The sequence below is a fragment of the Podarcis melisellensis genome (genome assembly GCF_964234715.1).
Source record: "Podarcis melisellensis genome assembly, chromosome: Z".
NCBI classification, from domain to species: domain Eukaryota; kingdom Metazoa; phylum Chordata; class Lepidosauria; order Squamata; family Lacertidae; genus Podarcis; species Podarcis melisellensis.
This window is the reverse complement of record NC_138547.1, coordinates 4,353,784-4,410,199: the sequence shown is the minus strand read 5'-3', so window position 1 is coordinate 4,410,199 and position 56,416 is coordinate 4,353,784. Positions and strand designations below refer to the sequence as shown.

At 42.7% G+C, this 56,416-nt stretch overlaps 1 protein-coding gene and 1 long non-coding RNA gene across 9 annotated transcripts; one reads left to right on the top strand and one right to left on the bottom strand.

The window, feature by feature from the left end:
- Nucleotides 1–2,300: 2,300 nt before the first annotated feature.
- Nucleotides 2,301–54,694, top strand: EEIG1 (estrogen-induced osteoclastogenesis regulator 1). 8 transcript variants are annotated; one of them, XM_081896561.1, is made up of 13 exons: nt 2,301–2,455; nt 7,263–7,963; nt 33,596–33,716; nt 37,396–37,425; nt 44,954–45,070; nt 45,669–45,715; nt 47,274–47,443; nt 48,987–49,091; nt 49,724–49,913; nt 50,928–51,049; nt 53,251–53,320; nt 54,162–54,187; nt 54,314–54,694. In XM_081896561.1, exons 2-13 carry the CDS (start codon nt 7,818–7,820, stop codon nt 54,343–54,345), a joined length of 1,176 nt encoding a protein of 391 aa, XP_081752687.1. In that variant the 5' UTR covers nt 2,301–2,455; nt 7,263–7,817; the 3' UTR covers nt 54,346–54,694. The 8 variants fall into 8 exon arrangements, with proteins under 8 accessions (XP_081752687.1, XP_081752684.1, XP_081752689.1 ...); XM_081896558.1 differs by having other exon boundaries at nt 47,274–47,449; XM_081896560.1 differs by lacking the exon at nt 2,301–2,455 and adding an exon at nt 2,851–2,994 and having other exon boundaries at nt 47,274–47,449.
- Nucleotides 27,228–52,344, bottom strand: LOC309361564. The gene is made up of 3 exons (XR_014164509.1): nt 52,029–52,344; nt 37,682–37,839; nt 27,228–28,006 (listed from the first exon to the last, which is right to left on the bottom strand). It is a non-coding gene; the product is annotated as an uncharacterized lncRNA (long non-coding RNA).
- Nucleotides 54,695–56,416: the final 1,722 nt, after the last annotated feature.

Sequence of the window (56,416 nt, the reverse complement as noted above, 5' to 3'; positions counted from 1 at the left end):
TATATGGGGGAAACATCTGAAAACGTTGGCAGCATTAAGATAAATTCAAGAGTATAAATAAGTTTTGATGGAAGCCCTAGTTCAGGTGGGACCTGCCACAAAAATTAGTGAAGAGCTCCTTGTTGCAGCCAACCATATACCCTTCTGCATGATACCCCATTCCAGTTCTTACCAGGTTTTCGTATTTTTTTTACAGCCAACAGCCAACAAGCTTGGGCTGGTCCTGACCCCACCCCATAGGACTGGTGTGGGCAGAGGAGGGGGATGGAGGAGAGATAGCCTTCAGAGGCTCTGTGGTATAGTGGTTAGAGTGCTGGATTAGGACCTGGTAGGCCCAGTCAGTGTCTCTCAGCCTAACCTGTACCTCATACTTCTATGTACAGGTAGGTAGCAGCATTGGCCTTCCATAGTCGAAATGTAGCAATTAGGCCAGTCAAATGACCATGCAGCAATCAGAGAAATAAAGCAATAAAGTTTTAATTGTTTGCCTGCAGCAAGCAATGGCGCGGAGGAATAAGTTCCGAAGTCCGGCCCCTCCCAACAGGGGAGGCTTCCCTTTATACATTCTTGAATCAGGTCTTTATCCAATCAAAAGTTACAGCATTACACATACTCAGATAGAGACAATAGATTCTGCCTAGAGACAAGAACTGCTTTGCCTAGAAATTGTGTTCCAGATAGATACATTAGGTTCCGCCTAGAGATATCCAGATACAGTAGATACATTAGGTTCCGCCTAGAGATAAGGCATCAGTAGTTGGAGATTACCCTTCCATGTCCTCATTTGGTAATCCTTATCAGCCTATCTCTCTGTGCCTCTGAGTAGTGGGTGTCTGAGTGTTTTTACTGGATATGGGGGCCTGGCCTAGATCAACGAAATGACTTACTTGCTTAACATTTTAACTCACAAACTGACTTCCTTGAGCATGTTGCCACAGAAACAAAACAAAAAAAAATTCCTTCCAGTAGCACCTTAGAGACCAACTAAGTTTGTTATTGGTATGAGCTTTTGTGTGCATGCACACTTCTTCAAATACATACCAATAACTAACTTAGTTGGTCTCTAAGGTAAGGTGCGACTAGAAGGAACTCTACCTCATAGGGCTGTTGTGAGAATAAAACGGGGAGGAAGAAAACCACATACATATGCTATATTGAACCAGTGTGGTGCAGTGATTAAGAGTGTAGACTTGTAATTAGGTTTCCCTCCCCACTCCTCCACATGCAGCTGCTGGGTGACCTTGGGCTAATCACACTTCTTTGAAGTCTCTCAGCTTTGTTGTGGGGGAGGAAGGGAAAGGAGATTTCTAACGGCTTTGAGACTCCTTAAAGGTAAAGGGACCCCTGACCATTAGGTCCAGTCGTGGCCGACTCTGGGGTTGCGACGCTCATCTCGCTTTACTGGCCAAGGGAGCTTCCGGGTCATGGGGCCAGCATGACTAAGCCGCTTCTGGTGAACCAGAGCAGCACATGGAAACACCATTTACCTTCCCGCCGGAGTGGTACCTATTTATCTACTTGCACAGGTATGCTTTTGAACTGCTAGGTTGGCAGGAGCAGGGACCGAGCAATGGGAGCTCACGCCGTCGCGGGGATTCGAACCGCCAACCTTCTGATCGGCAAGTCCTAGGCTCTATGGTTTAACCCACAGCACCACCCGCATCCCTTTTGAGACTCCTTAGGGTAGTGATAAAGCAGGATATCAAATTCAAACTCATCTCTTCTTCTCCTTTGGAGGAAAAAGTGGGAAATATTAAATAAAAAAAAGGCTTAAATGATACATTCATCTCTCCGGAGGAGAGATGTTCATTACAAAAATAAGTATTTATATTTGTGTTTTTATTCTGTGTTTGTCGGATAAAGGGTGGTGTATTAATAATAATAATAATAATAATAATAATAATAATAATAATAATAATAATCAAAGTAAAGCCCTTGCTTGAGAAACACTTTTTTCTCTTCCTCATCCTTCCTTTCCCCCTCTCAATCCATTCCCGAATCCCTTTACGCCTCGTTTTCCCGCCATTTCCATAAAACCCTGAGGTATTGGGGAAGAGGAGGCGGGCCCTTTCATTTGAGCGAAGGCACCCCTTCTCCAATCGCTTTGCCGCTGAAGTCATCCACGCGCCCAATTGGAAACCGGACTTCTTTCTGCGCCTTCGTTTTTTTTCTACTTCATCTTCTTTCCGTTGGGGGCGTGGCGAGGGGGGGAGGAGAAAAGCACTGCCCAATCCTCGGAGAGCGGCTTCTCTTCTTCTTCTCCCCCCCCCCCCGCACTCGCGCCCAATTTATGGACGGAGACAGAGCGCAAGCGAGCGAACGAGCGAATGCCTTGACTGCACAAGCGCAGGCGGCGCCTCCTCCCGCTCCTCCATCCCCTTCCGCCTCCCAGCGTTACGCTGTCGGCGCAGCGGGCGCATTCGGCGTAGCGGTGCCAGCGCCGAGGAGGAGGGAGGTGAGAGCGAGTCGGTCTCGGGTGGGGGGTGGGTGGCAGTGTGAGGTAAAAGCGGGGGGAGGTCCTTGCGCGGGGGCCTCTTTATCCCCACGGAAGAGATCGTGGGGGAGTGTGGGGGGTCAATCTGTCTTTTGGAGTGGGGGGGGAAGGGTTTTTTTTTAAAAAAATAACAGGTTGCGAGTGGAAAGCTTTCTCCTGGGAGGGGGCGTTATTTTAAGAGGGGCCTGAGGGGGAGGCGAGCGAGATCCATGGGGTGAGGTTGAGGGTCAGTCGGGGTGGGGGGGGGTTAGGAGGAAAGTGAAGGGCGAAGGGCTCCTCACGGCTCTTGTTGTGTGGGGAGAGTTTGTATGGGGCGAGCGGAGGGGGTGGGAGAGTTTAAGACCAGCTTTTATTTCTCCCCTTCTTCCGCCCCCTCTTGTATGGGGCGGGAAAGAGGGGTTTTATTTCCCCCCGTCGGGTGGCTCGTGCGCCCGAAGCGCTTGAAAACACATTCACACTTTGTGCAAAGCTGTATACATCTCCCGGTCATCATTGGAAAGGTAGTTTATGGTTGCTGGCTGTAGCTCTGTGAGGGATGAACAACGCGTATTATTATTGGGTATGGTGGGAATGTGCTATAAATGTATGCTGTGTATGCAGCCTAAGTTCGAAAGAGTGTAAAACTGTATACATCTAAAGCGCACACATGTGAACACCCAAATAATCCTGGGAAATGTATTTTATGTATGCTGAGAATCATAGCTGTCAACGTTTCCTTCTTTTTTTTTTAAAGGGAAATTCCCTAATTCCGAATAGGATTCCTCGCAAGAAAAGGGAAAAGTTGACAGCTATGCTGAGAATTGAAGCACTTCAAGGGGCAAACTACAGTTCTCATCATTCTTTTTTTAGGAGAGAATGTGCTTTAAGATATGCTGTGTGCACAGCCTAAGTCTGAAAGTGTGTAAAGCTGTATACATTCAAAGCACTTCGCCCTGCACAAATAAATCATGGGAAGTGTAATTTAAGGGTGCTGGGAATTGTAGCTCTGTGAGGGCTAAATTACAATTCTCAAGGTTTGATTTTATTTTGGCAGTGGTGGTTGAGGATGTTCTTTAAATGTTTGCTGTGTATGCAGTCTAATTTGTGGGTTGGATCAGGCTTGATCATACTTAGAGCCAGACTGCACTGAAATCAGTGGGGCTTAGGTTAGCTCTGTTGATTTCAGGGGGTTTAGTCTCAGTGTGGTGAAGTCTGGATCCAATGTTGTTTTTGTAGAGTGTAGATACAAACACATACACCTGTGTAGTTTTATCTAAACACTTTTTATGTGTGGATGTGTGTACATATGCACCTACATGTGCGTATGTGAATTTATACAACACACCCATTCATACATACCTTGTGTGTGCAGGTAAGATACATGTGTGGTGGTGTCCACAAATGTGTATTGTGTTCTTGGCAGAACAAATTTTCCTGTATAAATGTGCCCTTGCTTTAAGGTCCACAGGGAAGACTCTCTAAACTCTGCCACAGTTAACTGAAATCCAATATGTAGCACCGTGAGCGAGGGCCTTCGTAGTACAGGCACCCAGTTTATGGAATTCTCTCCCTTCTCAGATATGTTTGGTGCTGACTTCTTTAAGCTCTTGATACAAGCTTGGTATCTATTTGCCCAAGCCTTTTTGTGAGAATTGCACCACTTAGTTAGGGATGTGTACGTGTGTATTCTTGCCTGTTTTGTTTTAATGTAGTCCGCTCTTTATTGCTTCAGCAATAAAAAGTGTGTAAAAATATATTGATCAATTACATATTGTGCATGTATATAGTTCTGTGTACCTACAGACACACAAACATTATAGCCATGATCTAGCCAAAGTGGCACACTTTTTAAAGTTAATGTTGAAACTAGTGGAGCTCTAAAGCACTTGCTTTTGAATGAATTGTACTTTAAGATTTACTCTTGTAAGTTGTGTTGGTTTTTAAGGTGCTATAGGACTCCTGTGCTCACTCCTAAGCTGTACACTCATGGGCATGTTTAGAAATAAATATCCCTGTGTCCAGGTGACCTTCCTCCTTAGCCTGTTTAGAATTGCTTGAATGTAATAACGCTGCAATCCTATGCAAACCTACCTAGGAGTAAGGCTGTTGAACACTCTGGGGCTTACTTTGAAATAGACTTGTCTTGGATTTAGGGCTGGGCAATATCTGGTTTTTAACATTGTGATATATCGCAATGTCTGAAATAAGGATGGAGCTATGTAGAAGCATTAGGTGGTTTCATGGTTTTTCTTCCATCGTGATTTTTTCCAGCGCCTGCTCTTGTGATTCACTGCCCCCTGCATGAGGCAGGGGAAAGCTGAGCTGGCAGAGTTAACAGGGGCTGCAGGAATCAAGAGAAGCATTGGCTGGCTTTTCCTACATTATGAGTTTTGCATAACACACACACAGTCATAATTTGTGATATATTTCCAGGTTAAAAACAATGCAACTGATACCACAATATGGACTTCAAACCAGTTTTGGATGATATATCAATATATCACCCAGCCCTACTTGGATTGCACTACAACAGCTGCTACTCCAGAACATGTCTAAGAATGGAAGTCGAACGAAATCCATTATGGAAGTCGAACGAAATCCATTATGGAAGTCTATTCAGCTTCCAAAATGTTTGAAAATCAAATCACGGGTTCTGATTGGCTGCAGGAAGCTCCTACAGCGAATCAGAAGCCACGGAAGCTCTGTCAGATGTTCAGGTTCCAAAAGAGCGTTCGCAAACTGGAACAATCACTTCCAGGTTTGCAGCATTCGGAAGCCAAAACGTCTGAATTACAGGGTGTTCTACAACCAAGGTGCGATTGTACATATATTTGAGGATTTGATTGCCTGTGAGAGGTTGATTCTGTAGTTTCATAGGTTTAGTTTCCTCTCCAGTGTCTCAGAAGCAAATAGTTATAACAAGGATAAGCCGATTTTAATCTGGTATGGCCTCCTTTTTTCTTTATCAGAATCAGCACGGTCCGCCAATGTGTTCTAAATTTACAGAGTAAGGGTTGAATAATCAGGATATCTTTAAGGCCTAACTACACTATTTCCAGTAATCCTCACTAGGTGCTCATTGCATAGAAATGTAAGGAGAATATAACTGGATCCGGCCAAAGTCCACATAGGGAAACATTATTTGCAGAAATCACACCAAACCAGCAGAAGCTACATGGTCCGCTGGAACAAGTAGACGCTGATGTATCTTTCACTTGCTTGGGAGTAAGATTATGAGGGGTGGGAAACAGGACACCCACAACTATTTTTTACCTCATCTGTCCTGAGGACTGTATAGCTTTATCCCTTGTTCAGAATAAATAATGGGTCATGTCAATTCAGCACAATGTTCACTGAAAGGGCTATAAAAATATGTGTTGCTATATAGACTGTGTGTCCACTAAATTCTGTCTCCTGCCCCATCAGAGCTACCCCAGATCTCCTGTGTCAGGTCTGATATTGGAGATTTGGCAACTCTGTAGTTGGGGTAGAAGCTGAGGAGGACCTGATATAGGAGGGGTGGGAGTGAGAGGGAGGTGATTCCTATTGCAAGTGGTTAGCCATTTTGTTTTACAAGCTGGTGGGGAAGTGAAGTTTGTGATGGTGGAATGTTCGTGGGTTACCGATGAAGCTACTTGGATGGGATTTGTTAGTGAATTGGGTTGTAAGCACTTAATATGTCTAATGGGAATACTAGGTCAGTGAGCTGAGGAATGCTGAGAATCTGGGAGAATCACTTGGATTGGGAAAATGTTGCTGCTGTCTGTGGAAGGGGTTCAACATGGGCTAATATTGGATGGGGTGGATAACTGGGCTGTGGTTAGGGCAGTTGGTGAGGAAGTCCCAGGAGTCACTTGGGTCAGCTGTTTATTTAAAATATAGCTGAACACAGCAGGCGGGATACGTAACTACAGATCAGAATGAACTCTTGACATTGAACTTTAAAAGCATTCATCAAGGCAGAGTGGGATAGGGAAAAGATGCTGGAAGTATCTCAAGAACTGCCATGTAGGCTAGGTTCTTGAAAAATAATTTCATAAATTTTAATTTGGCTTTTGGCAAGCTCATTGTCTCATTACTGTCTCATTACATTTTAACTCTAATTTGAGTTGCTTTTGAAACTGACTGTGCCCACAGCCAGTTATCTGTTTTGTCTTCTTCAATGAGTTAATGGGCTGAACAAACCCTGAGCCTTATACCCCTGATGTAAAGGCATGTCTAAGGCCTAGGAAAAGCAAGCCTCATAACCATGTTTTGTAAAACCCTGGTCACATTACTTGACATGTTTTTTGCTTCCTTCTTGTTGTGGCAAAGCTGACTGAAAGGCGAGGTGTGGTGGGTGGAAAGTGCCTATCCTTGATACGCCACAGTCTGATATCTAGCAGCCATCTGTGGACTACTTATTTCTCTTTGAACATCCTTTTCACCGGAAGACTGTGTTTTTTTTTTGTGTGTGTGTGTGTGTGAGAGAGAGAGAGAGAGAACACATGCATACATGCAAATGTGCCTATTAGCATCTATCCTTTTCTGAGACTGCTTGCTGTTGATAACCTGAAGATCTAAGCCTCTATGTATACAGTACAGAAAAATAAAAACTATTCAAGCAAGTTGCAGAAGCATTTGGCATGTAAAGTAAAGGATAGTGATGAAGGCATCTTGAATTTATTTATAGATAGATATGGGATAATACTTGAATATTCATTTATCTATGATTAGATTGGGGGGCAGAGGGAGGAACTGACACTAGCGGATACTAAGCTGAGACTAACCCCTTCTCTCCCTTCTGTAGGCTTGCATGAAACCTGTGGGAGCCACAACATATGCTGCTGATGCAGTTGTCCACGTGAAGCTTTTGCACAAGGGGAGGAGACTGGAACTGTGAAGTGTTGACACTGCTGTGCAGCAGCTCAGAAAGAAACTAGCAGTACTGTCAAGAGGAGCCCTGAGAGAAGCCAAGCACCACGATCTCTAATCAAGGGAGCTCCTGCTGGTCTGGAGCTTAGATTTCCCCCTCTACCCTTGGAGATGAACCAGAGACTTCACTTGCCCTCCTCCTTACCTGAAGTCTGCACCAGCGATGATACTATAGCCAGATCAGACCACCAAAGAGAGAAGAGGATTTTTCATTTAAAGCTAGGGTGCCATTGCATTTGAACTGAGATTTCCGTGCTCTATTTTTGTAAACTGGATTGACTGTGGATTTATTTCTTACATTGTGGTTTCACCTTCTTTGAAACATCTTTATTGTTTATATTTGGAGCTGCTGCACTCTATAGATATTTTTGCTCTTTTTCTTTTGGGAGTTTCTAGACTTTGTGTTTTTTGGCCTTGTTTGAATTTGCCCATGGCTTTCTTGATGAAGAAGAAGAAGTTCAAATTTCAAACCAGTTTCACTTTAGAGGAGCTGACTGCTGTTCCTTTTGTGAATGGGGTTCTGTTCTGCAAAATTAGGCTTCTTGATGGAGGAGATTTTGCCACTTTATCTTCCAGGTAGGAAGTTCTTCATTTATAATAATAATAATTTATTATTTATACCCCGCCTATCTGGCCCTCCCTGTTTGATATTTGTTGTACTGAGCAATTATGTGTCACTAGGGCTATTTCCCCTTGTCTAGTGTCCCCCTTATGCTTTGTGTGTGTGTGGTGGGTGGGGAGAGAGGAAATGAAGTTATGTGGACACTGATGGCCTGCTGTGTGAGGTCCTTCAGGAAGTTGGGTACACATTTTTCAAGACTTTTCAAACTAAAGCATTTGTGATCTGAAAAACTTTTCATTTCCCCACCCTAGTAGTGCATATAGTGATGAGTGTGTGTATTGATACTCACTAAGGAACTTGAGATTTGGGAAAGATAGTTCTGCATATCCTTCCTTTTTGCTCCCTCGTTGAGCTTATTCCAGGTTGCAAAGTATGTGATACTTGAGAGTCTGTTTGAAAAATCACAGCTTTAGATGCTGTGTTGTTCTCTTGTTGTTTTACATTTATTAATAGACCAAATGCTGTATCATGAATCTAAACTAATACAGTTCTGGTTCCATGGAGGGAGTCCCTTTTTTAAAAACATTTAATTTGTAGGATTATTTTCTCTCTTCTCTAAAAAGCGACTGCCCTGTCTTTCAGTAACTGTTAATCAAATGTTGCTTTTGTTGCTGGCTGTGTGCAGATTGATTATTGCCTAGCATTGTGCCAAAACAAATTCCAAAAACAATCCTGGACTTGCTCGTGAACTGCCTTGTTCCGTAACTCATGGCAGGAGATTTTAGAAGCTTTTCTTGTACTTGTACAAAAGCACGTAGGTCTCTAGGAAGGGACAAAAATTGATTTTTGTGTGGCTTTCTTTTAAAAAAGCAGCACGAAGCCAAAGTTTTTTTGTCTCTTCATATATTATTATTATTTAACTGTGTAAGTAATACAGCGTTACGCATGGAACTTAACACTGTATCCCTGGAAAACGCTCTGTGGAAGCACATACTTTGTCATTGGTTATCTCTATGGCACAATCTCCCAAACTTGTACTTGATACAATGTATGTGGAGAGATGATTTCCAGAGCCCATGGGTAAAAAAATTACAGCTGAAAATTACAGCATTGGGAATCTCCCCATCCAAATTACTAGAGCAGGACATAGTTCCAGCTAAAAGAACAGTAACCTGTAAACTAGAGGAGATGGACTTGCAGCAGAAAATGGTCTTGGGCAACGGTACCTGCTCACCTCTAAACCTTGGTTTATTACCCCTCTTAAGGCTCCCAAACTATTTGAATTCCTTAACTTCTTCGGCTCATAGATATGCCTTTGTAAAGGCAAGATTCAACACCTTCCCATCAAACGTGCTGAGAAATAGATTCTCCAATGGACAGATATCGCTCTTATGTGATTGTAATTGTGGGGCACCGGAATCGTTGCATCACATAATTCTTGATTGTGCTTTTCACTTATCGGCCAGGAGCAAGTTTCTTGCTCAATATCTTAAGGGAATTGCCGATGATACAACTGAAGCCAAACTGAGATATCTATTAAATGATGATGACCCCCTAAGATCACTCATGGTTGCCAGATTCTTGATCAGCGTCCTATCCCTAAAGAAGAGAAACGGACTCTTGTGTGGCTCGGATAATCCCTTTAAACCATGATCTATGTTTTAGGATGTAATTAGGTATTATCACCATTGATGTCTTCTATTAATTTATGAGCAGAGGGCGATGTTTATGTTACAAATTTTGTAATGTATGATGTTGGTCTTTTGTTTTTGTTTTGCTTTGGTTCTTGTCAGTTTTTTGTAAGTTTTGGAGGTTTTAAATTTGGAGGTTCAAGTACATTATGGTGGTATGGGAAACTGTCGTGTGATGGGCCAATGGCCGTAATAAAGATCAATCCAATCCATATTATTATTATTTCTACCCCGCCAATCTGGCTGGTTTTCCCCAGCCACTCTGGGCAGTTTCCAGCAAAATATTAAAATATAATAATTCATCAAATATTAAAGCTTCCCTAAACAGGGCTGCCTTCAGATGTCTTTTAAAAGTCAGATAATTGTTTATTTCTTTCACATCTTTTGGGAGAGCATTCCACAGGGCAGGCACCACTACCAAGAAGGCCCTTTGCTTGGTTCCCGGTAACTTCCTTCTCACAGTGAGGGAACTGCCAGAAGGCCCTTGGCACTGGACATCAGTGTCTGGGCAGAACGATGGGGGTGGAGATGCCCCTTCAGGTATACTGGGCCGTGGCTGTTTAGGGCTTTAAAGGTCAGCACCAACCCTTTGAATTGTGCCCGGAAATGTACTGGGAGCCAATGTAGGTCTTTCAGGACCGGTGTTATGTGGTCTTGGTGGCCACTCCCAGTCACCAGTCTAGCTGCCGCATTCTGCATTAGTTGTAGTTTCCGGGTCACCTTCAAAGGTAGCCCCACGTAGAGCGCATTGCAGTAGTCCAAGTGGGAGATAACTAGAGCATGCACCACTCTGGCAAGACATTCCACGGGCAGGTAGGGTCTCAGCCTTCATACCAGATAGAGCTGGTAAACCGCTACCCTGGACACAGAATTGACCTGCGCCTCCATGGACAGCTGTGAGTCCAAAATGACTCCTAGGCTGCACACCTGGTCCTTCAGAGGCACAGTTACCCCATTCAGGACCAGGGAGTCTTCCATACCCACCCACCCCCTGTCTCCCCAAAACAGTACTCCTGTCTTTTCAGGATTCAACCTCAATCTGTTAGCCGCCATCCATCCTCCAACCGCCTCCAGACATTCACACAGGACCTTCACTGATTCAGATTTAAAAGAGAGGTAGAGCTGGGTATTATCCGCATACTGATGAACACCCAGCCCCAACCCCCTGATTATCTCTCCCAGCGGCTTCATGTAGATGCATGGGGGAGAGGATGGAACCCTGAGGCACCCCACAAATGATAGCCCAGATGTCTGAACACTCATCCCCCAACACCACTTTCTGAACACAGCCCAGCACGGGTAAGGATCAAGGAGACAGGTGGTTGGTTTCACTCGTCCAAGCAGCCTGTCCACATCCTCGGAGGTAACAGATTGGAATTGATCCCACACAATTTGGACTAGACAGGACTCCAGCACTCTCCCGCCCCAGCCCTGTTCCCACAGTGGAGTCTACCTCTTTCCAAATCTGAGTGATTTTATCTGCAAAAAATCTTGCAAAATTATTGCAGGAGATCTTGGGGCCCTTACCGATGGCTCAAGTGGTACCGCTAAATTGCAAACCACCTAAAAGAGTCTCCTGCTGCTGTTTTCTGCAAATGCAATAGAGGAGGTGAAGAAGGTCCTCTTCGCCGTTGCTATTGCCACTTGGTAGGTTCAATGTTGATCTCTAACCCGTGTCCTGTCAGATTCAGAATGAGTTTTCCGCCACTGGCAGTCTAGCCATCTCAGTGGTTGTTTCATTGCCCTCAGCTCCAGGGGAAACCATGGGGCTGCCCAGGCTCCATGCAATTGGAGAGGGTGCTTCAGAGCTGGACAATCAATAGCCCTGGTTAACTCCACATTCCAGAGGGCCACCAGGGAAATCAGCTGAAAGGTCATCAACATGGGATAAAACATCCCCTACAACTTTCTGGAAATCATTTGGATCCATTAAGTGGTGGGGGCACACCGGCCAAATCAGTCCCACCTTCCTGCAGAGGGGAAGGGTCGTGAAGAAGTCCAGTTGCACCAGGAAGTGATCCGACCAATGCACTTCTTTTGTTTCACTTTTACATAGTGTTAGATCACCCACATCCATAGAGGTGAACACCAGGTCTAATGCATGCCCCCGACTATGAGTTGGGCAAAACCTATTCAGGGACAGCCCCTTGGAGGCCATGCTTTCCACAAAGTCCTGAGAAGCCCCTGGTAACGTTGTGTCGGTGTGGATGTTAAAATCCCCCAGGACAACCAAACTCTGTGTCTCCAGGAGAACATCCACAACAACCTGAAGCAGCTCAGGCAGGGAATCCTTGGTGCAGCGGGGAGGTTGATACACCAAAAGGAATCCTGTACTGCCCCTATTGCCCAACCTCCAGAACATGCACTCAGAAAACTGGGTCTTCCCAATAGGATGCCTGGTGCATGCTAATAACTTGCTAAAAATTGCTGCAACCCCCGCCGCCCACATGACCTGGGTTGCTGTGCGTAAGAGAAACCTGGTAGACAAGCAGCGGCAAGGACAGGCCCACATGCTTTATCCAACCAGATCTCTATTACACATGCCAGATCAAGTCCTCCATCCACGATCAAGTCTTTGATGGCAGTGGTCTTATCAATCATTGATCTGGCATTGCACAGCAGCACCTTCAGGTCATGTGAGTCTCCCTTGCTGATTCCAGTATCCATCCAGTCAAGACCAGACCTGGAGGCAGGGATAGTCCTCAAACAGCGACTAAATCTGCTTCCTCGGTAATGATGTGGTCTGGTCTTAGCGTAACTCTTCCTCCTACTACCCGTGATCACTGAGATCGGGTGTCCCAGTGCACCCCCCCCCATGGAACCTGCCCCAGCCATTCTGTTGGCTGGGGCCCACTCCCAGCCAGCCCTGACCCCGCATCTTAAAAACAAAATACAACCTGTACAAAAAACAAATAAAACAATAGAAATTAAAAATAATAAAAAGTTACAATCTTACTAAAATTAAACAAATCCCTAGCCCCAACTAAACATTTATCCCACCCCCAGTGCTAAAAAAGAATTTAAAAGGGTAAAAGAATAATTTAAAAATATTTTTTAAAAAGAACCATCTCTGCTGTTCAGAGGCCTGTCAGGCTCCGCCCTGGGCCAGGTGGAAAGAGGCAGGAACAGGGCCCTCAGGTGCTCAGCAGGGGAGTCCATATAGGCATTCAAGGAGATGAGCAAACTTAACTGCTAAAGTGTTTTCCCTTTGCTGATCCTTTTTGGAAGATTCTCCACCCCCTTGTACTGTGCAGAGGCCAGATTTGTTTCCCTCCAAATCTGGAAGCCCTTTAGTTTAACGGTTGAGTTCTTCATAAGTGCTGCCTGACCATCACCCCACCCCCTTTGAGATCCCACTTTCTCCCACTTTAGTTTTTACCTATTGTTTTGGGTGAAAGAGGCTTATCTCTGGAATTTGAAGTGTGTGAAAGATTGGGAAGGGGAAGGAATTAATTCCCCCTCTCCCCAACAAAATAAGAATCTAGGTAATTTGCTTGCAAGTAATGCTTAGTATGCCTCCTTGTTGACCTTGGATGCAGCGCTGTAGTTCTGGTGTTTGTGTGTTCCAGTGCTAGTGCTGCTGCTGCTGCTGCTGAACTCATGTGTCTTTTTTTCCCCCTGGCTGAATTTCAGCAGTCCTCTCAGCATGTGATTGTTGCAGATCACAGATGTGTTCCAGCAGAGAAACTGCCTCTAATTTAATCCAGATGCATGCATTTTCCTCTCTACCAGCATGGTTACTCATAAACCAGTAAAGTGGAAAACTAGCAATAGAGTATGCAGTCTTATCACCCATCCACGCATGGGCAGCCTGCCCCAAATGAGAAAGTGTGTGGAAACTTGTTTCCTTTCCACTAAGCTTTACAGTTTGCTGTCTTGTCCGCTGGACTCTGCAACCTCTATAAGAGCTCAAGTGGGCTTTGCACATCATATTCAGGGAGCTGGCATGGAAACCTTTCACAGTGTCCTTTATGTCCTCTCATGATGGGTTTGGATATACAGTACAAAGAACAAGGGTTAAGGGTGTATCCCCTTCCCCCCACCCTTCTTTCTCTTCTGTGTGTGAGTGTGCATGGGTGTGCTAACTATCCTAGATTAGTAAGAGCCAGGTATGCTTCTAAAATTTAAGGTTCTTAAAATGACTTTTTCATAGGATAGAGATGGTTGGTCACACAAAAGCAGTTGTCTAGTGGAAAGGGGTTATGGGGGAGGGGTTGAAGAGTGTGTGATCCACATTCCACTCCCTAAGCTCTGGTTCTAGCTGTGAATCGAAGCTGGCCTTAATTTTTGCAGCCTCCCCTACATCTTAATAAGATGCTCAGATTATAGGAAATCACGATCAGGTTTGACAACTGTTGCAATAACATGTAAACTTTTAACACTCATCCTATGTGTTACAACTTTTCAACCTTATATTCAAAGCAACTCTCTGGAGGACGTAATTGTTCTCGTTTTATATACTGTTCACATAATCTGCCAACAGAGATGCTGTGGTGTGCCTTTCTGCTTAGGTGCCCAATTCCTAGCGCTGACTCCTTTTTAGAAAGTCAATGGTAACACACTCTAGTCATCAGGACCAGATATAGGTTTGAAGGTGCTTGGCAAAGTGTTATCTGCTGCTTCTGGTGGCAATAGCATACAGCAGCATAGTCATGTTTGACTGGACTGAACCATCCAGAGATCCTTTACCTCTACAATAGCATTGTAATCTGTGGCTATCTGTGAACCACACACTATCTTATTAACCTATAGTGCCCTGGCAGTGTGGTTCTTAGGCATTGTGGGTAATTCAAATGATGGCCAGCTCAGAGACCCAGCTGCCTTTATGGGGAACCCAAAGCTGGCATCAGTGCTTGGCTCTGTTGAGCTGCTGGGGCTTCCACATCTGCCTGTGAATGCTGGGTCCTAAAGCCAGTGTTGATAGCTGCAGCAGTGTAAGCAGCTTGAGTCACTTTAAGACTAGTGCATGTGGATTTCCCTCATTCTCTCACTAGCAGACCCTGAAAGCAAATCCAGATTTAGGATATTTTTAATATCTTCTTGCTGCTTGTTTGCTGTTACTGTTTTTATTTATATGCCACCATTCAATATATGCCCAAGGTGATTTACATCAAATTGACAAAAACATAACAATACAATCCCCTCCCCAAATTAGCCTATACTTTTTCCCCAGCAGCTAAAGCATAAATTCATGATAAGGCAACACACAAATAACAAAATATTAGATCAGTAAATCTTTTTAAACAATTCATTAAAACATATAATACATCATGAATAAATTTATTAGATCATAGCAATGTTTCAGAAATGACAACAAAATAATAAAAATCTTCCAACTGTTCAAGGAATACCAATCCTAGCTTGTTTGGAACACATTAATATTTCCAAGCTTGGATTTTATAGGAAATAGTGTCATAGGCTGGACTGAAAGTTTCCAGCTTGGAATTTTAATTACCCTTGACCAAGCGCTACAAAAGTGAAAAGCTGTTTCCTCAACTCCCTGTAACCTATTGCCACAGAAATAGTCTTACAACAGTTTGGAATCAGACTTGATATGCAACATATTAGAACATGAGGTTCCTCTGATCAAAATGTGAATTTCTCTTTCTCCAAAACGTCTCTATTAAAATGCTGTAGTTTGTATCCGCCAAAAGCACTACAGAAGATGTTAGGTGGCTTACAAATACTGGGCCAGCACCTCTGCTTTCAAAGTGCAACTATGAGATTTACTATGCCATCGGTTATAGAATGTTTCAAGAAAGACCACAGAAAGATACAGATAAACATACGGAAGTTTCATCATGGAAACTGAGGTATTTATTGCATATCCCATCCCTGTGTTACTAAATTAGGAAGTCAGTTTTACACAATAGTTTTCCCCATCACATCCATTATCAGAAGTAGTAACAGTTTAACACTGAGAGGTAACTTGGGCAGAAGGTTGTATCAATCACACATGTGACTGTGCACACTCATTCCTTCCCTGTCTACCTCCCCACAAATGTAATGGAATGAGAGAAAGCTAGCAGTATAAACAAGACAATAGATATGGGCTGTTTCCAGTGGAATGTTGAAAACCAGTTTGGCAGGGAGGAGGTCCAGATGGCGCTAGCTTCTGAGAGAACACTTTTCAGTTAAGAGTGGGAAGTGGGGAAAACTATGTGAAAGGGAGCAGCAGAGCAGGCAGCATAAATGTGTCCTAGAGACAGTGCTCCTTCTGTAGATAAGAGTTACATTTTCTTCTCAGTGTATCTCATTTTCATCATGTTTATCTCTCCAGTCTGTGGTTTTTGCACCTGCGTCAGCTGATCAAACGGAAACCACTGCAAATGGTTGTTTGTTCTCTTAAGCAAAGCTTTCTACCCTGTGGACTTTAAGAAAGGTGCTGCTCCTTTTGTGAAAGGGGTGATTAAAAAAACTTCTGTCCTATGAAGGTCTGCATATTTTATGTAAGGATAGGCCCTACAGGTTCTGACTTCCTACTTTTTCTGTTTTCATTTGTAAAAGTCTGTTTTCATTTGTAAAAGTCTGTTTTCTGTTTTCATTTGTAAAAGAGTATGATGAAAGACATTTTGCTTCACTGGGTATTAACTGCTGTGGTGAAACCAGCAATGAGAACTAAACTGCTGTGGTGAAACCAGCAGTGAGAGCTAAACTTCTGATGTGATCCTTTTTCTGATCACACATTGAAATAATGCTGAAATCCTATGCAAACTCAAAACTGTTGTATCTTGTCTGTTGCATTGGTCTCCCAGTGGCTTCTCATTCCATCATACTTCATTAGCTTCAGCAGTGCTGCAGGCCTGCAGCAACAGGTACGCCTAGCCTAGACCATTCAGTAGGTCTATCCTAGACACATTTACATGGTAGTAACTGCTACTGGGAGGCTCACCTGGCACTTTCAGTACATATTTTAGGTGCCAGGTGAAAACATTCTATGGGCTTTTGAAGGGGGGGGTTGTTTTGTTTGTTATTATGTCACATATTTTTGTGTGTCTACTGTAAACCTCTCTGTGAACCTTAGAGGAAGGGGAGTATATAAATTTATTTATTTATTATTTATAACATTTATAATACTGAACCCTACTGAAAATTTATGCTTTGTATCTGTGCATCATTTTGAGTTCCATGGCAGCAAGGCAGTACGTATATAAATGTAGTAATGCTGAAAAAAATAATCCTTCTCTGTATCTCCTGCTATTTAAAATTAATATTGTTACATTATGAGGGAGAGTGGGAATAGAAAGAAGTTTGTCTTTGCTCATAACCACTTGTGGCACTTTTTAAAGCAACTATTTCACCTATCCTCTTCAGTGTTGCTCTAAAAAAAAAAGGTCAGACTAATTGGTACTATTAGTCCCTGAGTTCTAAATACTTCATCTTAGGGTTGGGAGTGCCAGTCATATGTAGAATGACATACCGTATTCTCCTTGGACTCTGCTCCTGTTCCTGCAAGCTTGCTATTTGCCCATCAGCGTGTCGCAGCCATATCACTGTGCCGGCATTCTGAGCTAATCTCGATGTGGTACCATTCAGCTGGGCCCTGAATCTCATGTACTGGCTGGGTTTGAAAGACTGTTCTCGTTAGATAAAACACTTGTGCTTATGTTCACAAAATGAATCCAGTTTTTGTGAGTGAGGGAATGGTTCTGTCATGGAGGTGGAGGAAATGAAATCTTTTTGTAGTGACTCTTTCTCTTTCCCCATGCCTTCTCATGACCCAAGCTCCTCCATCAAATTGTGCTCAGAAAAATATGTACAGTTATGACTCATATTTTCAGAAGGTTACTTCAGTTCATTAAACTCTTGAAACAGGAGAACTGGAGGATAAAGACTAAAATTTAAGTGAGGCAGTAGTACTTCTTAGTGGATTTCAGCACCCTGGCAAAGTAGGGTACTTAATAAAATGGTAAGTGACAATGAAATGCCATAAATGACAATGGAAATAAATTAATAATTCTTGTGTTCCTCAGCAAGTGGTATTCAGAAGCATCCTGTCTCCCAACAGTGGAGGCAGAACATAGCCATTGTGACTATTTGCAATAGAAACCCTTGTTGTTGTTTAGTTGTGTCCGACTCTTCGTGACCCCATGGACCAGAGCACACCAGGCACTCCTGTCTTCCACTGCCTCCCGCAGTTTGGTCAAACTCATGCTGGTAGCTTCGAGAACACTGTCCAACCATCTCGTCCTCTGTCGTCCCCTTCTCCTTGTGCCCTCCAACTTTCCCAACATCAGGGTCTTTTCCAGGGAGTCTTCTCTTCTCATGAGGTGGCCAAAGCATTGGAGCCTCAGCTTCAGGATCTGTCCTTCCAGTGAGCACTCAGGGCTCATTTCCTTAAGAGTGGATAGGTTTGATCTTCTTGCAGCCCACGGGACTCTCAAGAGTCTCCTCCAGCACCATAATTCAAAAGCACCAATTCTTCAACGATCAGCCTTCTTTATGGTCCAGCTCTCATTTCCATACATCACTACTGAGAAAACCATAGCTTTTACTATAAGGACCTTTGTTGGCAAGGTGATGTCTCTGCTTACCCTTTATTCATTTGTCTAATCCTCTTTTAAGAACATAGGAAGACCCTGCTGGATCAGCGCAATGACCCATCTAGTCCAACATCCTGTTCTCACAGTGGCCAACCAGATCCCTGTGGGAAACCCACGAGCAGGATTTGGGCATAAGAGCACTCTCCCCTCAGTTTCCAGCAACTGGTGTTTAGAAACATTGCTGCCTCCAACCATAATATTTATTTATCTATTTATCTATTTATTTCTACATACCTCGCCCATCTGGCTGGGTTTCCCCAGCCATCATAGCTGGTACCTCCTGATCGCTTTATTCTATGTGGATTTTTGTAATCCATTTTAAAAGCCATCATTGTCTCCTGTGGCAGTGAGTTCCACAGTTTAGCTATGTTCTGTGTGGCGAGGTACTTTCTTTTATCTGTTCAGAATCTTCCAGCATTCAGCTTCATTGGAGGCCCATGAGTTCTGGTCTTGTGAGTGAGGGAGGAAAAATATTTTCTATCCACTTTCTCTATGCCTTGCATGATTTTATGAACTTCTGTCATGTCACCTCTTAGTTGCCGTCTCTCTAAACTAAAAAGCTCCAAATGCTGCAACCTTTCTTCATAGGAGAGTCACTCCATCACCTTTATCATTTTAGTTGCCATTTTCTGAACCATCTCCAACTCTACAATTTATTTTTTGAGAATTGTACATAGAACTCCAAATGCAATTGCATCATAGATTTGTATAATGACATTATGATATTGGCAATTTTATTTTCAGTTCATTTCCTAATGATCCATAGCATGCCCTTTTCACTGTTGCTGCACACTGGGTCAACACTTTAAAGTCATCCAATTAGGCGGCCATCACTACCTCTTGTGAGAGTGAATAATAATAATAATAATAATAATAATAATAATAATAATAATATCATAGTTTTTCCTGAATCTTTCAAAAATTGTTCTGCTGGATCACACCAAAAGATCCAGTCCAGAGATTTGTTTCCCAACAAAGGCCAGTCAGATGCCTTGGGCAGTTACATAGTCATCTCCTGCTTTGTAACTTCTCTCTCTCTCTCTCTCTCTCTCTCTCTCTGTCTGTGTGTGTGTGTGTGTGTGTGGTAATTGGAGAGAGAAAGTATTCCTGGCAATTAAGATTTTAGTTTTAGCCACCATCACCACAGGATAATAAAGCTATGGTAGACTGATTCATTGAATATAATTTAAATCAGCTAAGTAGCCATCTATTGCTTGTAGCCATCACCATTCTTGCCGTAACAAATTAAATGGCATGACCCAGTCAAATAAAGTATTTTTTAGCCTCATTGAGCTCACATGCTTTAACTCTCCCCCATGAAACTGATGAAAAGTAAATCTGGTTGGATCACTTCCTAAGTAAATTAAGCATTGGGTGAAGGAAGTGCTTAACTTGATGCCTGTCCTTTAACTGGGTGACAGAGTTTCAGTGTTGCATGAGAGTAACTCTTCATGCTACTGATAACTTTTATAAATCTTTATCATATTTTCTTTTTAAACTGGGTGAATTTCAGGTGTTGATGAACTCCACCTTCCTTAAGCCCCAGCCTGAATGACCAGTCTTCAGGGATGATGAAAGATGTAGTCAAGCACCATCTGGACAGTCACATATATTAAATATGCATTATAAAACAATGCATATGTTAAATAACTGGCTTACCATAATTCAGTACTATAATATTGTATTGCTCAGTGCACAGATGTATAATCACTACATCTATTTATAAAATCTATCTTGTTTGTAGTGCTTCCTCTAGGTTGTTCCCTAGAATTAAAAAAAAACAACCCTACCTCCAACATCATAGGCGCAATACACACACACACACACACACACACACACACATAGCGCACCACGCACAATAGATAGATAGATAGTCCTATTTATTTAAAGAAATAGTTTTTAACAAATCTTAAGAACTTCACAGATATGTATGTAACCAAGTTGTAGTGGTGTGTGACATGTTTGCACCTGTAATTTCTGAAGTGATTTAAGGTTGAAGATCCCTAAGTTCTTAATATGAGCAATGCCACTATATATTAATTGAGTCAGTGAATGTAGCTTGTCTTTCTAAATCATACTCCTTCCAGTCTCTTTGCCATATCCTTTTGAGGTGGGATGACTGGTACTGTACACAACATTCTGACTGGGTGTATGCATCTCATGGAGCTATATGATGACACAGTGCTGTTTTTATTCTCATTCCACTGCCTAATTATTAGTGGGTTTCTCTCTTGTGTTTTGTGTGCCAGCACACTGAGCCAACTTATGGGGAGAGGAGAAGAGGGTAAAAGAAGTTGTTTTCTGACTCCTGCCTTCCACTGGAATTTCTACCCACTCCACTCCTCAAATTACTTACTTTGATTATTCTGCACCACCAAGTAGCAGTAATGGTGGAAGTGAATTCAGGTCTTAACAAGTATACATCATTACTACTCCTAGGTCTGGGCGATGTTAGGTTTTCACCATCGTGATGTATATATCACCTGTCAAACAGTGTGGTTTGGTGATAAACTATGATGTTGAAAGAAATTGTATTGGCCCCAGCCAGCAAGGCATGGGGTGAAACTGAGTCAGCTCTCATTATGGGAGCTGAGGCGCTTTCACCCCATCGCCTCATAGGCTGGAGCCAATGCACTGACCCCACTGCTGCTCAGCTGACTGAGCTGACCACTGCCCCTAGCTGACCAAGCCCTGAAGACCCTGTTGCTTGTGCATGAACAGGAACCTCAGGGCTCCTACCCACCCTCCCAGGTGAAGTCCGCAAGGCGGGACTACCTGAGGTTGCTGGCAAGCTCTGGACCCGGCAGCAGCATCAGAGAGCCCTTGAACTGCCTGGCAGAGCCCACCAAAGCCACATGCCAAGGCTGTGGCTGCCTTGAAAGGGGGTGGAGTCTAATGGAGCCTGCACCTCTGGGTTGTCTAATGCAAGCTGGAGGTGAGGTGGGGGCTTTTTTAAGCTACAGAGCTATCCCTACCTGTGATTCCCAGCAGCTGGTATTCAGAGGCAGAACATGACTTGATTGTGATGGTGGTCTTGTTTCTTTGTGGACTTGATAGCACCTGGTAGTGTTGCTTGATGGAACAAGTCCATACATGTTGGGGTGTGAATGTTTAATCAGGGCTATTTTTATAGCTCTTATATAATGCAGATTATGTTGTCATTTCTTATTGAGCTTAAAGGTGGTGTAACTTTGGAGATAAAAAGCAAGGCTAAAGTTCACTGTAGGACTGAATTTAGGCTTATATTATTCGTGCATAGCTCTCTTAGGCTTCAATTTATTTGCAGATCCAAAGGGTGAATTGGAAACTGTATCTAAAATGAAGATACTAGTAAAGCTACCAGCTCTGGACTGCCTCCTTTTTTCACTGGAGAGGTTTTTACTCTCTGTTTTAGTAAATCTGCCAAGTGAAAATGAATTGTGCCTCACCATGCCTATAAAAAGCAAAATAAAAATGGAACCAATATGTTAGTTCAGAATCTGAGGTCTGGAAACAAATTTTTAAAGGAGTATGAGAGGAGAGAGTAGAGCAATATATATCTGATAGTAATATGCCCAAAAGGAATTCTGAATGATGTTTCTCCAAGCCAGGGCCCCAAAAAGTTGATCTTGTAACCAGGTTTAACACCTCTGTGGCCTCATTTGCATGTCATTTTGACTATTGACCTTAACTATGGTTAAACCACAGAACCCGGACTTACCGATCAGAAGGTTGGTGGTTCGAATCCCTGCGACGGGGTGAGCTCCCATTGCTCGGTCCCTGCTCCTGCCAACCTAGCAGTGCGAAAGCATGTCAAAGTGCAAGTAGATAAATAGGTACCGCTCCGGCGAGAAGGTAAACGGCGTTTCTGTGCGCTGCTCTGGTTTGCCAGAAGCGGCTTAGTCATGCTGGCCACATGACCCAGAAGCTGTACGCCGGCTCTCTCGACCAATAAAGTGAGATGAGCGTCGCAACCCCAGAGTCGGCCATGACTGGACCTAATGGTCAGGGATCCCTTTACCTTTACTGTGATTCAGAGGTGAATGTGCAGCATGGTGATGCACAGGGCTGAAAAGGTGGGTGCATTGGTCCTCCCCTTCTCTTCCAGGCATTATGTCTAAACTTGGGCTCATTCGTTTATAAATCTCCACAAGCTATAACCAAAGTTTATTCTTGGTGTCTTGCTTGTGGTTTGTTAGGGGATGTAGCACTAAGCCACATCATGGCTTCCTTCCTTCTGTGCTTTTGGGAGCTGGGGAAAAGCCAATCAAGTCGCTGTGCACCAGCACTCTGCACTTCCATCTTAAACCATAGTGAAATTTGGCTGGAACCAGGCCTGTCGCCATCCACACATAGTCATCCAGATGCTCCTAGGTAGCTTGTAAGCATAGCTGTCCCCGGTACTGGACAGTGGAGAGCATTGAAACTTAAATGGTTTTAACTTCCCCTCTACCCCAACTTTTGCTGTCCTCAGTCACTTAAACAGTAAGTCAGTTTCTGAGTTGAGCTTCCAACAGTAGCCCTTTGCTTCTCAGGAAAATATTAATACTAGAAGTCAGATTCCAATATCCAGAATGACCTTTCCTACCACAAAACATGTGCCTGTAAGTTTTCCATCGACTGATCTTAAAACCTATCACTTCTTTTCCCCACCACTTCGTTCTGTTATCCAATTTGCCAAATAAAGTTGAGTTCACATGTCTCCATTTCAGTGCTAGAATGCATAACAAGATGATCTCATGATTACTGTTTATCACTTGTCACTCATTCTTTTTCATGAAGAGATTAGACAGAAAAGAGACACTTGTTTTGTATCCATACGTTTGTTTTATAAAGTAGTTTCCAACCTATATTTATGGTGTGAGTAATCTTCAAGGGGATTGTAGCTGTTCTCAAAATCCAAAATAACAACCTGCGATCTTGTGTGTGCACTCAGTTTTTCTGCATTGTTAATAGTGTGTCACCATTGACGGAAGAAGAATTGTACTTATTCTGTTGATTTGCTCAACCAGTTGTTCTTCTTGACTGACGTACCTCAGTTTTATCTGCTTTTTAAGTACATGTGCTCCTATTTAAATGTCTAAAGGTAACTCTTTGAAATGAGAACATAGGTCAGCTATTTACATGAAACCAACCAACCAAAAGGCAATAAAGCCCCACCCTTTTCACTTGCTTAACCTCAGCCACCCAAAGTTAAGTGCAGATTGTATCTTAAATACCTAATAGTTCTGAATGATGTCTGGCCTTTGATAGCTCATTGGAAAGACTGTTCACTGTTGTGGGCTATAAATGCAATTTTAAAAGGGAAAGAAGTATTCTTTGAAGGTGCATCACATTTCCTGCAAGGGCTCAAGGTGGCATACATGGTTCTCTCATCTCCATTTTATCCTCCCTATAGCACTATGAGGTAACCTAGGCTGAGAGACTGTGACTATTCCAGGGTCCTTGCCTTCCAATAATTGATACTGGGATAGACTCAAAAGAGTGGTATCAGTGTTCAAAATTAGGCAGGCATCAGGCACACTTTGCCACTGGTGCGGATCCAATTGTGACTCCGTGGAGATCTTTAGACGCCAGGTTGGCGACTGGGAAAAGCAAAATTGTCACTTGGAGAAGGATCTGAAATACTTTCCTTGAAGCTTGAATTAGTTTTATTCTGGATTGTTTTATTTTATGTTTTAATGTATTGTAAACCACTTTGAGATTTGTTCTTTAAAACATAAAGCGTTATAGAAATGGAATGAACAACAACAATAATAAATCCCATGCGGGGGGGGGGGAATGGTGCCTAGATGTTGCACTGTGACAACTGTAACCTAGGTTTAATGTGCCATTTGACTATTAGATTACATAATAATACCACTGGGTAGTATTCCTGGTCGGCCTGGGAATCCATAGTGGATAATATTGTGCCCAGACTTCTGGAATTTTATTGACAAACTTGAATTGTGCCTAAAAAGCTGCGGGTAGCCAGAGTAAATGCCATGTTCCTAACTCCCCAACTTACCAGGATTTTAACTGCTGTCCCAGCTGAGTTCTGTACTGTAGCCCAGGGGTGAGAATCTTCTGGCCCACCAGACTCTCCCCAGGCCATGCTCCTCACCCTTCCTGGTTCCACTGATAGCCAGTCAGGCTGGTGCAGCAAGGCCAGGTGTCACTGCTTTGGCATCTCAATTGCCTCCATACTGATGAAAGTAGGTAAGACAGATGTTTGGTGTTTTTTAAAATAATTTAAGGATCAGACGAAAGGCTTATCTAATCCAGGATCCTGTTTCTCACAGTAGCCAACCAGATACTCCTGGGGAGCCCACAAGCTGGAGAGGAGGACCATAGCCCTCTCCCCACCTGCTGTTCCATGGCAACTGCTACTCAGAGGATTGCTGCTTCTGTTATTGGAGGCAGTATATAGCCACCATGTTGAGTAGTAATTGATAGTTTTTCTGTAGGGTTATTTGCAAATCTGTGTTGTTTGCATTTGTATTGCTGAAAGTTCTGGGTGCGTTTTTTAGTAACAGAGCATTGCCTGCCCAGTTATTGCTTTGCTTCTGTCAAGGGCCATCTGTCTCTTTGAGCTGCAGCATGAGCTCACTTTGTGACCCTTGTGATATTTTTCTCTGGCAAGCATCCCTGGCCTCTGACCAAAAGCAATCCATGTTCTTTCTGTAGATGTGGCAGAAAGACTCTGGAGTTGGAACTGCCCACCCGCTCTGGTGCATCAGCACTCCTTTGCAGCAGTTGATCATAACTCATAATCTATTAACCCCTCTAATGCCTTACTTTAGCTCATGCAGTCTTTGTTTCTCATTTCACCAACTTCCTTTCCCCCCTTCTTTTTTGCTGTGTCATTTCAAGCCTTTTAAGCATCTCTGTAGTAGCTCACTGCTATTTTGAATTGCAATTTATATTTCCTTAGTTGTGAAGATAAAAATATACTTTTGGGGGCAAGCAGTAGGTAACTAGTATGTGGTTGCAGACCCTGTCAGATAGTCTTGTAACAGCCGGAAAAGACTGCTTTGAATTTGTAGAAGCAAGGTATGCATGACCTATCCATCACACAAAGAATATACTTTTAAAAAATTGTAAAGCTGTTTTATAATAAAGCTATAACAATAGCAAACCATTTGTATTTCAAATATAATCTGTTCTTACTCATTCCCTACCCTCTGTGAACATAACATGCTTAAGTAGTGTCTTATCCATCCAGTGATATGTTAGCAGGCGTTGGGTGTGTTTGGATATAGCATGAAGCCATTAACTAGAGTTAAGGAAATTGGCTGATGAATGCAGTCCAAGCCTTCCTGCTTCACTCCTTCCTTATTCTGGTGGAGAAACAACCCATTTGTGTGTGAACCAAACCATTTGTTACTCTCCAAAAAGTGATCTGAAGCTAAGGCTTGTGCTTGGTTTCACAGTCAGGTTAGTTTGGGAGGAAGGAACTGTGAGCAATGGTTTACACATAGCCAGCTGCTCCATGGTTTGTTTTCCTGCTGAAGGAAGGAAGCAGGGAATGTTCAGGCTCCAGCTTGTACAACAGGCTAATTTATTTAATTACTATTCATGGATTTGTGCTGCATTTGAATGTGGCCACCTTTCTGTTCCCAGCAGGCATTTTTTTTTACTGAGAAACATAGTTTAATGGGAACTTCAGTGCATTTTAGCTGTGTATTCTAGCATTGCTTTGAAGTTTGGTTTTTACTTTTCCTAGCGTGAAACGGCAGTCTCATCTCTTTTAGGCTGCTTTCCCACTTAATCATTTCTGTATTTTAAAAGAACTTGCCTTTTATGCACAGCATATATTCCATATTCAGCTAGATCGGCAATCTTGTCTTCATTTGCTTTGTAATCCCATAAAAAATTGTCCAGACATATCATTGTGTGAACATAACCTAGGTTCAAGGTGCCATATGACTCCTAGATTTTGTTACTAACCCTTCTAGAGATTGAAGTTATTCATGTGGAAAGATGGCTGCTTAAGCCTAGTAAACCCCCAGAACTGTTGCCAGACCTAATGTAAGTGTTCACTTCTATGCCCTTTAATCACTTGTTAATTAAATATAGGAAAATGACAGTAGGACCTCCTCCATCAGGCCTATTGCACTGGTAATTAGATTAAGACTTAAGTTGACATTCCTTGGGAAACATGTCCACCTTTCCCCACAACGAACATCCCACTCTCCAGGCTTCACAGTCTAGTTGGTCAGCAACCTCTCATGATTAGGGTGGGCAATATCAGTTTTTCAGCATTGAGGTATATCACCAGCCCAAACATCACAGTCTGGTGATATACTGCTATGTTGGAAAAACAAGCTGCATTGGCCTCATCCAATCGGTGGTTAAAATTAGTGCCGTTTTGAAAGGTTCAGTCCACCACTTTGATTCTAAATGGTGTCCAGTAGTATTCATATGTAGGCAGAAACCTTATTGAATCTTTGGAATCATCATACAAAATTTGCATAGTGAACAAGCAACAACTTTCCAAAATAAATAGCAGATGTTTAGCATTCCATATAGCCTTGTCATGATATCTGAATAAGATAGGTAAGCATAGGACTATAGAAGAATAAGATGGAGATAGCTTGTAGTTGTGTGGGTTATAAAAGCATGAGTGTAACTTCATGGGTAGGAGGATGTGGTAACTCATTTGCGTGACCTTCAGTAAATGCTCACTGTGGAACATCTGAGTTGTTTGCATTAACAACTGAATTTAAGATTTGTATTGATAACAAAGTTTTACATCATTAGTGTCTGAGCCATACTCTTTCCATTTTAGAAAAGGCTCCCCCCTTCTTTTTTGCTTGGATAATTACTTCAGTGTTCTGGGAAAGAAACAGCATGTAGAGAATGAAAACAGCTGAATGTTCATCTGTTAAGTTTGGCTGTTTGTCTTGGATGACGTGAGTGAAGTCACGAACAAATGACTTTCTAGCATTGACTGGCTGTGTCAAAGGTACGTCTTGCAGTCCAAGACAAAATGCTGTTGATTCAGAGCCCTTCCTATTGTGTTCTGGGATTTTTAATAAGTTGGTCTACTGCCCTTCATTCAAAGATCACAGGATGGTTCACTGGCCAGTCTTTGAAACCCAGATACAGTATATAAGCTAGGCACCAAATGCCTCCTTAAACTAAGGTTATAGTCATCAAAACGGAATGTCTAGTTGCCATTTGGGGGCCAGACAGCTTGAAAGCCATATATTTCAATATGACTTTTGGATACATGAAATTAATTCTGATTGTGCAGATAAAATATCACAAAATTCTGCAGGGTGTGTTGTTAGAAAACAGGCAAGATCCTAGGATCCCCAGGCATGCAGCTCCAGATGGTGGAGACATCAGGTGCCATCCTGGCGCCCAGGCATCTTCACTTGGTCACAAGTGGCCAATAGCCAGGTGCAAAATGTCCCTGGTGCCTGACAAATTTTGAATGCTGCCGCTGGCTCATACATGGGCAGTGGCATGGGCAAGACTGCCCTGATTGACTGACTGAAGTGTTGCCTTTCCATCTGCTCTTTTTAATGTGCTGAGGAGCACATCAAATATTACACATATTGCAAACAAACTGTGAAGAAGCTCTTTCACACAGTTAAATGTATTGCTTCTCTCATGTGTGCAGGGAGTAGGAAGGGAGATCTGACTGATTAGCAGGTAGAAATATGGTGTGGTTTCAAACAAATGGATTGCTTCTCACGAGGAACAAGGAGCAGGAGGGGAGATTTGGTTGATTTTTCTGGAGAAAGTCGCTTTGGAGAAACAGAACTGCAAACAGTGGCAGAGCCTGGGATGGCATTCCACATTGTTGGTGTTACCATCAAAAAGGTCCTGTCTCTGACATGCCCACTTGCTGCACCTAGAATGGTGAGAGGACAAAAGAGTAGATGGTTCTATAGATATCCTAACCCCAGCCTGATGGCTTAAGTAGGAGAGTCATGCCATCATGAGGTCCAGCAATATGCTTTTTACTTCATAGACAAACATGTTTTAGCTGATGGTGCTAATATTAGGAAAGCCTTTCACTAGGATGAAAGTGTCCAGCAAAGGTGCCCATTGTTGGATTACATTAAGTAGGGTTGCCATATTTTGAAGAGCAAAAAAGAGGACACATTTGCCGACTTCTACTTTTAACTATAGATCACTATGACTACTCTCATTTTACATTCCCTTGAAAAGGTAGATGTGTCCTGGAAAAAGAGGACATTTGGCAACCCTATTAAGAAACTGGCTAAACTCTTCTAGTTAACCAAGTTGCATAGTAAGGAAGTTAGTACAAACTTGAAAAACAGCTGCTGCTACTATTTTTTCTTAACTTTTTTTACAATGGGACATAAGAGATTTGCTGGATCAGAACAAAGGCCTATCTAGTCCAGCATCCTGTTCTCACAGTAGCCAACCAGAAGTCCATGGGAAGCCCACAAGCCGGACTTAAGCACAGCAGCACTCTCCACACCTTAGATTCCCAGCAACTGCTACTCAGAGGCATACAGCCTCCAGTACTGGATTTTTAGGATTGGCTGGGGGAATGACTTTTTATCAGATAGGTTGGCTTGTCCTACTGATTAAGAACAGGTAGCGTGACATGGCCTTGGTGCTTAACTGGAGCATCCTCAAACAAAGTGGTGAGCCAACATGCCACACAGAGCCATCTGTTGCAATAGCACAAGAGGATTAGTGCTGCTTTTGAGGGTTTGACCCAGATTTATATCTTAGTGATAAAACTTTTAATCAAGCAGATATTGCAAAGGCACAATGACCCCTGAAAATGAGAAGTAAACAAAGCTATTGATCTGAATAAATGCTAGCTTTTATGCTGTGGGAAAGCTGCCATGGCTGCTGCTATACGTTTTTCTCTTTCCCCCATAGTCTTTCACTGCAACCTGAGATCCCTTTTTGTACCTAGCGCTGAGGATGAAATGTGAAATATATGTGTGTCACATATGTATATTCAGCAGAATGTGAGTTGTTAATGCGCATAATGATTGGCCATGTGCACATTCACCTGGTCTCATGTAGAGTGTGCATGTAATCTATCCACTAAGAGGGAATTGTGCACTTTTCTCGGTCAGTATGCATAATGTCCAACAGACATTGGGGAATGTGCATATTTCATCTGAATTGTGTATATTCTCTGGCCATGCATAATCTCTAATAGGCCTTGGGGAATATGCATGTGTGAACTGCATTTTGTACAATCTCCTGTCAGTTTTTTTCTTCGTTATACCATACATCCTGGATAAATTTGAGGAACTTGGAAAAAGTTTGTTCTGCCCCATTACTTAAGGATCTGTAAATGGGGATGCCTAAATCTGACCTTTGTGCGTCATTAAAATACTTGGGCTTTTCCACTTCTGTTTTTCAGCATAATTCTTAAGGAAGTACTTGCACAAAATTAGCTGTCCTGGAAACTGGATCTGTATGTAACTGCAGGAACTTTAAAAAAGCAAAAATGGCATTTTCTTTCTAAGAATATATGAATATTTAGTGTCAATAAGTAAAATGGAACCATGATAATAGCCTTGTGTTTAAGCACCAGCCTGGTAGCCTGAGCCAGAAAGTTGCCTTCAGGCAAGTTGAATGGTGCTAGAAGAGAAATAATACTTTGGCCTTCCTCTGTGCCCCTCATAGAAATTTCCAGGGTGCAGTGGTAGGTTTTTGGATATTTTACTTCTTTTCTGAAGGATAAGAATATGAATGAAATTAAATATTTTGGCCTGGCAGAAAAATAAATAAATAAATAATAATAATAATAATAATGATGATGATGATGATGATGATGATGATGATGTTTGCTTCTGGAGGTATTAATGATATTAGATAGACACTTGCAAGCCCAATGATGATCTGGCACTAATGGCCAGTCATTGGTCTAATCTATTCCCACCCAGCTCTCACTCACAGGGCATTGTTTTCAAATGGGATGCATCTATTTCTGGCATCTGATGTAGGGTGAAGCTGGGGTTGCCCTGTAATCTTGGTTGGGAAATGTTGTTACTTTCCTCTTGTCTTTGTGCTTTGCTTCTGGCACCTTGTTGGCTTCATTCTGTGTGCATGCTCCCTCTCTAATTGTACCCTTTGTGATTATACACACATTTTTCTTGGTCTCATCCAGGTCAGCTGTTAAATTATGCTCCCTGTAATTTCCTTCACTTTAAAGCTCCCTGTAATTTCCTTCACTTTAAAGCAGGCAGAAAATATACCCCCCATAACCCAAGCTTTATTAAAGTTTATTTCTAGAATTCTACTGCAGCACACCTCCCACCACCAATAATATATAGAGAATGTATTAGAGTGACGCAGACTTTTGACACACATTACAGCAATGTTCAGGTTATCCCATAATTTAGTTGACTTTATTATATTTCTATCCCAAAGAGCTCAAGGTGGCATAAAGTACTCTCTTCTCCCTCCCCCTCCTTAATTTAACCTCTCAACAACCATATGAGGTAGATTAGTCTGACAGACTGTGGCCGGTCCATAGTCACCCAGGGAGCTTTGTGGCTAAGTGGGAGTTCAGACCTGAGTCTATGGTCCGAATCAGTAAGGCCAAAAAATCACAAGGAAGGCCTCACTGAATGGCTGCCATTCTGTAACTTTACCGCCATTTTGTAACTTTTTTAAAAAAGTCCTAATGTACTGTGTTGGCTTTGGGATGATCTGCTGACTGTAATAAATGGATAATGATGACAATGGCAATAATAAATATGCGTGGGCTAGTATGTCATTTTGAGAGCTTGTTACTTTTCAGGGTGTATTCACAAACCTAAACATTGAAAAGAGTCCCTTTAGCCATAATCAAATGTTGGAAAGCAAACAACTGATTCTGTTTCTGTTCACTTGCACTGTGCCTAAGGGTAAAAAGGGATGAGGGAGAGACAGCCACATTTAATTATTGGTGGGGAGAGAGAGCTGCATTTAATTATTGAAGCACAATCTTATCTAATGTCTTCTTGGTACTATCTCCCCCACTCCACTCCTTTTTCTTCTGTGCTTGAAAATTTCTATCTGGTAGCTAGAGGAGTATTCCACTAATCTCAGTGCTGTTATTTTTTTCTTCTTCTTATCCCCTCCAAATTACACTTTGAACTATTAATTGTCTTCAGAGCTGTGGGCAGGCCCACAAATTGATCAGACAAGCCTTCCTGATTCATAAAAGTACACCCTCTCATTCAGAGGGAAACTCACACTGTCTGACTTGTACACATTCACAGTTGTGTTTATTATCACTGAAAAGGGAGCTAGCCAATTCTACCTATTTTCCCACTACCCTTGATGGTTTACCCCGGAGAAGAAATGAAAACCTGAACCTTTTCACGGCAACACAGCCCCCTCCTCCCAGTCTATTGTCAGCCTTAATGTTTCTGTTGGTTTGCCATAAAGCCAGGGCCTGCACCAGCCAGGTTGTTCTTCTTACCTGTTTCTGCCTGAGCCATTTATTTTGTCAAGTGTCCTGTCACCAGGGCCATTTCCCACATTTCCCCCCTGTAAAACATGCATTTCTGGTTTGGGTTGATGGAGGCAACAGGCCAGTAAAAATGAGAGTCTCCAAACTGGGTCAAAAGGCAGAGTAAATTCAGCTGAAGGTAGGGTACTGTTCTCCATGTGTTCATTTGAGATTTGGGATTGCAGTGGTACCTCGGGTTAAGTACTTAATTCGTTCTGGAGGTCCATTCTTAACCTGAAACTGTTCTTAACCTGAAGCACCACTTTAGCTAATGGGGCCTCCTGCTGCCGTTGCGCCACCGGAGCACGATTTCTGTTCTCATCCTGAAGCAAAGTTTTTAACCTGAGGTACTATTTCTGGGTTAGCGTATGTAACCCAAGGTACAAACATTAAACATTTATTATGCCACTGAGGAAAACAGTATGTCTGGGGTGGGCAAACTTGTTTTCTGTGAAAGCACTACATTCACCATTTTAGGGGGCAGGGATTGTAAGCAGGGCCAAAACTGAGGGTGTGTGACCCTACCCTTTTTCCTCCATCTCTTCCCTGCTGTGTGGCCTGGATACTTCTAATTTTTCTTAAATCAAATTTGTTTCTTTCTCCCCCCCCATTCCCAACTTGTCTTTGAGGTTTAGATTTTGAGTTTGATTCCTCTTTGTATTGTTGTAATTATTGTTTTTATTTTATTATTATTATTATTATTATTATTATTATTATTATTATTATTATTGACCTGCCCTTCACTGTAATGTCCCAGGGCAGGTTACAGCAGTTACAATGCAAACCACTTCCTGATTTCTCCTAGTCTATTTCTTCTCCCCCCCAAAAAAATTTTTTAAAACAAATTTACTTTGTTTTAATTTAATTTAATTTGCTGCTCATTTACTCTAAGCTGCTTCACAAAGTATCCTACCCTTTTATATTCTGCACTTGTGTAGTATCTTGGGGCAAATGATTGAGTTATTTAATGTTGATTGTTTTATTACTAGTTACATTTTAATCCGTCCTTCCTTTGAGGACCTCTGAGCAATGTACATGACAGATTCCCCCCACCCTCCTTTATCTTCACAATGACCTGTGATGATAGCTAAAAGAGGGTGATTGGTACCAGAGTAACTAGTTGGGTAAAAATAGCTTTCCCAGGGTGTGGTATGGGGTTCAATGTTATGCTGACTGTTAAGGAATACAAAATCAGGGTGTGTAGGATAACCACTACACCTGCTTTTCACTATCTAAAGCAGGGTGATATGTGGACAGTGGAGGTATGTGTTAGACAGTGAATCTTATAGCTAAACAGATTTGTTCATGTAACTTACTGATATCACTACCTGCGATCAGGGCTGCCAACTTTAATAAAATATTGGCCGGGTGGGGGGAGTAAGTCTTGCCCTACCTAACTGATTACATGATGCAGTGCACGGACACTACTTGAATGGCAATGCACATCGGCTTTGGGGGCCCCCGGCCCCCTCAAATGTTTTATTGAGGCGATGAAGAGCCCTCATCTCCTAGGAATTGGCTCCTATGCCTGTGATAGAAAAGTGGAGTGAGTGAATGTGTGTGTGTACTTAAACACCCCCCCATACAAGCAGGGATCAAGAGCTGAAGGTAGAGGGCAAATTTAGGCTCATTGACTACAGTTGAAGGGATCCTGCAGGAGAAGATTAGCCTTCCTGTGTCCAGTTATCTTCCTGCAAAGAACCTGTTCATTCATGACATGTTCATCCCACCTGACCCCCACATGTGCTTAAGCTTTTAGGCTTGTTCTTTCTCTCTCTCTCTCTCTCTCTCTCTCTCTCTCTCTCTCTCTCTCTGTGTGTGTGTCGTGCAGACAAATGTGCTCCCAAAGTAAATGTAGATAGAGCTCAAGGGACACAATGGATAAGAGGTAATGTTTTCTCTCTTTTTCTGGGTTTGAAGTCTACAGCCAAGATAGCTTAGTTCTGGAATCTGTTAAAAGTGGTTTGAATTCAACATTGCCTCTTTTTGTTTTCTTTATAGAGAAGAAGTTCAGGAGAACTGTGTTCACTGGAAGAAGAAATTTACCTTTGTCTGTAAAATGAGTGCCAATCCTGCCACTGGCCTCCTGGACCCCTGCATCTGCCGTGTGTCTGTCCGCAAGGTGAGTATCCCGCATTGACTCTACCCCTGTTTGGTTTATGACCTAGAACTATGGCTTTAAGTGGGGAATACAGTCTCCAGCAATAATTCCTTTTTTAAATAGTTTTTGTAGTTGTTGTTCTCTCTGTTTAGCTAAGAATACGATTTCCCTCTATCACCACCCCCAGCTTTTCCCTGAACTGTATGAACCTATATGTATAAAAATCCAAATTCCCCTGAGTTTCCCCCACAATTGTAACTTGCTTACCAACCCCACTCCTTGTACAGAAAGCCACAAACTGCTATTTGTGGCAGAATTTTTGGATAAAATGCATTATTTCTTGGGTTCCTATTCCTGAAGAGAAGATGTAGAGAATGCGTTGGAACTACATTGGCTCCCTATTCATTACCATGCCCAATTCAAGGTCCTGGTGCTTGCTTTTAAAAGTCTTAAATGTCTTGGGGCTCAAATATCTACAGGAGCACCTCCTATGCAGTAAGGTCATCATAGAGAGTCTTTCTCTATGTGCAGTTTTTAGAAGTACATCAAGTATGTGGAAAAGAAAGAGCTGCTCCTGTGGTGGTTCTCTGACTCTGGAATGCCCTCCTAGTGTAGGTAGGTCTGGTGCTGAGACTGTATTTTGTTTTTTGATCCCAGTTTAAAACCTTTTTATTTTCCCATGAATTTTAGATAATGGTATAGTAGCAGCCTTGTACCTGGCATTGCTCAAGAATTCTAAGAAACAAAAACAGTGCAGTTTTGAAAGGTTGTCTGCCATCTTGATTCAAAATGGCGTCCAGTTGCTTTCAACCATAAATGAAAACTTGCTCCTTTATCTCAGAAACCATAATACAGAATTATTAAGGGGTGTCCAAATGCATAGCAAGCAGGCAAACAACTTTCCAATATATTTAGCAGATTTAGTTAGTCTAAAGGTTTTATTCCTTTTACATTTTTTTGTGTGTCGTTGGTTGGTTTTAGAATGTCTTTTAGATAAAAGGTTTATACATTTTAAAAGTAAATACAGTATAATAAAACCAGGTAACTTAGAGGTGTCTGATTAACACCCCCACCCCACAAACACACGTAATGCATGTCAGTCCTAAGTGGCTGCTGCTTGACTAGCCCTAAATGTGCCTCATTTTTAACAGAGAAGCTAATGCACCCAATTTAAATAGCTAGGAAAGCAGCAATTGTTTCAAGCAGTGGATGAATGGTTAGTACTGCATATTCCTTTTTTTTTTAATAAACAATTTTTTTATTGATTTTTCCAACACATAATAAAAGACAAACACATTACAAAACAAAAACATACACCACATTAAACATATACCGACTTCCCCGTACCTCCCTTTCGCTGCATCCTTATTCCAAAGTTCTTTAGCAACCCTTTAATCAGTTTATCTATTGGTTCCCTTTCATTAAATTTCTTTAAGCTTAATATTTACAGCTGTATTTCTCTACTTCTTACCCCTTGACATCTCAACACTCCTCAATTTTACAACAGTTTTTAAGATATAATTTAAACTTCTTCCAGTCCTCTTCCACTGTCTCTTTCCCCTGATCTCGGATTCTGCCGGTCATCTCTGCTAGTCCCATGAAGTCTGTCACCTTCGTCTGCCATTCTTCCAGAGTAGGTAGTTCTTGCATCTTCCAATACTTTGCCAGAAGAATTCTTGCTGCTGTGGTAGCATACATAAAAAAAGTTCTGTCCTTCTTTGATACCTGTCAGGGAACTGCCATCGGAAAGAGAGTTGGTGCCGGGGCTCCAGCAGACTCGGAGAGATTCTGCAGCGGAGGAGGGAACCAGCAGGGGGAGAGCAGAAGCTCCGGCAGAAGGGGAGTCGGAGGAGGGAGGGCTCTGGGATACTTCCAGTGAGAATAGTGCAGAGGTAACAAGACCCCCGTTGGCAACTCCCACCCTTCGCCGGAAGCTGTCACGTAGAGAGTCACGAAGGCGCATGTCCGTGAAACAACTTTTATGTTGGAGTAAATTTCGTAGACGCCCACTGTCAGATACTACCAGCGACTAACGGAGTCACGCCTTGGGAGGCTCCGTTAGTGCCTCGGTTTGGATGACCAGCCAAACACCAGAGGGATCAAGCTTTTACGCACAAGCAGCTCATTATCCCATCACAATACCAATTGGCCAGCCATGCCCAGGAGAAAAGCCTCAGGTTTCTTAGGAAAAGTCCATTTAAGGACCTTCTTAATTTCATTATAGATCATTTCCCAGAAGGCTTTAATCTTTGGGCAGGTCCACCAAAGGTGGTAAAAGGTACCTTCAGTCTCATTACATTTCCAACATTTGTTATTGGGCAAATGGTATATTTTTGCTAGTTTGACTGGGATCATGTACCACCTGTAAATCATTTTCATTATGTTCTCTTTTAAGGCATTACATGCCGTGAATTTAACCCCGGTGGTCCATAACTGCTCCCAGTCAGCAAACATAATGTCATGACTGATATCCTGTGCCCATTTAATCATAGCTGATTTCACTGTTTCATCCTGTGTGTTCCATTTCAACAGCAAATTGTACATTCTAGACAAGTTCTTAGTATTGGGTTCTAACAATTCTGTTTCTAACTTTGACCTCTCCTTCTGAAATCCTATTTTCCTGTCCTGCTTAAATGTCTCATTTATCTGACGGTAATGTAGCCAATCTCGAACTTTGAACTTTAGTCTCTCATAACTCTGAAGTTTAAACTTCTCACCATCTTGTTCTAGGATTTCACAGTATTTTGGCCATTTAGAATCCATATTAAGTTTTTTCACCGCCTTAGCTTCCATTGGTGACAACCACCTGGGGGTTTTACTTTCCAACAAGTCTTTATATCGAATCCAAACGTTGTATAGTGCTTTCCTAACAATATGGTTTTTAAAACTTTTATACACCTTTGCCTTGTCATACCATAAATATGCATGCCAACCGAAGTTATTATCATACCCTTCTAAATCCAAAATGTCTGTATCTTCAAGAAGCAGCCAATGTTTCAACCAGCAAAAAGCTGCTGATTCATAATAGAGTCTTAAGTCCGGCAGGGCAAAGCCCCCTCTATCTTTTGCATCAGTTAGAATCTTAAATTTTATTCTGGGCTTTTTGCCCTGCCAGACAAATTTGGATATGTCTTTCTGCCACTTCTTGAAGCAGTCCATCTTGTCTAAGATCTGTAACGTCTGAAACAAAAATAACATTCTAGGCAATACATTCATCTTAATAACAGCAATTCAACCTAACAAGGAAAGTCTCAATCTTGACCATATTTCTAAATCTTTCTTTACTTCTGTCCAACATTTTTCATAATTGTCTTTAAATAGATTCACATTCTTAGATGTTAAGTTCACCCCCAGATATTTCACTTTTTTTGTTATTTCCAACCCTGTTTCACTCTGAAATCTCTCTCTTTCTTCCATTGTTAAGGTTTTTTCCAGCACTTTCGTTTTCTGTTTATTCAGTTTGAATCCTGCTACTTGACCAAATGTCTCAATTAGTTCTAATACTCTTTTGGTACTAGTATCTGGCTGTTGCAAAGTTAAAACTAGGTCATCTGCAAATGCCATTAACTTGTAATTTTTAACTCCGACCTGAAGTACTGCATATTCCTTTCAGTCACTACACTCAGGCAAGGAGAGGGATGCCTTTGCTATAATTACTGTAATGAAACTCTTCTGTTCTCTTTTTGTTTTCTTATTACAGGAACTGAAGGGAGGGAAAACATATTCCAAGGTAAGATGGATTATGAGCAGTGAAAAACCAAACTTTACATCATCTCTTTGTAATTATAGAATAATGAGCTTTTGAGCATACAAAACACTTTGAATGCATTCTTGGCAATCTTTACAACAGCCCTGTAAGGTAGTTTAGTATTATCCCCTTAGTGCAGGTGGGGAACTGAACCAGGGAGAGGATTGCCAGTGATGCTGTCTTATAGAGTCTGGCAAAATAGTTCTGGGAAACTCAGAGATGTGGGTGTACTTTGTACCTGGGAATGGGTAGCCCCCTAAATTACACTTTCTGACGGAGTTGGCTTGTGTCCCCCTCTGTTTTCAGCTGTTGCACCTGTTGGTTCCTGGTGGATATCAGCTCTCCTTTACCTGTTGTTGTCTTTCTTTTAAGATAATGACACCACATTCTTACTGCCTATAGAGGAAAAAAAGGACACTTTCTGTCAATGGGTTGCCCTGCAGTTCTAGGACTCTGTAATTTCTGCCGTTTAAAATACTTAAAATAATGCAAGACTGGCTCCGTTGGGATTAGGAAGCTGGTGTGAATGACCCACCCATGCATCTTGGGTGTCATTTCAGAGGCTGACTAGTGTTTTGGTGGTTGGGGCCATGACCCATCTCTACCAGAAAGTGTTATTTAGCGACCACATTCTATGCAAACAAAAACATCCAAGGAGTGTGTGAAGCAACACTAGTGAGGGGTGAGGCCTGGGGTGAGGATGTGTGGCTGGGGAAGATCTCAAGAGCCAGATAGAGAGGCCTGGAGGGTCACATTTGGCACCTGGGCCTGAGGTTCCTCATCTTTGATTCACTAGGTATGCCCCTTTTTAGTGTCTGGCTTTTAAGCTGGGTTCATGTACTGTTCAAAAGCCAGGCTCCCAAGATCTCTGTACTCAGTTAAATTATTTCTTTGGGAGAGATCTGATGGATGTGCTGATGTAGAGAAAACACTAGGTTCTGAACCGGATGGCAGAGTTGGCAATGGAATGAAAATTAAGGAAGCTGTACTGAAAGGTTATATCTGAACATCCTTTTGTTAAAAGCATTGCCCTTCCTCTAGCAGCTTTTGGCTGTCTTCAGTTATCTATTTGCTCTCAGGAATCCATTTCCTGGGAAAAGTTTAGACCTCAGCATAGCGCTGGTGGCTACTGGGTTAGGAACCCACAGCATCTTTTCTTGGGTCTTCTTTGCAGCCAGCAAGAGCCCCACATTTCTCTGCTATGTGTTAATACAGCCTTCACTAACCTGCTGCCCTCCAGATATTTTGGACTACAATTGCCACTAGCCCTAATAGGAGGGCACCAGGTTGCCAAAGGCTGCATTCATGCATAGTGGAGAATTGAAGACTTTTCCATGACGGAGGGGTCCTCCCTCTTTGTATTTCAGTCTGGGAAGCACTCACTAGCATGAATTAAGAGCGGATAAGTGACTTTAAAAGGGAGAAGCGGGGTATGCTGAAAAAATAGGTCACCATTTCCCTGAATCAAACTTCTGAAGGAATCCTCTTGTTCCTTCAGGGTTCCAAGCTGTTGACTAATGTGAGAAGGGTGTGGTGAGATTTGCCATCTGGGAAATGCCACCCATAATGACAAAGCCAGGTGATGTTTTATAGCAGGAGTAAGCAGTGGGTGTGTGGTCATGTTAAAACAGAAAATGAAATGCACAAGTGGAAGAATGTATTGGGGCAAGTTCCGCAAAACTAGCTTGTCACGTTTTGGAGATGTCTTTGCCTTTGAGGGGGTGCACGGGTCTATGATGTGTAGATCACGTAAAAGCAGGACACCTGGTTGACCACTGAGAATTCAGATGTTCTGTAGCTGCTTTCTGAAGTACCCTGTTGCTAGTGCCATAACTCATAACTAGGGCAATGAAGGTCTCATAGGTGCCTGGCTGAGTCTGTTGTGTTTTCATGAGCCTTTAATAGAAGCTTAAGATCAGATCACAATTTGAACTGCTATTATCTACCCATTTTGCTTTTAGTCTAGGGATGGATAACTTGTGGGCCTCCTGATGATGTTGAACTCCAACTCTTACGACTCCCAACGTTGCATTGGGTGCATGAGTCTATTCCTAACATGGTTGTTTTTTTCTGATCATGAATGGAAATTAAACATCAATGTGAGAATGAAGATTGAAAAGGGAAGTGGGGAGACTCACAGAAGCCTTTGCAAGTTTCCTCCTTCTTTCCTTCTAAGTCCCCATCTTGCTACAATCTTAAAAGGCAGCATTTTGCAAGCAAAGGCGGAGGAAGTTACCTCCATTGCTTTTGCTAGCAAAATCACCTTTCTTTCTCCCCAGAAAGGAGAAAGAAAGGAGCATAGGCAGCAGATTCAATCTTAGAGTGCCACACAAAAGCTCACTTTGAAGCAAGCTCCCTCCTGCTCTCAAGACTACTTCAAAGGCTGCTTTGCAGCTTTAAGACAGACTCCAAGCTCTGGCCTTTGCGAGTCTCCCTGTATTCCTCTTTTAAAGCTCCAACATTGGATTTAAAAGGGAAGTGTAGAAAGAATTGCAAAACTGTGTGAGGGATTTTGACAGGTGGGCAGCCCTGCTCACTTGACAATCAAATGACATCATAATGACGCCATGTGAGTGCCAGGTCAGTGGCCACACTCACATTTGGCCCACACTCAAATTTGGCCCACAAGGCTGAGCCTGATAAGGATGTGGGCCAGGAGCTAAAAAGGTTCCCCACCAAGGCATGTTGAGGACACACCAGGTGGAAATGTTTTTAAACAATTTTAAATGAAAGAAACTCAGAAGATGTATCATTGTCTGTGAAAACAAACTCACAGAATTGTTAAAGGCTAATTCAGTGCATGCCTGCTCCCATTTCTTTTACCATCATTTGGTCATGGAAATGTTTCCCTCTCAAAAGATAACATAGAGTTATTTGTCCTATCCCACATTTCCCAAGATGAAAGCTTGGAAATATGAAAGACCAAGCAAGAGGTAGCCAGTATTGTGTAACAGCTAAGAGCACCTCTTGTCTACAAACTTACAAATATCAATTTCACTGTTACGATTTCTCCACAGAAAATCCTGAGAATTTTATTTCAGTGAAGGTACCAATAATTAACCCTAGCTCCCCTCCCAGAATATGAGAGGGGTGACAGGATGATTGGTTTAGCAGTTTAAGTCTGTTGCCTAAGAGAGTGAACAGTGAGTTGAGGAAGTCCTCAGTTCAGATCTCACCTCAGTTGCAAACTCACTAGATGAGAGTAAACAAGCCACCTCCTTCTTCCTACTTCTGTGCCACACCTCAGCAAATACTGAGCTCCTTAACTGATACTTACATCTATTTTAAGGAAAAGCAACCAAGGCAACATACATCCTAACATAACATATGCTAAGAGCTTTGAACATCCTTGAAATGTTCGATGTCAATACTTGCTTGTTTACTAGCTGGTATGGTGGAGTATCTGAGTGACCATAGAACAGGCATGTCCAACTTCAAGGAGGCTTTGATCTACTATCCAGGATCAAAAACTGGCAGTGATCTATCACACTCTCCCCTTGTCATTCTTCAACTTAAACATATTATATTTGGCTGAGCTTATGATAAAAGTAGTAACAAATGATAATCACTTCCATAAAATCTGAAAATTTCATCATAAATCAATATATTTTTTAAAATACATGCTTTGTATACTTGTAATAACATAAGAAAATAACATTGAGGACAGGTTATTATTATTATCATCATCATCATCATCATCATTAAAATCAGAACATGATGCACGGATTGTTGTTCACAAAAGCTCATGTCATAATAAATGTGTTAAGTCTTCAAAGTACCCCAGGGCTCTTGCTGGTTTTCAAATGAGTCAGGCGCATTTCTGCCACAGCGGTTTCCCCAATAGTTTGAAACAGAAATTGGGTAAACTCAACTGAAGAGTTGACAGCCTTCATGCACCACCCTAAGAACTGGGTGAAACCTGCAGAAGCCCTTTCCCTTGGATCCAACCCATCCATTCCTTTTGAGTAAACCTAAACCAGCCCTTTCTCTGAGGAGCCAGTGCGCAGGGCTTCTCTCCCTCCCTCCCTCCCTCTCTCTACACACACACACACACACACACACATCCCCACATCCCCTCTGCTGCTGCAAACTACTAGCGCAGAAGGGATGTTGCTGTAGATAAAGGCCGGCTGTTTTAGAGCGGGGAGGAGGGGGGACACGCTGCACACCCTGTAGGATTTTTGTTTCCCCATCAGTGCATTCCAGAATTTCTCTCCCCCTGCCCTTCAGTTTTGTTCTGCCCAATCCTCTTGGTACGTCTTCTCGGAAGTAAATCTCTCAATGTGGGCGGGATGGCAGCAGCCAGGAAGGGTTCCCCCCTCCCTCTCACATGTTTACTTGGGAGTAAGCCTCACTGTGGCCTCTCGCACGCACGCGCTCTCTCTCTGGACCCAAACCAGCCCTTTCTCTTGAGGAGCCAGCGTGCAGGGCTTCTCTCTGGCTCTCTCTCTTGCTCAGCCTCTCCATCTGCGTAGACCTCCTCCCGCCTTGCACTCGCTCGCTTCTCCTTCAGAGAGAGAGAGAGAGAGAGAGAGAGAGAGAGAGAGAGAAGCCCTCAGAGACAGAAAGAGCTGGTTTGGGTCCAGAGAGAGAGATTGACAGATTGACCAGAATCACTCCCGCGATCAACACATTGGACATGGCTGCCATAGAACTAGTTACTGAAATGGTGTCAGATACAAGAAAGCTGGGAGCTTCCACCATTACACCTTAGCCACGTGTTGTATGGTTGGGTCCAAAACAAAGTTGTCCTACCCCTTACACCCTGTTAAAAGTGGCGACATCTCCAGTATGATTGTACTGTGGTGCCAATACTAAAATTTGCAAGCAATTACTGTGATTTGTCCCATATGATGGGGGGAAAGGGAAAGGGAGGAGAAAGCCTGCCTTCAGAATTCTTCTTTATCAGGCGATGGAAACCCTAAACAAATTGTGTTTGACGCTAAATATATCCTATAATGGGCTAAAATGCTGCTTAAGTAAAATACCTAAGTGGTTTTGGTTCTAAGCTGTTCATTAGACCACATGTACCTATACCAATCAGCGCCCTAAGGCCTGATTCGGAGGCTCTCCTGGGGTGTCCATCCTCTCCTGTCAGTAAGGTGGGTGACCCAGAGGTTGTGAAACTCCCTCCTATTGAACCAGCACTCAGTACCTGCAATTTAGGCTTTGCATAAGGCCCCAGAGACCTATTTCTCCCCTGCACTGGCTTTCCAGACGAGATGTCCATCCGTTATATTTCTGTGATTGAGATACATACATATATATATATATATATATATATGCAGGTTTTGGTGTCCTCGGGTGTCTTCCCGTGTAAAAGTTGGGGTGTCTAGGCGACGTTTCGACGAGGTCTCACTCGTCATCCTCAGGCTGGTGCTTTCGGCTTCTTGTTACTGGAACAGAGCAGGATCTCAGTGTTTGAGTTCCTATAAATACTGTTGAGGGGGTGTGGTGTATAGCCTCCAATGTTCTGGGCAGAGAGGAAGTTCCCAGGCTAGTGTGCCTTTTCTTCTTTTGTTCCTTAATTACTTGAGGGATATCTTGAGTGATTTCTTGAGTGATATCCTGAGTACCACTTAGGTGGGTCATTAGGTGTGGATTAGTTGCTAAAGTCTTTGTGTCTTGACCTCTTGAACTTTGTGAAGAGTTTTTCTGAGAAGATGGCTGTACTGCACTTAGTTGTGCTCTGGCTTGGCTTCGTGTATAGGGGCGAGCTGTGGTTTTGTGGCCTGTGTCAGCCAGATCTGTGTAGGGATTGCAGGGGGGTGCAGCATCCGGAGGTGCCACCATGGTTTGGCTACTGGATGGTGTCTGTAATTTATCTGTGGAGAGGGTCTCATGGAAGCCATCGAGATAGAGAAACACCCTCACAACATGAACAAGCGTGACGACACATCCCGCTTGCCAGACATCTGGAAATTAGCCCTCCCCACAAAAACTGACACCAGATCCAGAGGCACACAGAACGCCATCACCAACCAACCACACCAGACCCAAACCCAGACCCTCTCCACAGATAAATTACAGACACCATCCAGTAGCCAAACCATGGTGGCACCTCCGGATGCTGCACCCCCCTGCAATCCCTACACAGATCTGGCTGACACAGGCCACAAAACCACAGCTCGCCCCTATACACGAAGCCAAGCCAGAGCACAACTAAGTGCAGTACAGCCATCTTCTCAGAAAAACTCTTCACAAAGTTCAAGAGGTCAAGACACAAAGACTTTAGCAACTAATCCACACCTAATGACCCACCTAAGTGGTACTCAGGATATCACTCAAGAAATCACTCAAGATATCCCTCAAGTAATTAAGGAACAAAAGAAGAAAAGGCACACTAGCCTGGGAACTTCCTCTCTGCCCAGAACATTGGAGGCTATACACCACACCCCCTCAACAGTATTTATAGGAACTCAAACACTGAGATCCTGCTCTGTTCCAGTAACAAGAAGCCGAAAGCACCAGCCTGAGGATGACGAGTGAGACCTCGTCGAAACGTCGCCTAGACACCCCAACTTTTACACGGGAAGACACCCGAGGACACCAAAACCTGCATTCCTGTACCCGTGAAAATCTACGAAAGCATATATATATATATATATATATATATATATATTGTTGTTGGCTTGCATTTTTAAATTTTGTGCTATTGTACTTTTTGTTTCATTTGTAATCTGCTTTGGAAGGCCATTTACCTAGAAAGGTGGCTTATAACAATGTTGGTATCATCCTCTGCCCTCCCCCCTCTTCACAGCTGCATTCAGTCCTTCTCATAACTGGAGACAATAATGGATTTTTAGCTCCTCGAAACATATCCCCTAAAAGTTTCCTTTGCTATCTTTAGATGGATCAGTATGTGAAAATGTTATAGCTTGATGTCAGTTGGACATCTCATACTCTAGTGGCAAGTTCCTCCACTTCACCATATGGCTTGCTGTACAAGAGCATTTCTAACTCATTCCTCAGAATTTTAAAATAAGTCTGAAGCCTTGTTTCCGTGCAATCTCCCAGTCTTGTTCCTTAGGAACTGTACACTGATTTTCATCTACAGCAATATCCTTTCATCTCTTGGCGTGCTTGCTGCAGTGCATTCTGGGGTGGCATAATACAAAGAATGTTTTATTATGTTGGGGTGTGTGTGTGTGTGTGTGTGTGTGTGCGCGCGCGCACATAGGAGTGTGTGTTTTTCCACATCACTGACCCTAGTGTCTTCTATGTCCTTGGTTATGCAATGACTCCAGGCGGGTTAACGCTGTCCTTGCCAGAACAGCAGTTCTGTTTCTTCCACCCTTTCTGTAAATGTTTCCTGAACAAACCTTTTCTGAAAGTTTCCTCCAGGTGAGGAACAGGGCATGTTCCAAAATGGGATTTGGATACTGCAAATTCTGGTCCTGTCCCACTTGGTGCTCTTCTTTTTTCTTGTTTACTGTGCAGTGCAGTTTGTGTGTGCATGTGTGTGCATTCACGTGGAGTTTTGCTGATCTTGACTCTGTTGCCTTTACAGCTGGGTTTTGCTGATCTGAATCTAGCAGAATTTGCAGGCTCCGGGTTCACTGTCAGATGCTGCTTGTTGGAGGGATATGACACCAAGAATACTCGGCAGGATAATTCCATATTGAAGGTAAATGCTAAGAAGTTCCATGGACAGGTGCTGTTTCTGAATTTCAGCCTGAATGTGTATATATTTAAAATCATTCTCTCTTCTCCACCCCCCCCCCAACCTCTTATTTCTTCCGGTTCTGGTGTGTCTTGGCAGTAGGGTGCTGAAAGGAGGAACTTGAAGCTACTGGTTCCCTACCCAACGGGAAAAAACAGTTTCCCATATAGGATGTGGAGAACTACATGATCAGCAAATATATATATCCACGCACATTGCCTAGTGCTATGCTGTCATCGCTTTTAGGGGCAATTTTAGTTCCTTTAGACTTGGTTCAGACGTAAAGGGAAACCATGGCTTCCTGCTATGGTAACAAACCGCAACAAGCCAAGGACTTGCCAGCGCACCCTTCCCTTTCCCTTATTATGGCCAGAAAGAGATGGAAAGCCTCTGCTTCCATTTAAAAAGGGAAAGGGGGAAAAAACCCAATGACAGTTCCCAATAACTTCTAAACCCAGAACTCTGGTTGGTTTTAAAACTACGGTTTATTTGTTTTTGTTTTATGAATTACCAGGGTGGTCTACATATATATTTTCAAGACTTTCATTTCAATCTTCCTCAGGTAACGATTGGCATGTCCCTGCTCTCTGGAGATCCTTGCTTCAAAACGTGAGTGGTTGTTTTGTTTTGTTTTGTTTTACCATTATTTTGTCAGCAAAGGGACTTGAGAAAAACAGGCAGAGTTCAGAGAGAAAATTATGTCTGCTGTTGTGCTTCCAAACACTTCTACGCTAGAAGGAGATGATGAGGAGCCATGTGCAAAGCCCAGGATTGCCATGCCTTTGCCTGTTTCCCTCTGACCTCTGAGCAGGGTGTGTGGCTTGGGATGTAATTCTGAGTGTTTGCCTGTTGGAGGTCACCTCTCTACAGGGTGACATTCCACAGTGGCTATAGTAAAGTGTTTGCTGGTGGGAACTGCTGGCTGCTGCCATGGGGCAGCCACGAGAGTATTGGTTCATTCAGTTTATTAATTCATTTGATTTATACTCCCAGAGGAGTCCAGGAGTCCAGTGCTTCTTTCACCAGTAACAAAATCATCACTATCACTTGCATTCGTCGCTTACTGCCTAAAATGTATCAGAGCGACTTACATGTATAAAAGCCTCCATAATTCTAAAATTGAAAACAAATCAAAAAGATAAAAGAATATTCTTGACTAAAAGTGCTTATCCTGCTGTAACATAAAAAGGACAAATTCCACCCTACTTTACTAAAACACCAATACAGGCAAATTACACCCCAATTAAGAGTCAAATGCCTGAGTGAATGGGAATATCTTCACCCAGTGTCTAAAGGTTGATCCTGATGGCACCCAGCACAACTCTTTGAGGAGTGCATTCTACAGACAGGGAGCCGCCACTGAAAAGATCTCACCCTTGTGTGGCTGCCTCAGAGAGAACACACATTTCTGTGTTCTGGCATTTCTGTCAGTGCTGTGCCTGTGTGTTGTTGCTGGCTGGTTTAAGAGCCCCTGCACGGCATGTGCGGGGGCTGCTGACTTTGGAGAGGGCTGCTAGCCAGGCAATAACCACTTATTCACAAGGTACTTCTGCTTCAACAGCTACTGCTAAAGGATATATTTTCTGTTGTTGCCTCACAACAGGTAGTTTCTCTTCCTGAGAACCACTTGGCCAAATCATTGCTGCTTACAGACACTATGTAATAACCATTTTAAAGTGCCTGTCACATGGTTCCCTGTTGTCCTCCTTCATTAGGTTGAGGGGAGAAGGGAAGTAAAATGCAATTATGTCTCAAGACCATCAGGTTGTTTCTGTTTGCTGTGGAATATGTCTTAATGCTGTACAGTATACTCAAAATGGAGCCCTCATTGCCACATCAGAGCCCTCTGTTTACATGCTAAAATATTTCAATCTCGGCTTGCTAGTGTTTTACTTCATATCATATTGCATACTTCACTTACACAGCTGTTACGGAATTTTTTTCAAGGACATACCAGCGAGGACCTCAGCTTCTCATGAGCAATTCTTTCTCCCTCCCTCCTTTCTGTTATGTTGTTATTTACAACCTGCTTGTCTCTTTCCTTCCTTGTAATGCAGCAAAGCACAATGATCAGTGCTAACGTTCCCTGCCTGCCTGACTACTGCTAATGTTCCTAGATTGCTGTGTGCATCTTGTTAAACCCTCTCTGTGTGTTTGCTTTTTGTAGGCCTCCGTCCACAGCCAAATCAATTACTATACCAGGCCAGGACTCTACCCTGCAGTTGACCTGTAAAGGGGAGGGGACGACCAGCAGCAGCACAACTCCCACCAGTAGCACATCTGCCACCATTGGTTCAGTCCGTCAGAACAAGCCCAGACCCACCATTCTTGGTTCGGGTACAGGTAATATATCTTTTCTGAAGCACATTTGCTATATAACTATAACTATTATTATTATTATTATTATTATTATTTATTATTTATCTCCACCATGTTCTGAATTAGCATCAAGCTTGCTGTTCTTTGGGTTTAAGTGCTTCAGCTCTTTTCTGCAAATAGTATCTTTTCTTCTATTTGCAGCATTCCTCTTTTTCTGCACAAGTTTATTTACTATTTATTGACCACTGTTCTCCACTTGGTTCTCTCCTTGTGCCGGACTATTTTGTCTGGGCCTAGAACAGCTCCCCTACCTTTCAGCGAACACAGGAAGCCACTTTATACCAAATTGGTCCATTGGTCCAACATGGTCAGTGTTGTCTATACTGACTGTTAATCTATCACCAGGGTTTCAGAAAGGCAGGAAGTCTTTCCCAGTCCCATCTGGGGATGCCTGCGATTGTATCTGAGACATCCTATAGGCAGAACATGTGCTCTACCGCTACCCTTCCATTTTTAGACTTGTTCTGGAGGTCTTTTCTTAACCTGAAGCTGTTCTTAACCTGAGGTACCACTTTAGCTAATGGGGCCTCCCGCTGCCGTGTGATTTTTGTTCTCATCCTGAAGCAAAGTTCTTAACCCAAAGTACTATTTCTGGGTTAGTGGAGTCTGTAACCTGAAGCATCTGTAACCTGAAGTGTCTGTAACATGAGGTACTACTGTATCTTTTCCCTTTCCACTTGGGCAATTGCCAGTCTGCACCATGTGCTAACATTGAATAGTGCAACGATGTGCCTGCTCTGTTGCATGAGAGAGGTCTTAAAATAGGAAGCACAAAAGGGGAGCAAAGGCAAAAAAAATCCACCTTTGGAATGCAGTGTACTGACTTCCTGATGGTTGTGCTGAGCTTTTTAAAAATGGAATCCTTTGCAGCAGGGGAAGGAAACGGGATACAGTGGGTGGACTTGTTCTTAACCTGCTCCATGGACCAACTTTGACATCAAAATCCTTTGGGTTATTATTATTATTATTATTATTATTATTATTACTACTACTACTACATTGGGGAACAATTCCAAAGACACTTGCTCTCAGTAGTGATGAGGAACTTCCTAGTGCAGTCAATACCAGACAAGTCTTTACCTGCCTCACATCTGATGTCACATACATATGTCAAGTGTTGGGCTGGTGGCTGTGGTTTGTGACCACTACTAGGCCCAATTGGAGCCAAGGGGCTAGAATTTCCCCACCACTGCTGTACAGAATCAAAGGATACACCTCACCCAGTAAACCTGAAGGGTCAGACCCGTTCAAGAATTGGCTGATCTCTCAGGAAGGGGGTGGGGCAGTCCAAGGGAATGCCTCATGCTATCGTTGTGGGAAGTTGCTTGGCAGTTCCAGAGCTGTTGCTCCTCTTACACAGATAATATTGACATTTGATGCCATGGCTTCCTCACTACATGCCAGTTGAAACAAATCCTGTGGAACTTTTCTAGAGAAAGAGAAACCACATAGCTGACATCTCCCAGCATATTTCCATGTCCTTGTCTCCTTTCCTTATCAGGTGTAACAGAAGAACCAGACCAGAACCTGTCAAGTCCTGATGAAGTATTCCATTCCGGACACTCACGGAATTCAAGCTACGCCAGCCAGCAATCCAAAATCTCTGGTAACTTTGCTTGTTGCATAGCTTGCCAGGGAAATGCAAAGTACATTGCAGTTGTTCCTTGCTGCACTTAATTTTGCTTAATTATGTCTTTGCTGCAATTGCAGAACTCTAGAAAGCATAAAATTCTTTGGTACAATGCTTTTAAAAAAAAAACAACCAAGCACAAACATCTCTCTTTGGTGGGGGAAGAGATCTGTGTTACTGTCCAAGAGCCAGTATGTAGTAGTAAGAGGGTTGGGGTATGACCTGGAAGGCCTGGTTCTAGTCCCAAATTAACCGTGAAGCTCACTGTGTGACTGTCCTTTATTCTTCCTGCCACACTTGCCCTACCAGTGTAACGCACCACACCCACTGATTCAGACAATACATTCTTCGCAAACCAGGAAGCCTCCAAATATTTTGGACTCTGATTCTCATTGGAGACTTGCAGTCCAAAAATCTAGAGGGCACCCGGTTGGTGAAGACTGGTGTTGACAATACATGAAGGATATACTTTGAGCAAGAATTGTCCTGTTTATAAGCAGATTAAAGCTTTCCTTGTTTGTGGAGCAAACTGCATGCAAACCCTTGTGCCTGGTGGCTGTGGTGTGGAAAAGTGGGTTGCTTGTAGTACCTGATACATCTATTCACAGGCTACAGCACCGAGCATTCACGATCCTCCAGCTTGTCTGACCTGACCCACCGCCGCAACACATCCACCAGCAGTAGCGCCTCAGGAGGACTTAGCATGACAGTGGAGTGCCCGGAGGGTGAGCGGGAGCACAAGCCGGAGAAACCACCTCGCCCACCAAGACCAAACCTTCTGTTGGACAGATCATCCAGGTGAGAAACGGTTGTTTGGTGTAATGGAAGTCATCTAAAGTGCTGGAGGCTTCCCATCACTGGTGCAATGGGAGAAAATTCATTTGTGTCTCTTGGAGCACATATGAAACTTCTTTATGCCAGATTAAGACCATGGATCCCCAAGACGCTTTAATTCAATGGTATGGAAATCTGTGACCCTTCAGGTGGTGGTGAACTTCAGCTCCCATCAGCCCCAACCAACAAGTGGCCAAACACGCTGGGAGGTCTGGTCCAGCAACATCAGGTGGGCTACATGTTCTCCACCACTAGTTAAACTGCACGTGATGGAGTCTATGTTTGGGATCTTACTCATTCAAAGTATGTGTTATGTCACTGAGTTAATGGCATTGCTCAGTAATCTGGGCACATTTCTTCTTTTTCTGAATCAGAATTCAGGTTCTTCTAGCTCTGGGCTGCCTGCTGCAATGAACAAGGTTTCCAGACCTGCCCAGTGAAATCCTGGTGGCCAGATATGATAAATTTATTTTTATTTTTGCCCCTCTCCCCACTGGCCAGCTTTGGCAGGTGGGCAGGACAACTGGCTTGTCAATCATTTGGTGCCAGGTGATTGACACATGCCAAAGTCCCTTGCATAGTGCTTCCTAAAAAACAACCAGGTGGTTGTCTCATGCTTGGGAGTGGCTATTCAATGCACCTTTCACTGTGCCTACAATCTGCAATGCCTGCAAAGACCCTTCTGGTTTGGCTTTGCCTACCCTACATCTGAAGTCATATATGACATCAGATGTAGTGGAGGTGGGCATGGCTTGTCCAAATGTCTTACGGGCCAAATGGGCAGTTTAGGCTATGGCTGTTTTGTAATTTCCTGCAGTAGGTTAAAATTGCAAAAGTGATGCTTAAATATGTGGGACATAAATTCTTGGATATAAAAGCAGAACTTCGTGTTTTCCCTTCCAGGCAGAAATTGAGGTTTTCATTATCAGGATAGCCTCCTTCACTTTTCTCTATTTTTTCCATATTTTATTTACTAAGGAGAAAAAAGGATTCTGTGGAAAGCCATCCCACCTGGGTGGATGACACCCGGATTGATGCAGATGACATAGTGGAGAAAATCATGCAGAGTCAGGACTTCACGGATGTCAGCAACACTGAAGGTGAGTTTACTAGTATTTACTAGACTCTGTTCCCGTGGTCTTGAGGTTTGTTTTCATGGTCTTGAGTTTGTTTTCTGCCTCCTACAGTGAGGGGGGAAAGTATTTGATCCCCTGCTAAATTTGCCCGTTCACCCTCTGACGAAGAAATGACCAATTTTCATGGTAGGATTATTGTAGTGCATACAAGATTCTGACTGCTGTTGTTGCATACATAAATAAGTTTATCATCTTTTGGGGGGTTTCTGACCCTAAAAGGAAAGCATCAGGTTTTGGGGGAATTACCGGTTTAAACATTTTTTCATTTCATTGTGTATCATTTCCCAGAAACGTTTGGCTTTTTCACATGTTGATCACATATGAAAAAATGTTCCCTCATTATGTTTTCCCTCATTACATTTCTAGCGTTTGTTTTGATACCATCTTCTACATCTTTGCCAATTTGTCTGGTGTTAGATACCATCTGTATATCATTTTAATATACTTTTTCCTTTAATGCATAACAGGAGTAAATTTCAGATTTACTCTCCACAGTTTTTCCCATGAAGACATATCAATATTATGCCCTAAATCTTTGACCCATTGTATCATGACTGATTTAACCATTCATCTTTTGCTTCCCATTCCAATAACAGTTTATACTTTTTTGAGATCAGTTTTACCCTAACCTCTAACATTTTGATTTCAAATTCTGACCTTTGTTATGTAAAACCATTCTACATATCTTTTTAAAATATTTCGTTTACTTGACAATACTGAAACCAATCACATCCATTGTTGGATCTCTTACTGTTTTTTAAGTTTACAACCAGCTTCAGGAAAAACTTAATATATCTCTATAAGCTCCCCATTTTGCCCCCATATTTGTTTTCTTTTGTGCACATGCCTCTATGGGGGATAGCCGCAATGGCACTTTTCTTTCCAATAGGTTTGTATAGACAGCTTCTTATAATACATTTAAAAATTATCTGTGGACTTTTACCTTCTCATACCACAGATATGCATGCCATCCAAACCTTGTATTACAGTGGTGCCCCACAAGACGAATGCCTCGTAAGACGAAAAACTCGCTAGACGAAAGAGTTTTCCATTTTTTGAGTCGTTCCGCAAGACGAATTTCCCTATGGGCTTGCTTCGCAAGACGAAACGTCTTGCGAGTTCTTGCGAGTTTGTTTCCTTTTTCTTAAAGCCGCTAAGCCGTTAATAGCCGCTACGCCGGTAATAGCCGTGCTTCGCAGGACGAAAAAACCGCAAGACGAAGCGACTCATGGAATGGATTAATTTCGTCTTGCGAGGCACCACTGTATATCCTTCCAGATCTAGCAATCTGGTATTTTCCAATAGCAACCATTCCCATAACAACATAAAACATGATAAGTCATAATATAATTTTAAATCCAGCAGTGCAAATCCTCCTCTTTCTTTAACATTTCTTAGTATTTTATATTTTATTCTAGATTTCTTCCCCTGCCAGATAAATTTAGTTATTTCTTTTTGCCGTTATTTGAAACAATCATGCTTTATTATTATCGGTATTGCCTGCAAAAGAAATAACATTTTAGGTAATACATTCATTTTTACAGCTGAGGTTCTTCCCATTAATCAGAGTTTTTTTCCTATCCCATCTTAATAGGTCCTGTTCCCCAGTATTCCACACTTTTTCATAGTTGTTTTGATACAACAATACATTCTTATTTGTTATCCATATCCACACAGATACTTCACCTTTTTTCCATTTTAACACCCAATTCCTCTTGCAAAGTCTCTTTCATTGATCTATATTTTTTACCAACATTTTAATTTTATCCTTATTAACAGAAAATCCTGCCAGACTCCCAAACTGCTTTATCATTCTAAATACAATCTTTATTTTTATCTAGGGGATCTTCTGTATATGAAAGCATTTATTGCGTGTGAAATGTGCTTCCCTTTTGGTGCCATCCCAGCTTCCTCCTTCCTGTTTGGAGTACTGCACTTTCACCATTGTAGCTTGAGAGTGCCTAACCCGGTATGAAGGGCACTTTCCCAAATACTCTGCTAAGCATGTTCTCTGATGCTGAAGACGGTGTAATCTCATGGCTGTGCAAAATGGCAACTGTGAAAATGCCTTCCCTTGCTCAGCAGTTTTGCATAGCCAGCAGGAGACCCTCTGGGGATTGTGGTAGTTTTATATTTCACTCTTCCCCTTCCTTTGTTCTTTACAGATAGTAACCTGAGGCTGTTTGTGAGCAGAGATGGCACAACTACACTAAGCGGAATTCAGCTTGCCAACAGGTATGAGTTCCCTAGCAGATTCCTTTTGAAAGACTAGGTTTAGACCATGCCCGTGGGGAGATGCTTTTGCTGGTATTTTGTGGGTGGGTGTTTTCAGTTAATCCACAACTTTGGAAATTGGTGGCTAAGGCTCATTTGGGGGGATGGATCTAGGCAGTGCCTAAGAAATACTGAAGTAAAAGGCCTAGGGAGGTATTCTTTTGGTACTGCTATTTTGGCTAACACATGCTCAGTCACCCCTGCAACCATATGCTTTCCATATCAGACAGGCCATGACTTCATCTAGCTCAGTACTGTCTACACTAGCTTTCCCAGCTACACTACACTACACTGTCTACACTACAGCTCCCATCATCCCTGACTATTGGTTGGACCTGATGGGAGACGGTGAACACTATGTCAGTCTTTATTGACCCCAGGCAGTATTCTTACCTAACCTAGAGATGCCAGGGATTGAACCTCGAATCTTTTGTATGCAAAGCATATGCTGTAGTCCTGAGTGACCTCTTTGAAGCCTACTGTTCTGTTGTGAAATGAAAAATCACAGGCATTGTTTTGTAAGCACAAATCCACAGGTCTTAGGCCATTTCAGTGACGAAATCATAGTACCCATTATCTACTACTAATTTAAAGGATATGACCCTATCTGCAAACTTTGCTAAAACATGACATGCATGAAAAAATAAGAAAGAATCCTGATATTTAGCTCCATTGAAATCCATTTTTACTAGTATCGAAATGCCCTGCTAATAACATGGTAAACTGTCTTGAATTAAAGCAATATCTGTGTGTCTCTTTCTCTCTTTCTCCACCAACCCCTGAAAACCCCCCACCAAAAAAGCTTTCTGACGTATGATTTCAGGCCAGGTTAGTTATCTTCAATATCTACATTAGAACAGTTCTTAATGTCTTTGCTTTTAAGTTTCAGCTCTTTACAAATGGGACCTGCACACACAGAGATTATAATGGCTCCCTCCCCTCTTTCTTACACAGAGTCTCATCTGGAGTTTACGAGCCAGTGGTAATCGAAACCCATTAAATGTGAACAGAAGCAAGTAGACCTGCTGGAAACAGTCTCCTTACCCATCTGCGGTGGTGTTGGTGGATGCCATTCTTTATTCCTTTTCTAACCTCTCTTCAAGCAACATTCCAGGCAGGATTTCCCAAAACCTGTTCCCTGACATGTGTGCACTGCAGAACCTTCTCCAAGGACTTGACACTCCAGAACATGCACTTTTGCCCAAATCTGCCTCATGTCTCCTCAGATTTATCTGGCAATGTCCCAGAATTTTCCTGCCAATCTTCCTTGTCAGGGGAAGACAACTCTGCACTCCATGTCAAACCCTCATTCCATTGAACCACTTTTTCTTCTCATGTGTAGGATTTTGCTGATCCTGTGTCTCTCAGCCATTGGGTTATACCACTTTGAATACTTCCTCTCAACCCCCCTCTCCAAATCAAATTGGGGTTGAGGAGAAGCATTGTTAACTGAATGCAAAAGGCGAGGTGGAAGCAGCCACTTTGGTGCAATCACTCTTGCAGCTTTTTCTTCAGCAGGCTTCTGCCTTGTAGATCACGGGAGAACTTTGCTGTGAGGACAGCTGCTGAGCAGAGCACCCAAACATTTTTTTTAAAGTTTAAAGTCAACAGCCCCAAAGATCATCCATTCATAGGAAATGGCTTTTCATTTCTGTTTTTCTTCCAAAAGTACATTTCAAGAGTTTCTGAAAAATAGAACTTGATTGTTCAAAGAAAGAGAGAAAACAAATGAATTATGAATGCTGAGCACATCATGGTATTGCCAGCTGCAGTCTTACAGTAGTTTTAATTAGATGGAGCACTTTCCGGATTCCAAACGTACCTTTGAAAGGCTGTTTTCAGAAGTGCAACCTGCACTCTTCATTTATTTTTTGCAACGAAGAACTGATGTTAAAGGTTGGTAGGGGTGTCTGTAACAGTTGAGCATCAGAGCACTTCAGGTTACAGCTGCTTCAGGTTGCGTTTTTTCGGGTTACGCACCCACTGAAACCCGGAAGTACCGTAACAGGTTACTTTCGGGTTTCGGCGGTCACGCATGTGTAAAGCGCCGAATTGCAATCCGCGTGTGCAGACGTGCTGCTGCGGGTTGCGAATGTGTATCCCGCACAGATCACATTCACAACCCGAGCGTCCACTGTAATTATGATTCTGTCTGCTCATTGTGAGGCCAGTAGGAGAAATCATTTAACATTACGGCTACCTTCTGGGTCACAAAATGTGTTGAATTAGGGTAGTCTTTTATCTCATTCTGGGTAGGGAGAGTTTTGACACTCTTCCAAAACTGAAACATGGTTGATAGTTCTTCCCCCTGTCCCCTACCAGTCTTTCAGCTTTGATTTGGAATAGCTGCTGGAATTGCTGCTGCTATAATGAGTCCAGTCTCCTCTCCCTTTGCCTAAAATGTGCCTAAAATCTGTCCTGCTTTGGCCCATGGACTCCATCCCTTGCCGAATCAAGCTAAATCTGCTGAATGCAAGCAGCAGAATGAAGAGGTAGAGTAACCTTAAAACAGGAGAGATTCCAGTTTTTTAATGCTCCCCCTGTGTAAAGAAAAACATTCTTCTGAAGTAGAACACTAGCACAGAAGGAAGAGTGGGTCTAGCTCAGTCTACTTGTTGCTGTGGTAGATTTCTGCTTGCAGGAGATGTTTGTTTTCATGGGAGAAAACTGGCATCTTGGGGTTCTTCTACTACTTCATTTTCCTGCCTGTGCTTGCTTTGTCCTCATACTCGTTTACCACGATTTGGAGCATGGTGAGGGGATTGGGTTTTGTAATAATTGATGCCTGAGCTTTTTCTCTGTTTCTTCTTTCCCCTTCCAACACTGAGACCTTGTAGGGGGGTGGGAATAACAGTTCAGATTTCTGAGAAAGAGAATCTGAGCTCAATTTTCTTTCCACCCTTATAATCCTGGCAATTGTATTGCTAGGTCTTAAGGGGTTTCCTGCCTTGACCTGGCTGCAGGCAGGACACGGGCACTACTTGTGTATAATTTCAGCCTATACGCTATTTTCCATTTAGCACCTTCCCCACCTCACTTTCATGTCTGCTGCTCTGC

Coding starts and splice junctions, on each gene's coding strand:
- EEIG1 (XM_081896558.1), top strand. CDS start 7,818: ATGGCTTTCTTGATGAAGAAGAAGAAGTTCAAATTTCAAACCAGTTTC. Junction 37,426..44,953: donor GAGGGAAAACATATTCCAAG/GTAAGATGGATT, acceptor TTGCCTTTACAG/CTGGGTTTTGCTGATCTGAA. Junction 45,716..47,273: donor GGAGATCCTTGCTTCAAAAC/GTGAGTGGTTGT, acceptor TGCTTTTTGTAG/GCCTCCGTCCACAGCCAAAT.